The following is a 60948-nucleotide window of genomic DNA, read 5'->3' on the forward strand; positions in this document are numbered from 1 at the left end:
GGGGTGGGGGTGGGGGCACCATCTTGTTTGAAAGGGTTTACAGCTGATACTACTGTTTACAGTAAATTCCTAGAGTGGGAGGAGGAAGTGGCACATTTTTGGAGCAGCTAGGTGGCTGGAAGAGATTCTCTGCTTCCAAGACGGATCAGAGGTCCTGTGAGAATGGGAGCTGCTCACCTCTCCTTGGCAGCGTGCTGGGCTGGGGAGGTGCCAAGACATCCCTAGCAGCGACTCCAGCCAGGGAGATTGCTCCCTAGATGCAGCCATCTTCCAGTGCACCAATGTTCTCATGCCCCAAGGCTGATACTGAAATAGCAGGATTGTCAAACCTGAAGATACCATTGCCTGTGGAATGCAGGGACCTGGAACCCTGACCCAAACCAGGATGGAGTAGATGCCCAATAATGATTATGACTCAGCTGTCCAACAGCTCAGTAAAAGGGGGACTTGGAGTTACATGCAACTTGATTTAAAGGATTCTAAAAATATATGATATTTATTTTGAACCTGAGTTTAAGAACTGAAAGAACTGATATTCTTGCTTACTGAAGTTGGACATACTAGCTTTGGACATAAAAACTGAGGGGCAAGTAAGGGCAGTGTCTGTGTGCCTGGCACACACAGGACAAAGATGGCATTCTGAAAGTCACCATCCAGGACTGAAGAGTTGCTTTCCATACTTTGAAATTGTGACACGAGGTTCGCTTTGGAGAGTCTTTGGTGGATGAGCCTCATCAATTAACAGTCCTAGTGTGTGTAAGCGTGAGCTCGGTTTTGTTCTGTCAAGTCTTAAGACAGCATTTGATTTAGCAATTGATTCAATTACATTACATGTGAATTTGGCAAAGTGGTGTGTGTGTGTGTGTGTGTGTGTGTGTGTGTGTGTGTATTTCTTTTAAACAATGATGATAACCTTTCTGAATTCAGGTGGAAGCTGTCTTGATTGACCTCCGCATACCTGGACAGATTAATTAACTCTCTGTTTCTTTCGTGAAACATACAAACATGCCCTGAGCTCACTGAGAGCTTGCAGGTGGTAGGACAGGAGGCTCCTCTTTAGTAGGCCCACAGTGTGTTGTTTGCCTCTTTCCTAGTCTGTTCATTCCACTTAATTGTATCCCGATAATGACACAATTTGAGCAAATATTAATTTGAGCAAATATTACTAAAACTGGTGATACACAGATACATGAAGAAAGGGGAGATATTTCCAATGAAAACAAAAGCAAAATGCTTGGGAAAGAGTCAATAGGAAAAGCTGCTTTAAATGTGTTGTTGAATTATATTTGATGGTTATGAGTACAGAATCTAAGATTCTTCAGTCAGGATGCTTTACACTGTCTTTAAATTCTCATTTCACAAAGGAAACTCAAATGAAACAACATGGAGGATGCATTATATATGTGGCTCACAAAGAGAGGGAACAATACAGCACTCTAATCAGCACATCTATATTCAAAGAAAGGCACTGGCTAAATAAAAGCACTGGTGAGTAAATAGACATCTCAGTTCCCTGCTAAAATAAAAGGTTTGCATAGGCAGGACTCCTGCGAGATCCCCTTTGGCTGCCCATTGAGCGCCCTCTGCTGGCCCGGAGGGAAGGGTGCCACGGCGGGGACGGCGTGGAGGCCCCACCCACGGTTTAGTTTCAGATCAGCGCTTTTCAGTTCCAAGATGCCGGTTTCCGGTTCCAGTGAATGCCGGCTGAAAATACGGCCGTGGTTTTAAATATCATGAAACTATTTTACGTCTGTAGTACTTTCATCTATTTTTATAAGAATGCTTTGTAACTGAGAAACCTAAAGAGGTGATGAATTTCCCCCGCTGCCCCCGACTATTTTGCCTTTCAGTGACTCGGTAATATTTTACGATAGGTGCTGATTCAAATCAGTGGCTTTCAGAAAGTACAGCTGCTATTCTTTGGTGCCGCTATTCAGAATGAGAATGTGAAATAAAAATGATTCTGACTATGGGAAAGTCTGGTCTTCCTATGAATGAAAACAATCCTCTATGCCACAGAGAGCTCTCTTTCCAGCTATCGAGGGACTTTCTGCAGAGAGAGAAAAGGATCCTAAGACCATGTTCCCGATACTGCAGACTTGGCGAGATGGCGGCGGGCTCCTCCCGCCTCTGCGGCAGCGTCACAATCAATAATGCAGGGCGCTGCGGCAGACGAAGAGCCTGCTTTTATATAGGGGCGCCCGGACCCCAGAGCAGGGCTGGTCCCTTAACCCTTTGCGCCATCTAGCGTCCGCAGGGGCTCGTGGCCGGTTGAAGCTGGATAGTCTGGAAACTGCAATCTAGATTTTGCAGAAGGCTGACCTTCGGCCTTCCGCAAAACCTAGATCTCACTTAATGTAGATCTCATTTAAGAAGGTAAATAAAAAGTGAGTGGAGTGTTTATTCATTTGCCTGTAAGATTAGTCATTTTAAGGCTAGGAACTCTAAAGTAAATATTTACCAAGCCCCTGCTGTAGGTCAGTCATGTTGTGGGTACCAAGGCTATGAAGACGTCTCAGTCTCTATTTTCAGTGACCCAGTCTAGTAGGGACAAGCCATATGAACATATACCCAGTTAAATTTGAACTTCAGGTTAACAAGGATTTTTTTTTTTTTTTTTAGTGCAAGTGTGTCCCATATATGCTAAAGCAGTTAACTGATCATTATTTTTACAAGCAAAATCTTGCAACCCTGCATATAAACAGATGATTGCAGTATCAGTGTGGGTTTTACAAGGGCATGGTGGTGCACTAATTGCTTGAGGAGCTTTGCTGTGGGTGCCGATTAGGAAGCCTTCTCAGGGGAGAAGCCACTTGTGCAAACCACTTAGATAAAGCAACGGGCAGGGTTGTTCTGGTAGAATCATGTAAGCAAAAGCAAGAGGTTGGGGGACTCACAGTACAGCAGGTCTGTGCTACCCGAGCTGGCAGGTGAGGCAAGGATAGCGCGGGAGTGAGGTTGCTTCATCGTTGAAGGCCTTCTACTGTGCTTCCCAGGAGCTGGGTTCTATTCCAGGGGGAGTGAAAATGGGTTTTGAGTGGGAGAGTGACATGATCAAATTTGTGTTTAAGGCAAAGAGATCAAATAGCAATGTTGAGGCTCGACTGGGGGAGGTAGGAAGCTTGGAGGCAGGGAGGCCTGAAGGAAATTGGGGCGAGTGAGCTCAGAAAAGTAGCAGAGCTTGAATGTGAATGAGGGTCTTTTGACTCCAAGTCCAGGATACCTGTCACTGTCCCCATCTAATTGAATTATGATTCACATGTGCAAGCATTTTACAAATCAGGAATGACACACACCACATTATGCATACTCTTCCTTCTCTGAAAGATTAACTTCACCCGCATTTGGAAATACTGAAAATTTTTCTGTCCTCCTCTTCTCTCACTTCTCCTTTGCATGTGGTTGGCCTCGGTGTCTGCCTCTGATCAGCTCGGCCCTGTTTCCCACACAGAGCTCCCCCTGCAAACCAGACCAACAAGGCCAAGTGACAAAATGAATTATATCCCTCTGAGATATTTGGCCTTGTTTTTCTTGGGCCACAGCCTGACTTTTCTAAATGCCCTTGGAATGAGGACACCTGCTTATTTTCAAGGAGACTCTGACCCAAGCCCCAAGCAGATGGCTAGGCAGAGCGTTTTGTGGTGGTTGGGGTTGTTCGTTTTTGGACCTGGTTTATTAAAAGTTGGACAGGGGACCAAGCAGAGCCTGGCACCTCTTTGTCCCTCCATCCATGGTGGGGGGCATTGGCAGCACCCTGGCACGCACAGAACAGCCTCTCAGAGAATGCACAGGTATCAATTAACAAGGCTTGTATACATATTAGTGGAGGAAGAAGAGAAAACAAACCTTCTCTCTCATGCACATGTGACTAGAATCATGTTGGGATCTTGAGGCCAGTGCTTTGTAAAAAAAAACTGGGTGCTTTTAACAGAAAGACATATAGAAAAAAAGGTAAGTGAGATGTGCAATACAGTTACATGCCACACAATGACATTTTAGTAAATGACAGACCACATATACAAAAGTGGTCACATAAGGTTAGAGTGTAGCTGAAAAACTCCAATCACCTAGTGATGTCATAGCCACTCCAACATCACAGTGCAATGCATTATACGTTTGTGGTGATGCTGGTGTAAACAAACCAACTGCACTGCCAGTCATATAAAAGTATAGCATGTACAATTATGTACAGTACGTAATACTTGAGAATGATAACAAATGATGACATTACTGGTTTATATATTTACTATACTATATTTTTATCATTATTTATCAATTATTTTATCATTATTTATCAATATTTATCATATTTTTATCATTATCAATAAGTAGAGTGTAATCCTTCTACTTATAAAAAAGAGTTAGCTATAACACAGGACAGGCACATCCTTCAGAAGGCATTGTTATCATAGGAGATGACAGCTCCATGCATGTTTTTGCCCCTGAAGACTTTCCTGTGGGACAGGACGTGGAGGTGAAAGACAGTGATATTGATGATCCTACCCTGTGTAGGCCTAGGCTAATGTGGGTGTTTGTGCTTTAGTTTTCAATAAAAAAAGTTTTAAAAGTAAGAAAAAACATTAAAATTAGAAAAAAAAGCATATAGAATAAGGATACAAATAAATTGTTTGTGTATAGCAGGACAATGTGTTTTAAGCTGTATTATAAAAGAGTCAAAAAGTTGGCTGGGCACGGTGGCTCACCCCTGTAATCCCAGCACTTTGGGAGGCCAAGGTAGGTGGATCATTTGCAGTCAGGAATTTGATACCAGCCTGGCCAATACGCTGAAACCTCATCTCGACTAAAAATACAGAAATTAGCCAGGTGTGGTGGCAGGCGCCTGTAGTCACAACTGCTCGGGAGGCTGAGGCAGGAGAATAGCTTGAATCCGGGAGGTGGAGGTTGCAGAGATCTAAGATCGCACCACTGCACTCCAGCCTTGGGGGGACAGAGTGAGACTGTTTCAAAAACAAACAAACAAAAAGCAAAAAGTTAAAAAAATGTTAAAAAGTCTATAAAGTAAAAAAGGTACAGTAAGCTAAGGTTAATTTAGTATTGAAGAAAAAATAGGCTACGCTAAACCTATTCGTTCATGAGGTCAACTGTAGTGCACAGCAATGTCCTAGGCCTTCCCATTCACTCACCACTCACTCACCCAGAGCAACTTCCTGTCCTGCAAGCTCCATTCATGGCAAATGTCTTACGCAGGTGGACCATTTTTCATCTTTTATATGACCTCTTTACTGTACCTCTTCTATGTTTAGATACACACATACTTACCATTGTGCTACAATTGCTGACAATATTGAGTACAGTAACATGCTGTACAGGTTTGTAACCTAGGAGCAGCAGGCTCTACCATACAGCCTAGGTGTGTAGCAGGCTATAGGTTTGTGTAAGTTCACTCTACGATGTTTACACAATGACAAAATTACCCAACAACGCACATCTTAGAACATATCCCTGTCTTTAAGGGACATATGACTGTAATGGTAATAGTTTGCAAATGGCAGGAAAGAATGCAATGGATAAATGTATGCAAAATTGAAGACACGCTTAGCTTTGGTAGTATGCAGTACGTAGTATAAGGTGATTTAAAAGGACTCTCTTTTGAATCACCAAGTTTCTATTGAGCACCCACCAAGCAAACTTCCTTCAGCCTTGCTGGGCCTGCAACCCAGCGGGTAGAATTGCTGCATTATTAGAGACCCAGTTGCAGGCCAAGCCAGGAGTGAACAGAGAGCCATGGGACATGGTACAGATGCTCGGGCATTGGTTTTGGTTCTGAGTTCTGTGAATTTTCAGGGGAAAGTCCACACTCCAGGAGAATGGCAATTTTGTGAAGCTTGTGGTATTTGTAGCAAGTATGAGCGTGACTTCACAAATTCATTTTCTTTAATTCAAATTAAACCAGGCTCTGGGCCGGGCGCGGTGGCTCACGCCTGTAATCTCAGCACTTTGGGAGGCTGAGGTGGGCGGATCACACGGTCAGGAGATTGAGATCATCCTGGCGAACACGGTGAAACCCCATCTCTACTAAACACACACACACACACACACACACACACACACACACAAAAAATTAGTGAGGCGTGGTGGCAGGCGCCTGTAGTCCCAGTTACTCAGGAGGCTGAGGCAGGAGAATGGCATGAACCTGGGGGGTGGAGCTTGCAGTGAGCGGAGATCACGCCACTTCTCTCCAGCCTGGGTGACAGAGCGAGGCTCCATCTCAAAAAAAAAAAAAAAAAACAGGCTCTGAACTCTCCTCCCCTGCCTCCACCCTGAGACGGATTTATTCTAAGGTATCATTGGTGCATTCCTCCCCACCCCCGATACCATGGCCACCATCATGACCACCCACCCACCCACACCACTGCCACCACGAGTGGGGGTTGAACGATAATCCAGCAGACCTAGAAGGTGCCTAGAAAAGAGGCCAGGCCTCTGATTACCAGTTCAAGTATTCTGCCAATACCTGTATCATCCAAGCCTGCATAGACACTTGAGGCTTTGCATCTGCACAAAGTTCTTTGAGGGACTTAGCCAGCTCAGGGCATCCTGGTACTGGGTCAGCCTCTTGGAAGCACCATGAATCATCAAGTCCCTCTGAGCTTTAGCCACCTCCCTGGCGTGCTGCAGAGAGAGGCCTGAATGCCCCAGTCCTCACCCAACCCTCGGCTGCACTCCTCTTCCTCCCGCTTGTCTCCCAGCATCACCTCTCACCAGTGAGAACAAGGCAGGATCTCAAAGGCAAGATAAAGCATGCCAGCAACTTCCACCTTGTGCTTAGAGGATGGATAGGCGGGAATCCTAAAGGGCCTCACTAACTTCTTGAAACCCAGGAGGGGAGCAGGTGGAAGAAAAATACAGAGAACTCAATGCAAATTAATATCTCAATAAATCATCCTGCTACTGATCATGGAGTCATTTATAGGCCATGCAGAGAGCAGCAGAGCATGGTAACGAAATTCTTGCAATCTTGGTTCTACCTCTTGCTATCCATGTGAACTTGCCCCAGTTTCCTAGTAAGTAAACCAAAGATGGTAATCGTAGCACAGGGACCCAGTGTTGCTGAGGGATCGGATTAGTTAATACATGTACAGCACTCAGTACAATACTGAGACACAGTGACACTCAGCCAATGTTAGCTCTTATTATTATCATACTTTTTTTTTCGAGACACGGTTTCTCTCTGTTTCCCAGGCTGGAGTGCGGTGGTGTGATCATAGCTCACTGCAGCCTCAACCTCCCGGGTTCAAGCAATCTTCCTGTCTCGGCTTCCCAAGGAGCTAGGACTACAGGTATGCACCACCACACATGACTAATTGTTTTACTTTCTGTTTTGTAAAGATGGGGTCTCACTATGTTGCTCAGGCTGTGTTATTGTTACTATATCTCTAGTTTCACAGGAGCAAATATTGACCTCCCTCATAGCACACATTCAATGCATTACTTCCACAAACGATATCTGTCTCTTTTCTCAAGGCTGGCAATACACCTTTCTCCACAACCAGTAAGATCAGAAGATAAGGAAAGAGGGGATGAGGAAAGGAAGACTCATACTGTACTAAGCTTGCTGACCACAGGCATGAGCTCCGAACCCTGCCTGCCCGGATGGCTGGTACTCCCAGGAGAAGGGACTAGTCTAGCTGTGATGATGTTCCTAACGGAATGATTTTTGGGAATCTTATGGGAAGAGGAGTGGGATGTGCTCTGTGTGGGGGAGCTCACCACCATTAGAGGTGTGCATCTTGCCAGTGGAGGGAGTCCTGGACTGGGAGTCATCTCCCGACTCTTCATCTAGCTTCATCTCTCCACTCCAAGTATCACTTCCTCAGATGTCCTCTCTGCCCCCAATCTAAATTAGCTCTCACCTGTCATTGTCTCTCATAGTCTCTTCTTTCCTCTTATTAGCCTTTACTCAACTTTCCATGACAGATATTTTGTGTGTTTATTTGTTCAGCATCTTCTCTCCCAGTAGATCATTTAGCTGTAGAGGGCAGAGATTAAGTGTGTTTTATTGACCAAGTATAAGCGCTTAGCTTTCACTTTTTAATCTGTTAAATGAGGATGGTAATACTGCTTTTGCCCACCTCACTGAGCTGTGAAATTAAAAAACATAATACGCAGGAAACGTCTTTGTAAATACAGAACATGGTGCACATTGAGTTATGCTTAGCACCGTGTCTATTTTAACATACATCACAAACGGGAACACTTGTGAAATGAGCTCCTAGACAGATTAGCATTCTGTTAAATGAGATAATAGGGAAACATGCTCAGAACAGGACACACACTGTGATAGCTTTTATTGTGTAAGGTCAAAAATAGCAGCCCTAACCTCTAAAAATACCTTATTCATGGAGTCCACCCACAGTTGGCTGGAAAGAGTTAAATAGGAGCTCTCACAGCCAAAGGTGTCTAAACACATGACAGAATGAGTAACCCAGCGCAGGTGTGTTCCAGAGCTGGGGGAGGTTTTGCAGGTTACTTTTCAAGTAAGATGTTCCTTTCCTACCAAGAGGCAAGGATGGTCAACATCTATCTTCCCCTGCTCCGCATCAGCGAGACTGCAGAGGGATGGAAGACAATTCCAGAAAAACGGCTGCTGCCGCCAGCATTTCATAGACAATGGGAGGAGGGTGACACTCCTTAAATCCAAACATTACACAGATATGTGCATTACTCTACGTGGAACCGGGAGAGCTGGAGCTAGAGAGACACAGTTGATGAATACCCCAGTGTTGGGCTGTGACTCCTCTGCTTTTCATAGACAAACCAGAAACATGAAATTATCCATCCTGACGGCCGGTGTGGTGTGGGAATCACAGGCTGGGAACAAACAGATCAATGGTGCTACCAGGAGATAAAATGAAAAAGATCAGATTGAACCAAAACAGACACATTTTCTTCACTACTCCATTCTCTGGTTTTGTCCTATTTCTTAGGGAGGCAGGATAAGGCGTTGACACCCTAACTACAGTGGGTATTCCTTGTTGTTCGATGTGCGTATACTTACAGTTTAACTGACTCCTTAGTAAGCTCTGTGTGATCTGCAGGTTTTAGGGTGTCTGTGGTTCTCCAAGGACACCAGATTCTCTGTGGCAGAGGACAACCTCGTTTTTCCCAGGCCCTCAGCTCAGACCTAAGTGAGGCTTGACATTGTCTTTATACAGTAGTGACTGCCTTGAACAGAAACAAAGGTGAGCAATGTGTATAGAATAGGTAAGGTAGCAGGAAAAGGCAGGATAGGTAACTGATCAAAGGAAATAGAAATAGGCCTTGGGTTGGGTGCAGGCAGGTGGGACCCCTCAGGGACCTGAGAGGGACAAAGCGCCACGGTAGCGGCAAGTGAAGATGGAACACAGACCCAGGCTGAAAACATGGAGAAGCAAAGGTCCCATGTGATGACACAGGAGGAGATGGGCTGGTGGCCACACGTTTCAGGCAGGTGAGTATGAAGAAGAGGAGTACAAACCCGTCAAAATTTTATCTTTAATCTTTTCTTTTTTTGAGACGAAGTCTTGCTCTTGTCCCCCAGGCTGGAGTGCAATGGTGCGATCTCCCCTCACTGCAACCTCTGCCTCCCAGGTTCAAGCAATTCTCCCGCCTTGGCCTCCCAAGTAACTTGGATTACAGGTACCCGCCACCACGCCCAGCTAATTTTTGTATCTTTTTTTTTTTTTAGTAGAGATGGGATTTCACCATATTGGCCAGACTTATTTTTAATCTTAATTCATTAAATGAATGATTGCTACCAGTGTAATTGTTTGATTTTAGGCCCGGAAAAATGGAGGTTAACTTCATTGTCATCTGGCAGGGAACTGTGGCCACAAAAAGAGGCGTCTCTCAGGCCAGGTACTGTGGGAGTCCCCCCCCTGCTCCATCTATATTTTTTCCACTCAGAGTCCACCTGGCATGAGAAAGGTGTTGGGATAAAGGTGAGCCCAGGGCACTGTGGGTGCCTCCGAGAGAATCTGAGCTAGGGGAGTCAGGGTCCCTGGAGAGCCTGCCATTAATATGGAGGTGCAAAGTCAGGGCTAGGTTGTGATGGGTCCTGTGGCGGGGGCCAGGCGTGCACTCTGTATGTGAGGATGCAGGGGGAGGAGGAGGCAGCCCAGAGAGGACCCGGAGCAGAGCAAACACAGATGGAGAAACTGAGGGCAAGGAAGGGAATGACATGGGACCCCACCCGTTGTTGGGGGCAGGTCACACAGTCACTTAGAGAACAGTCACTACTTGCCCTGCCCTCGTAAGTCCCGGGAGGAAAGTGCTCGCCCGCTCCTGACCTGTGACACGCTCACAGCGAAGGCAGGTAGTAGAAGAGTCCCATGAAAGTAAACAGGGTATTAAAACGGATCCTTAAAAATAAAAGTGCAGGCTGAGAGTTGGTAGTGTGGGAGGTGGAGGGTGTGTGTTCTTGTGCAGAGGAGCTTGGGGTTTGCAGAGGAGACAGGGGAGCTTTGTGTACCCGGAGCAATGAACAAGCGGCGACTTCTCTACCCCTCAGGGTGGCTCCACGGTCCCAGCGACATGCGGGGACTCCTCTTCTCCACTCTTCTGCTTGCTGGCCTGGCACAGGTAAGTCCTCTCCCCCGACTCTTTCCCTTCCGGAGACTACAGCCATCCTCAGTTCTTCAGGCCAAAACTAAACAAAACGAAGATGGGGAAGAGGGAGGATCAATGGCTTGTGCAACTACTTCATAAGAAATAGGAAGCCATTTTTCTTTCCAAATAAAGTTCTGTGTTAGTTCATGGGCTTCATGAAAGAAATGTAAAACATTTCTCCCTTTCAGGTAACGGCACTGAAGCCTCCTTTCGCTATGTTTGAACAGCCCCACGCTTTCCTATATATTTTTGTAGCAGAGTCTAAGGCATAGCCTGGCACAGTGTGGGAAACAGTGTTTCTCCATGCCAGCTCCAGGCGGAGGCTCAACTTTCCATTGCTGTCTGCAAAATGTGCAAAGAGCCCCTGGAAAAACGAATTTTGACAGCGGCTTTTTCCAGTTAAGCCTGCCTTGTTTGAAAGCGGCACTTTGGAACAAACATTTACATTTTTAAAACATTGTCTTACTTTGTCTTTTCTCAGTCCATGTGTTTCTCACTCCCTGAAAGGGAAGCAGTCTATGGAGGCTTGGAAGTATTTCAAGCAACAGACCAAAGGGAAGTTTAACTTACTATGAGCAATTCATTGCCTTAGTCTTTTTAAATAAGAAGATGAAAACAAGGTGACTTCATTGTTGATTTATTTACACGGTAGACAGGCGACAGAGTTTTGAAATCTGGTGATTTAGAAAACACGGGCGTGTCTGTGAGTTAGTAGGGGATTGGGACCATAAGTAGTAGATATATCTTAGAAAACAAGGAATTGGAAGTTGTTATCCCCTATAGAGAGATATTTACGATTTCAAAAGACATGCAAGAATGTCAGTGGTCTAGGTCATTGCTGCTGTTCTGTGGAGGGGCTCACTCCCCTGTCTGTGTGTCTCCTATTCCACTGTTCTTGAGAAAAAGCCTGTCATTGTGGATTGAGAGCAGCTGCATGTTCTTAGACAGCAAGTATTCCAACACAGAGAGATGTGTATAAAATAAACAACAACAAACACAGAAAGGTGTTACACACAGAGAGGTAAGAATGGATTATTTTGTGCTTAACTTTGCTTTTATGAATTCATAAATTCATAAAATACCTGATAATACCTAGCATTTACTGAATATCTGCTATGTGCCAAATACTGTGCTAGGTGCTTCATTTATTTATTTAGAGACAGAGCCTCACTGTGTTGCCCAGGCTGGAGTGCAGTGGCACAGTCTCGGCTCTACCTCCACCTCCTGGGTTCAAGTGATTCTTGTGCCTCAGCCTCCCGAGTAGCTGGGATTACAGGCGTGCACCACCACGCCTGGCTGATTTTTGTATTTTTAGTAGAGATAGGGTTTTGCCATGTTGGCCAAGCTGGTCTTGAACTCCTGACCTCAAGTGATCCTCCTGCCTCGGTCTCCCAAAATGTTGGGTTTACAGGTGTGAGCCACTGCGCCCAGCCCAAGGGTGCCGAGGGTTATATAATAATAAATCTTAATTATCAAAACAACTTTAAGGGTTGGCATTACTAATCCCATATTACAGAGGAGATCAAATGGTGGGAAGTTCTGTAAGATCACAGAGCTCTTGCAAAGCTCGGATCTATTGCCAAAATGCTTATTCTTTCTATTGCACCATTCTAGTGCCGCTTATTGTCTTGAAATTTTGCTGTCGAAAACAATCAAAATATGTCTGAGGAAAAGAGAAAAATATAAGATTCTTTATATTTACCCACATATTGGCTATGTCCAGGCCTCTTCATTTCTTCCTGTATTTCTAAGTTACTATCATAACAGAAGATCTGCAGACTGAAGATCCTCCTTTAGTATTTCTTGTGAAGCAGACCTGCTAGCAACAATTTCTCTTAGGTTGTGTTTACCCAGAAATGGTTTTTATTTCACCTTCATCTTTGAAAGATAGTTTCACTGGCTATATAATTCTGGGTTGACAGGATTCCCACCCTCCTCACCGCCCTTAACATTGTCTCTGGGCATCTTGTTCTCTCTCTCTCTCCCTCTTCCTCCTTCTTTTGATGAGAAGTCAGATCTCAATTTTATTGTACTTTTGTATGTAATGCTTCCCCCTTTCCTCAGTCTACTATTATGATTTTCTTTCTTTATTTTGAGATGGAGTCTCCCTCTGTGGCCCAGACTGGAGTGCAGTGGCGCGTCTCAGCTCACTGCAACCTCTGCCTCCTGGGTTCAAACGATTCTCCTGTCTCAGCCTCCCGAGTTGCTGGGACTGCAGGTGCACGCTGCCACACCTGGCTAAGTTTTTGTATTTTTAGTAGAGATGGAGTTTTGCCATGTTGGCCAGGCTGGTCTTGAACTCCTCACCTCAAGTGATCCACCCGCCTAAGTCTCCCAAAGTGCTGGGATTACAGGTTATTTCAGCTTCATTTTTGAAAGATAGTTTCACTGGCCATATATTTCTGGGTTGACAGGTTGGGTTTTTTTTTTTCCTTTCAACATTGTCTTTGGGCATCTTCTTCCACATCTCTTCCTCCTCCTCTGTCTTTTGATGAGAAGTCAGACCTCATATTTAATGTAATTCTGTATGTAATGCTTTTCTCAGTCTACTGTTATGATTTTCTCTTTATCCTTGGATGTCAACAGTGTTACCTTTTGACCTCAGAGATGATCTGGAAATGCTTCAAAACTGGAGAGATAAAGAGGCATCCAGGGGGGCAGTTTTGGGAGTGTGCCTTTTGTTAGAAAGAACACGAGAAAAAGCAGGGAGGAGAAAACCAACCCAGGGAGTCCAGCAAATGGCAAGCCATGGAAGGAGAGTGTGTGAGAGCTAAAGCTCAAGAGGTAGGCAATGGAGGGCTTTGGATACCTGGCCCAGAAGTTTAGGTTGCCCAGTATAGACTGTGGGGAACCCCAGATTGGGCTTTAAGGAGAGGAGTAATATAACCAGACATGTTCTTTAAAGGGATTCCTCCAGCGGCAATGTAGTAGATACACTTGAATAGTCATTCTGGAGGAAGGAAGACCAGTCAGGAACTCGTAGTGATAGTGCTTACTTAGTAGCAGTGAAATGGGGAAGAGCATCTGGTTCTGGGAAGATAAGGACAATAGAATACATAGGATAGGTCACTGAACGGCCATAGGAGGTGAGAGAGAGGAAGACGACATAGATGAATCCAGATTCCTGACTCCAGACTTTGAAGAGTGAAAAATGATGACTTTTGGACTTGAGTATTTCCTGGTGATCACATATGCAAACTCTCCTTCATTGTTTTAGGTAACATCTGGGTGGAGATGTCCAGTAGGGAGTTAGCTCATGGGTCTAGGGCTCAGTGGAGAAGTCCAGGTTGGAAATTTAGATTTCAAACTTGCATAGGATGAAAACTGAAGGCAAGGGGGTGGGTGAGGTTGCCAAGAGACAGTGTGTAAAGTGAGGCAAGCAATACGTTAAAGCTAAGAAACACCAATAGGCCTAACTCTAAGTCAAATTCAGGGTAACAGGAGCCTGTGGAGGAGACTGAGAAAGTACGTTGAAAAGTAAGGGGTGTATTGGGGGGACCAGATGGAATGAAATCCAAGGTAGAGGAGCGTCAAATGCCTTAGAGAGGTGGGGCAAGAGCGGGGACTGAAGAGATTTCACGGACATGAGACCAGCAAAGAGGCCACGGAACCCGGCATCCTGAATCACTGGTGGCCATAGCTGAACCTATGCAAAACTGAGTAGGCAAAAATTTTTAAGTTTAAACGTTTTTTAGGATTCTAGCTTTACTATTTCTACTCCCTTCTCCACTTTGGTGTTTCCTTTTCCCCTGCTCCTTCTCCAGAAGCCCAGCAGTGTCCTATCCTCCCCATCAAAACCCATTCTCATGTTATGCATGCAACTTTTGAATGGCAGCTGACATGTTACTCTTTGCTGGGGCATACGTGTTTTACCAGTGGTAGGAAAAAAGGCTGAGTGTTTAATATTAGGTGGAATTTCATACAGATACTTCTAAATGTAGAGTTTTTGAGGTGCAAATTGACTTAGATCTAGGAATCAATTCAACAGCCCCCAGTTCCATCAAATAAATATTAAGAGTTATTTACATAAGTGAATTGGCAGGCACTGTGCTAAGTGCTGGTGGTATACTCACAAACAAACCACAAGCACCTGAGGTTGAGTGACTTTATGGCTAGTGGAAGAGATAGGCACTTACATGGGTAATTTCAGTTTAAAATTGTGCAAGGCAGGGAAGTTACAGGAATCTTTCTGGAAAAGATGTTACTGAAACAGAACCTTGAAGGATAAGTAGATGAAGAAGGAACAGGGTCTGGGCAGAATGTTCCAGGCAGGAGGAACAGCATCACATATGCAGGGAACTGCAGGCACTTTAACTTTCTGGAACCTAATGCTTACAAGAACTGCAAGACACGAGGAGGGCTCTGAATGCTGTGCGTAAGTGCTTTCACCTTTCCTGTAGGTCAGACACTTTCAGGTGTGAAGGATGAGGGAGAGGAAGAAATCCAGATGGTTTTCAGCTTCCTGACTAGGCGCCCTGAGTGAATGGTGATGCCATTCAGTAAAATGGGAACTGCTAGTTGAGGAGCAGTTTGTAAGGGAGAGGGTAGTTGTAGAACCTCAACGTACATATGTCCAGTAGCAATGAATAAGTTGTAAGCCTAAGGGATGAGGTCTAGCCTGGAGAAACAGATGCAGAGATTCGGTGATTTGCTCAGTATCAAAGCTGGGTTGCAGTAGGAGTTGGACTAGGAAAGGAAGGAGGGTAAGTGTTGAGAGCTTAGGCTCTGGAACCTGCCTGCCTGATTTAAATCGCCTCTTGATCTGTTACACAGGACAACTTAAATAATTTGAGTCTCAGGGTCCTCATTGATAAAATGGAGTATACAGTTTCCTATTGCTGCTGTAAGAAATCACCAAATTGAATGGCTTAAAGCAACAAGATTATTTACAGTTCTGGACATCTGGTGTCCAAAAGTGGGTCTTACAGGGCTAAAATCAAGTGTTGGCAGGACTGCCGCCCTTCCGGAGGCGGCAGGGGAGAATCCATTCTTTGCCTGTTCTAGCTTTTAAAGGCTGTCTGACTTCCTAGGACCATGACCGCTTTCAGCAACAGCATTGCTTCTACTTCTGCTTCTGCCATTGCATCTTCTCTGACATGCCTGCCTCCTTCCCCGGTGGACCCAATGTACTTGTGATTACCTTGAGCCCACTTGGATAATCAAGAGTGATAACCTCAAGATTCTTTTTTATTTATTTATTTATTATTATTATTATGCTTTAAGTTCTAGGGTACATGTGCATAACATGCAGGTTTGTTACATATGTATACTTGTGCCATGTTGGTGTGCTGCACCCATCAATTCGTCAGCACCCATCAACTCGTCATTTACATCAGGTATAACTCCCAGTGCAATCCCTCCCCCTCCCCCTTCCCCATGATAGGCCCTGGTGTGTGATATTCCCCTTCCTGAGTCCAAGTGATGTCATTGTTCAGTTCCCACCTATGAGTGAGAACATGCGGTGTTTGGTTTTCTGTTCTTGTGATAGTTTGCTAAGAATGATGGTTTCCAGTTGCATCCATGTCCCTACAAAGGACACAAACTCATCCTTTTTTATGTCTGCATAGTATTCCATCATGTATATGTGCCACATTTTCTTAATCCAGTCTGTCACTGATGGACATTTGGGTTGATTCCAAGTCTTTGCTATTGTGAATAGTGCTGCAATAAACATACGTGTGCATGTGTCTTTATAGCAGCATGATTTATAATCCTTTGGGTATATACCCAGTAATGGGATGGCTGGGTCATATGGTACATCTAGTTCTAGATCCTTGAGGAATCGCCATACTGTTTTCCATAATGGTTGAACTAGTTTACAATCCCACCAACAGTGTAAAAGTGTTCCTATTTCTCCACATCCTCTCCAGCACCTGTTGTTTCCTGACTTTTTAATGATTGCCATTCTAACTGGTGTGAGATGGTATCTCATTGTGGTTTTGATTTGCATTTCTCTGATGGACAGTGATGATGAGCATTTTTTCATGTGTCTGTTGGCTGTATGAATGTCCTCTTTTGAGAAATGTCTGTTCATATCCTTTGCCCACTTTTTGATGGGGTTGTTTTTTTCTTGTAAATTTGTTTGAGTTCTTTGTAGGTTCTGGATATTAGCCCTTTGTCAGATGAGTAGATTGCAAAAATTTTCTCCCATTCTGTAGGTTGCCTGTTCACTCTGATGGTAGTTTCTTTTGCTGTGCAGAAGCTCTTTAGTTTAATTAGATCCCATTTGTCAATTTTGGCTTTTGCTGCCATTGCTTTTGGTGTTTTAGACATGAAGTCCTTGCCCATGCCTATGTCCTGAATGGTACTACCTAGGTTTTCTTCTAGGGTTTTTATGGTATTAGGTTGAACATTTAAGTCTCTAATCCGTCCTCAAGATTCTTAAGTTGATCACATATGCAAACTCCCCTTCATTGTTTTAGGTAACATATATGCACAGGCTCCAGGGATCAGGACATGGACATCTTTGAGGGGACCATTATCTGCCTATCGCATGGTATAATCACCACTCCACACTGTTGCTATGAAGGTTGATTGAAATAACCACTCAAAGTGATTTATGAAGATTGCAGTCGTCAAGACAGACATTAGGCAAAGACCTTGCTTTCAAGTTGCTTACATTCTTGGTGCAGGTATCAGAAAGTAAACAACTGAAATGTGTAGGTGGTAAGAAAGGTGGTAAACTCTATGGCGAAAGGACTGGGATAGGGTGCCCTTTCACAAAGAGTGGTCAAAGAGGGCCTCACTGAGAAATTTGAGCACAGACCTGAAGACAATAAAAGAGTGAGCCATGAAGATATCTAGGGGCAGACTGTGCTTGGAGTCAGAGAACAAGGACACTGGTGTGGTTGGTGTGGGGGCACCAAAGTGGTGAGTGGCAGTGGGCAAAGTAATATGGGGAGGGGGAGCACATGATGCAGGGCCATGGCGGCACTTTGAATTTTACATTGAAATGGGAGGCCATGAGGAATTCACTCCATATGAGCAAAGAGTGATATGAACTGGCTTATTTTTAAAGAATCATCCTGGATGTCAAGTGAACAAAGGAGCAAGCAAGGTGAACCTTCAGGAGGCTATTGTCATCATCCAAGTGAACAAGGGTGACTTGGATTATGACGGTAACAGAGAGGGCATCAATAAATGATTCGTGTGGGTGTTTTTAAAGGTGTAATAAACAGGATTTATTGATGGAATTAGATGTAAAATGTGAAAGAGAAGAGTCAAGCATGATCTACAGGCCTTGGCCTCATCAAGGTATTTTGGAAATATATTGGCATTTGCTCAAATGGGAAAGGGTGTGGAAGAACAGATTCGGGGGGAAGCTTGGGGGCTTGTTTTTGGTCATATTAAATTTCCTATGCCTATTAAACATCCAAGTGGAGATGTTAAGTAGGCAGTTTGAGTTCAGAAGAGGGTATGAGTTGGAGATAAAAGATATTAGTGAGGGAAGATACTTTAGAGGCCTTATCCATGGGGCTCTGAGGTTTATGGATTAAAGAGGATGAGAAGAAACTGGCAAAGGAGAGTGAGAAGGAGCAGTCAATGAGAAAGGAGGAATAAGAGTGGAATAAGAGCCTCCAAGAGTCTGGGAGGTTGAGTGAAGAATAGTTTAAGGAGAGTAATTTTGTCAAATGCTGATAGGTGTTGTAATGATTATAACTCACCACACTGTGTACTACCTGTTTGTGGGAAATCTTCTATTCCTATTATACTATTACATAGAGAAGCTATTTCTAACATCACCTTTATTATCAAATGAAGTTCTGCTGCAGGACACAGGGCACTGGACCGTTAGATACAACACCCGAAGGAAGGCCTGGAGAAGTGTCAGATGCACATCAGCGTAAACAGTTTTGTCACTGGCCCTGCAAATGCCCTCATCAGAAGCCCCATTGCCCTCCTGGAGTGAGCCTGGTGAGAGATGGCTGTGGATGCTGTAAAATCTGTGCCAAGCAACCAGGGGAAATCTGCAATGAAGCTGACCTCTGTGACCCACATAAAGGGCTGTACTGTGACTACTCAGTAGACAGGCCTAGGTACGAGACTGGAGTGTGTGCATGTAAGTGTCTCTTTCTGAACCTGCTGGAAAAGATTGAGTCTAGACAGATTTCTCTCCTGCAATTGTTAGCTTTGAGTGATCAGCTTAGTTTGGCTAAATATGAGGTGGGTTTAGTTTTCATGCACCAGTGGGACTGGCTCCATTGTATTGGATACTACGTGAAATTAGCAGATGCTTGCACACATTCAGAAACCCATTATTTTCATTGCGTTGAGGTGATCTTGCAGTTCTTCTCAGGTAATTGCTTTTAATGATAGAAAATAAAAGGAATTATCTAGAGTCTGACTTCTTAAAGTGCTACAAAATGACAGCTTTTGTTAATACTGTCAAAAACAATCCAACTTCAGCCTTTTCTGTAACAAAAAATAATCTGCTTAAAAATATTAGAATGTATACCCAGTATTCAGAGATACAACTTTTTTTTTTTTAATTTATTTTTATTTTTATTTTTTTTTGAGACGGAGTCTCGCTGTGTCGCCCAGGCTGGAGTGCAGTGGCCGGATCTCAGCTCACTGCAAACTCCGCCTCCCGGGTTCCCGCCATTCTCCCGCCTCAGCCTCCGAGTAGCTGGGACTACGGGCGCCCGCCATCTCGCCCGGCTAGTTTTTTGTATTTTTTTTTTAGTAGAGACGGGGTTTCACCGTGTTAGCCAGGAGGGTCTCGATTTCCTGACCTCGTGATCCGCCCGCCTCGGCCTCCCAAAGTGCTGGGATTACAGGCTTGAGCCACCGCGCCCGGCCAGAGATACAACTTTAACCTCAGCTTTGCCAACTAATGATTGAGGTGCTGTGCTTTTTACTTCAGCAGATTTGTAAAAAAAAAAAAAAGGTGAGGTCACCCCAAACCACAATCTGACCCTCAGCCTTGTGTGACTAGGCTCTGGAGACTGATTCAGATCATCTAAACATTGACACTATTTCAGGATGCCAAATAATTTAGGATAAAAAAATAAAATTTCTAAGGAAAGAGAAACACTCATGTCACCTGGGCAGTTTAGTCCGTCTGCAGAAAAGTCTAAGCAGGAAGGCAAATTACGATCAGAAGTTTGGTTATGAGCCACGGAATGAGAGCCTATCTTTGGAGTCACGCTGAATGTGTAGAGTGCTCAAGCTTGATAGCCTGATGCCCCTGCCAGCACTGTATTGTATGGTTAAAAATGTGGGATCTAGGTTCAAGTCCTGACTGCTCTGCTAACTGAATACACTTGATCAAGTTGTTTATTCTCTCTGTGCCTCAGTTACATAATATGTACTTCCTAGCTTATAGAATTGCTGGGAGGATCAAATAAAATAATGACATAAAACACCTAGCACAATATCTGGTATTCAGTAGGCTCTCAAAAATGTTATTTATTGGAATCCTATAAGGAAAACATGACCTATCAAACAATGTGGCATTCAGGACACCCATTTTTTCCAAGCTGGGCAGGTTATTTCATTAACCCGACAAACGCTTAGTGACCATCCACTACACAGCCAAGCACTGTGGCCAGCAACTGAGGACATGACAGGGAAAACAAGAGATACAGGCCTTGGCCTCAGAGAATCAAATATTAAGGGGTCAGACCTTTCCATAAGTAATTTAACACAAAATGTGATGAGACTTTTAACAGAGCATAGACACGAGGATAGGAATGGGGATAATCTATAACTAGGGCCCCAAACTATGACCTGAGAGTCAAATCTAGCCAACAGCCTGTTTTTGTAAATAATGCTTTATTAGAACATGGCACATGAACGTAGAGTCTACAGCTGCTTTTCAATGGCAGAGTCAGTAGTTTTCATCAAACACTCTCTGGCTTGCAAAGGCTAAGATAGTTTCTATTTGGCTCTTTGCAGAAAATTTGATGATCCCTGATCAAGAGCAACGTTTTAAAAACTTTTTGATCTGAGGACCCCTTTATAGTCTTAGAAATGACCCCTTTATAGTCTAAAAATTACCCGTTTACACTCTAAGAAATTAATGAGGACCTAAAGAGCTTTTATGTGGGTTTTATCCATTGATATTTGATGGATTAGAAATTTAGAAATATTTATTAATTCATTTAAAAAGAATAAACCCATTGCAGATTAATAAGAATAATGTTGTTATGAAAAAACATATAACTTATTTTCCAAAGAAAAATTTAGTCAGAGTGTCATTGTTTTACATGTTTTGAAAATCTCTCTAGTGTCTAGCTCAATAGAAGATAGCTAGAGTCACACATCTGCTGCTTCTTTCAATCTGTTACTATGTGTTTTTCTGGTTGAAATATGTGAAGAAAATCTGGCATCACACAGATATGTAATTTGAAAAGGGAGGAATATTTTAACAGGCTTTTCAGATAATTGTGAATATACTTTTATGTTTATTGATATTATGTTAAAACTTGACAAGTGATAGTGTCTTAAAAATTAGCTGCATCATGGAATGAAACCACATCAATGAACTTTCAACTCTGTGATGTTAAAATGCATCAGTCTATCCAAGACCCATTTGGAATAGATCTTTTACTCATGCATAATTTTGCCATTCTATGCATTGTTCATTTGGAAAATATGTTTACTGTGTTGTAGAGATGTTCAAAATATTGACACAATTATGTAACGTCTAAAAAAATCACATTAATGTCATCCTCACCGGAAAAGTCTACATATTGGATAAATATAAAGATTTCAGTGATGGATACAAGTTTTCCAAAATTTGAATTTTTCCTTGAAATCTTGAATTCTCGCATTGACAAAAAAATGCTGTCACAGTTGTTTTCCTTGAAGTGACAGGCTCAGTTTGCTCATTTTCAAAAAAAAAAAATGTTTCCAAAATACACAAGTCTGAATAACCAGTTTATCATCAGTCATTTCTTCAAGTAAAATTCCCACTAAAAAAAGTGGTTAGCTCAGCTCACAACTTTACCAATGACGTGGTTCCTTAAGGTTCCCTGAGACAGTCATTTGCTGAAGTTTCAAGACAGCTATTCACTGGAATATTCTATGTATATTTCCTATGTTGTTACATAGAATATTAAAGAGACCAGTGCTTGATGATTAAGATTTAATAAAATTAATACTTTATACTGTGCCATCAAGGACATTCTTAGGTAACCCCCCCCCCCCTTTTAAAGGGTAAGTACCTGGCAAGGAAAAATACAAGATTACTTCTACAGTTTGGTTCATGCCAAGGCACCAGCAGTTCAGTTTTAGCCACAGTTGCTTTTGTACACCAGTGCAAATACCAACACAGTGAAAAATGCCAGCCACATCTTAGTACTTGGAAAAGAGTTTTGACCTTGCAGATCCCCTAAAACTGTCTCAGGTACTGCCAAGGGATTAGAGGACCGCACTTGGGGAAGAGCCTATCCAGAAGGTCAAGAATACCCCTCAGAGGAAGTGAAACTCTCCTACAATCTCTTAACAAAACCCGTCAGTACCTTGCAGTTCTGTAGTTAACTATAGTTTCTTCAGACATTCACTTATCCTGTCTTCCTAAGAATATATCCTAGCCTATTGTTGGATGTCTGGGAAAACTTGTCTCACTAGACATCAACCTATCTCAGATTTATTATCAACTATTCTTATGGTGATTTTACAGGATCTTTACTTGGTCTTAATTCTGGAAGTGACCATGTGGGGTATATAGCCTACAATATAATGAAAATGCCTCACTTTAGAAACCTTTCTACAGATGTCCCATGAAGGAGGTTCCAAATGGAACCTAAGAGGTTGAGAGCTATACTTCATACAGGAGATAATCCATTCCTTCCTAGGTTCATAATTGGAGGTCTACACTGTCACAGGTTATGGCTTCTTTGGCAATTTTGCTCTTTTCTCTTTTCAGACCTTGTAGCTGTTGGATGCGAGTTCAACCAGGTACATTATTATAATGGCCAAGTGTTTCAGCCCAACCCCTTGTTTAGCTGCCTCTGTGTGAGTGGCGCCATTGGATGCACGCCTCTGTTCATACCAAAGCTGGCTGACAGTCACTGCTCTGGAGCTAAAGGTGGAAAGAAGTCTGATCAGTCAAACTGTGGCCTGGAACCATTACTACAGCAGCTTTCAACAAGCTACAAAACAATGCCAGGTGCTCATAAGTAGAGCTATTTTTCATGTATGACCTTGGTGGTATTCCTTCATGTTCCTTTTATGTACCATAAGTACTCAGTAAGTACTTACTGATTGGTGGTCAGAGTGAGATATAGTTTGAGTGTATCATTTTACTCAATCTTTGCCTCAGACAGGGATAAACGTCTGAAAAGGAAATGTTATAATGTTTTAGAATTTTCTGGTGAAACATTTAAAAACATTTTTAAAAGATCTACTAGGTCAGGAAGCTCTTCTAAAATCTTACACCTCTGCTTATTCCCAAACTCTTCTCAGGAAAATTGACCAAATATTGTTCACATGTACCCTGGAATAACTTATTTGTGTTGTTCTATTATGGGCAAGAAGTTTGACCATCCACTTCCCCAAATTTTAAAAGGCAACATTTCTATGTGATACAGGCAGAAATGAGAGGCTACTGCTGAAAATAAAAACTGACACATATTTTGAACTTGTAAATATTATTTCTAAAAATAGAAATCTCATAGGAAGTCCGTTCATTCACTCTGAAATTGAAGTTCAATTGCTAATCTCTCTCTGTAAACACACACACACACACACACACACACAGGCACTTTTAAGTAGGTTACCCATGTATCTATGTACTCAGAAAACTGAAGTGTGATTCTTCATTACTCATCTTGTATACCTGACCATTTGCAAACAGCTTAAGTATATTCATAAACCTTGTATCCTGGTCTGCTCTAAGTTAGCATTTTATTTAAGCATCAGCATATTTTGGGAACAGGAGTTTCAAAACCACCAGCAAATAAAGTATAGAAGAGGAAGGACTCGGAAGGGGTAACATCGAAGTCTGGTTCTTGTTCACATCTCTGTGTTCTCATCCAGAAATCAAGAATGGCTTTTTCTTAAAGTTTAAAGCTTAGTGAGAGGTGCGATGGAAATGCAGAATACTTGTATATGTTGACAACTCGTAAGTTCAATTTTATTAAGTGGATATTTAATAAAGGCAACCATAAGCAGAGAAATGAGTTTTAGATATTTAAAAACTAACTATAAAAGGAACTCCAGTTTTGTCAGTTAATTAGAAAAAAAATTTACCAGGTTGTGGTGAATTTGCATTTACTAGACATGTTCAGTTGACAGCATGACACTGTTAATGCTCTAAAACCTCTGAAATTATAAGCCCTATCCTTATTGTTATTTTTTTTTTCAAAATGTACAGAACAGTTAGCTTTCTGCATTGGATTTTAGTGATTCAATATAAGGTTCTTAGAACCCATGCATAAACTTCCCTGGAAAGACTACCTTAGAGCAGTTTTCCACGAGCGAAGCCCTTTGGATCAAGTTCAGGTTGGTCTCATTTTAGAAGTTAGAGCAGTTCAGTGGATTCACTTTGACCTTGGTTGGGAAAGGCATCAGATAGTCAGTCTTGGTAGTTAGTGCCTTGTCAGGTAACACGAGAAAATCTCCTGAAGTGTTCTCTAGTGTTTTGCGATTTAGAGCTAGATGTGTTTCAAATGAAGTATATGTTCAGTCTAACGTCTCTTCTTTGCTTAACTGTGAAATTGTATTTATGGCCCACACAGGAATTTGGCTTTTAAAATTAACCATAATGACAAAAACACATACTTTAAGATATATTTGTGACAGTAATTTATAGTCAATGGTTGGAATCTAGCTTTTGCTAGGTCAGTATGAAGCATGCAATGACATAATGCCCTCATGCTTTTTTCAGTGCTCACCAAACACTAAGCTTTGTTTAAAAAATCTCTTCTAGTTTTCTTGCTTTTTAATGAATGGTGAATTCCTGAACTACAGCTCTTGGTTTAACAAGGAGGATTACTGGTAACACGGTAATCTAACCTGCGTTTATTTATTGCAGATGTGTGCCAAGCTTCTAATCTGCTTCCTGCATTGAGGTCTTTAAACTGTTGTCTACCTTCCAGGTATCTTCACGTTTCTGCTTCCTCTCCTCAGTTCTATGTGCAATTGCAAGAGACTTTACTGTAATAACACTGAAAGCAGTGTCCTAGTATCAATTAATAGAGCACATACTTTAAAGAGACTATTTCCTATGAAGAAGGCTTTTTTTTTTTTTTTTTCTGGGTCTTTTTCAAGTTTTAAATTGATTTTTTTGAAGTAATATAGCCAGAATTTTGCTGTGCAGACTCAAATCACAACCGTACTCCCAAAGCATTCATTTCAAGATGCACATTAACCTTAAGGAAATGCCTTGAGATAGTAAGTCAATATGTAGTTTGCTTAAAATGAGCCAAGGGCTTGATTCATTCATAACAAGAAGCTCCCAGTGACCTTACATGGAAATGGGAGCATTGTTATACCCTCTTATATTCTCTCTTCCCCTTCTATTTCCCCTTAGCAGCAGACATTGGAGGGGCTCTATCTACTCACTCACTGACCCATCTATTGATCCATCCATTCTCTGTTTTTTCATAAGTAATTTGAAATCCTACCCAATTGGAGAGTGCTTTGGGCCTAAGAACATAGGGGGTGTGACAATTAAGTTGAATGAATGAAATTCTACACTTGGAATGACTTTGTATATAAACTATTAGTTTAGTTCAGTATAGCATTAGTTAATTAGACAGTTTTCTAAAAGACTAGATTAAAACAAATGAAGAAATCTGCTCTCACTGATAGTCTCATTCTCACATATAACTTTTGTATTTTAGATTTTAACGTATTATGAAAGTTAACATTAAGATCACACTGTTCTGATCAATATCTCAAATTCTCTCATTTTTTTTCAACATCTGTTAGAAATGATCAGGCAAGAACCAGGGAAAGGACAACTCCACAGGGACGTGAGCTCAGGCTTAGGGTTCCGAGGGCAGGCGAAGCAGAAAAATGCAAATGAGCAAATCTTCTCAGTGCTTCAAAGATGAAGTATTTTTATTCCTCCTAAGAGGTTGGACTGTAATACTTGACTGAAAGTTAATTTTGGGGTTGGGAAAGAGGGAGATAGAATGATAAATTAGACCATCAGCTTCTTTTATTCTGAGTTATATTATACAAAAATATTCAGATTTCTTAAACATTAGCTTAAACATGATTAAAAATGATCTATTTATAGATTTTTATCTATTTATCTATAATTAAAAATTATCTGCTTGTAGATAATGTGTATTTATCTAAGTACATTTATATATATACATATGTACTTTTCTCCCTTTGTTTTAGCTTATAGAAATCTCCCACTTATTTGGAAAAAAAAATGTCTTGTGCAAGCAACAAAGTGGACTCCCTGCTCCAGAACATGTGGGATGGGAATATCTAATAGGGTGACCAATGAAAACAGCAACTGTGAAATGAGAAAAGAGAAAAGACTGTGTTACATTCAGCCTTGTGACAGCAAGATATTAAAGACAATAAAGGTAAAGTTCAAATATCTTTAACTTAATTCAACATTAAGAGATTCCTGAAAAGTAAGCATGTGTGTGTTTTGGAGGGAGGGATGGTGTTTAGTTCTTAAAAAAAAAAAAACCATCTCATTATAATGCTTAAAGTCAAACTATTTCAGAGGAAAACAGGATAATAACTGCACGTTGTGGGGAAAATTTTACCAACCAGAGCAGATTCTAACTTCTTTTTTCTATGTTAATGAATAAAAGCTTTTGGTTGCTACACTGTAATTATGAAAACAGATATTATGAACACCAGAGTAGAGAAGTCCTGATCTTAGTTATATCACTAACTTGGAAGGAAGCCACACCATTTCTAAAATGCTCTATGCTCACATAGTAAACTTGCTAAAACAGTACAATAAAATATTTACCCTAAGATTGTTTGGTATAACTAGAGCTGGTCCTACTTCTTGAACGAGGCAGGAAGTCTGTCTCGAAAAGGGTAATTTTTAGAAATGCTACACAATCCTTCTTACCCCAAAGTTACTCTCTATCATATTAGCAAGTTGACAACTCCGTTTTTTTTTTTTTTTTTTGAGACGGAGTCTTGCTTTGTTGCCCAGGCTGGAGTGCAGTGGCCGGATCTCAGCTCACGGTAAGCTCCGTCTCCTGAGTTCACACTATTCTCCTGCCTCAGCCTCCCGAGTAGCTGGGACCACAGGCACCTGCCACCTCGCCCGGCTAATTTTTTGTATTTTTAGTAGAGACGGGGTTTCACCGTGTTAGCCAGGATGGTCTCCATCTCCTGACCTCGTGATCTGCCTGCCTCGGCCTCCCAAAGTGCTGAGATTACAGGCTTGAGCCACCGTGTCCGGCTGACAATTCAGTTTTAAAGAAAGATTAGGATAAGTATTCATCTACCCATCCACTGAAAGCTGTCTGGGCTGTGTTATGGACTTTGCTAAGTCTTAGATAAATATTTAATAAGACATGGCCCTTGATATTAAACAAAACAGAAATTTCTATTTATTGTAAAATTGAATAAAGAACAGACAGCAAAAAACATTGAGGAATAGGTGCTATAATATGATGGAGGAAGACTAGAGAGGACAGTAATAGAGAGGACAGACCTCTGATGAGAAGGGGATCTTAAGGGTAGAGAAGAGAGTGCTGGAAATCACTACATAACAACTGTTATTAATGCCTCCAAATAATTGTTTGTACTATAAAATATTCTACATGTTGTTTTTCTAAACTATTGTAATCAAATTTAAAGAATGACTTCATTTTATGTATCTTTTCAGATCCCCAAAGGAAAAACATGCCAACCTACTTTCCAACTCTCCAAAGCTGAAAAATTTGTCTTTTCTGGATGCTCAAGTACTCAGAGTTACAAACCCACTTTTTGTGGAATATGCTTGGATAAGAGATGCTGTATCCCTAATAAGTCTAAAATGATTACTATTCAATTCGATTGCCCAAATGAGGGGTCATTTAAATGGAAGATGCTGTGGATTACATCTTGTGTATGTCAGAGAAACTGCAGAGAACCTGGAGATATATTTTCTGAGCTCAAGATTCTGTAAAACAAAGCAAATGGGGGAAAAGTTAGTCAACCCTGTCATATAATAAAAAAATTAGTGAGTATAAAATGGTGGCAAATCTGCTTTGTTTAAAACAGTATGAATGCCTGTTCTTAGATCACTACATTTAAGGCATTAGAAGCTTTTAAAAAAAGATATCCTAAAAAAATACATAAAATTTGAAAACCTTAAAAATTGAACTGATCTCTAAAATATATCCTATAATTATATAATACGCAGACATTTGATACCATCTAAACATTTTGTATATGAAAAAATATGCAATTTACAATAAAATATTTTACAAAATAATCTGGAATACTTGCTAAAGATGTTTAAAAAGCATACTAAATTTTACTCTGGGCACAGTGGCTCATGCCTGTAATCCCAGCACTTCGGGAGGCCGAGGTGGACAGATCATCTGAGGTCAGGAGTTTGAGACCAGCCTGGCCAACATGGTAAAACCCTGCCTGTAATTAAAAAATTCAAAAATTAGCCGAGTGTGGTGGCGTGTGCCTGTAATCCCAGCTACTGGGGAGGCTGAGGCAGAAGAATTGCTTGAACCCAGGTGGTGGAGGTTGCAGTGAGCTGAGATTGCACCACTGCACTGGCATGGAGGAGCGAGACTCCTTTGAGGGGGGGGAAGTATACTAAATTTAAAAAATTTAATCTAGATTTGACAATGTAGCCTGGGTGCCCATTAGTTGATAAATCATTATACGGCAAGTGAAATTCTAGATTAATTCTTGAACAGTAATAAGATTAAGCTGTAAATATATTTAGACTTTTCATTGCCTGATCTTTAACATCAGTTTCTTTTGGAGAGGAGAAAATGCAACTTTTCTGGCCACAGTTAACAACTGCAATCGAAAATATTTTATATCGAATATTATGAAAAACTAAATTTCCAAGACAAAGACCAAAAACCGTATCATTACGTGGCAAAGGAAAGAAATATAAATAATAAAACTTAAAATTAACCTGTGGATCTGAAATATACATTGCTATTAAAAATAAATTAATGTTAAGGCTAGAACTGAAGATTATAGTAACTGGAACAATTACAGCCATTTATTGCAAAGTTTGGAAGATATCAAGCTTAGTAACCTTCTGTTCATTTGTATAAATGACATGCAGAACAATAACAAGTAGCCCTGTTGAAAAATATGGACATTTATTATAAAATCAGTTGGTCTGATAAGAAAGCAATTATTTAAAAAGTTTAATACAAATACATGTTAAGTGTACAAATTAGGATTCTTTTGAGTAAACAAATTGTTATCTAAAGAAGAAGCAAAACCTCCTTAACAGTTGGAATAAAACCTATGCCCGAAAATTTAATGGATATTACACGGAAATATTTATACTGTGTTCTTCTACTCCCAGTAACTACGTTTAAAGAATCAGGATAACTTAAATAGAATATCAAAATATAAATTATAAATAATTATAAAAATATATCTATACAAGATTTTAATTGAAGACATGATTATCAGTGCATAAATGCCTAAATATGAGGCTATAAATACAGCAAAATATTCAAGAACTCTGTTCTCTCAATTTTAGAAAAGGGAACTTTTCTGAAGAGAAATGTTTGAAGTTAAGGTACTAAGATTTCACTAATTTCACACATTGGTATTACCAACAAATTGTGATTAAACAGAAATCACTCTTTTAGACAAAAATATTTCCTAATATGAAAAAACTGGTTTCCAAATTACAAAAATGTTGAAACAGAAAGGTCAGAAAAAACAATGTGAAATTAAGAAAGTATTTTTGAGGGTTTCTTTTTTACATAGCTATGCTTAGTCTGGGTAAATCTTGCACAGGCATGTTTTTTGTGGCATCCAGTTGGTTATATTCCTGTATGAGTGCTGATAAAGATGACACAGCTTCTGTGAAACAGCTTTCTTCCATCCCTTCAACTTGTAGATAGTGATGAAGGTGAGCCTATAAATTAAAAAATTAGGTAACGTTTACCATTTCAGGAACTTTAATGCATACGACTATCCTAAAAGGTAAACATTCCTTATTAAAATTAGAGTTCATTCAGCTCTACGCTTGAAAGAGAACTTGTGTCAAATTGAATGAATCCCATAAACTCATGAATGTTCTCATTTAGAGTAAAAGTAGTACGAGCAAGCCTCTCCTCTTCAGTTATAATCGGTAGAACACACACAATAGAGAAGATCACCTCTGATTTGTAACAGTGTAATTTTTAAGAATACATCTTAAATCGCCAAAATAAACACACACAGTTACAAAGCTGTACAATAATTACCTTTTTCTTGTAGAGCCTCATGAATCTCTCTTTCAGTTCCATGAAGGTGGGCTTCACACATGTGTTATTTGCTAAAGCTAATAAGGAATGAGAATGGCCCACAGGAGGTATGGAACATAGGCTGGTCTTCCAGCCTTCTTGATTCCAGGAGACAAATTGTAGAGATGGTTTTAATCTGAGATTTAAAAAAAAAAAAAAACCTCAAAGGTAAGAACTAAGGTACTAAAAATGTCTGCCATATTAGTTAAACCAGCGCTCTTATTAGTTAAAACAGAACATTATGGATGGTATCATTCTAATTGCTTAGTTTATATGCTAAGTTACCTATTTTTTACCATTGGCAGTAACATGGTACAGTCTGACAGTGAACTAAGAAACATTTTGTGGGGGAACATTAAATTGGCTGTGATGGTGATTCAAGAAGCTAGAAACTCATTCCTTAAGAGCAGAAATCTAGGGATATAAACAAATGAAGGTACTATCATTTTCCTTACTTTGTAATTCAACAGACTAGTTTTCTTATAAATAGAATGAAATAGTAACACAAATATCAGAAGTACTAGTAGTAGTAGTGGTAGTACTGGTGGCACTGATAATAAAAATAGTATAGCTATGATTTTCTGAACACTTTCATAAAACATGTCATATATCATTTAATACTCCTAAATAAAAACTATGTACTATCATTATCCTTATTTTACACTTGAAGAAAACAAGGCACAAAGAGACTAAGTAGTTTGTTCAAGGTCACACTTTAGTAAGTGGCATTGTTAGAATTTGAAGGGCGGCTGTTAACTAACTACTATGCCACACTGTCCCAAGCAGCACACACAAATTATCTTTAAAAATAGAAACCAAACCTTTCAATATTTCTACGAAGATCTGAAATTTGTACATTTCCTCTAACCATGAGCGCACAGGCAAGGTAAAGACTGTGTTTGGGGTCCGCCCGAAGCAGCTGGTGATCTTTACTAAAGGCATCTGAAAACATCTGATCCAATCTGCAACAATGAAAGTGTCATTGTTTATACAAAATATTACTTCTTTCTTCTAGGTATAACTAAAATGAAGATAGTCCTCTATAAGTAAATACACCACACTAAATATTACACTAACAAAATACTAGATTTTACGTATTCTAAAAATATTAAATAACTATAACTTTCTTGAAGCAATCTTGATGATATGAAAAGAGAAGAAATCATGTAATGTTTTCTTTTTCTGGGGGGGAAAAGCTTCTGCAGTATATTGGTGATTTCAGGTAGCCACAAAATGTTGACTGTAGCATTACTGAACTCTATGTAGTACTGATTTTTGAAACTTGTATCATTATTACTTAGTTCAGTATACCTTATTTATTTCATAGTATCCAAACTACTAAAACTAATTAAAAGCCTGTAACATTAAGACTATTACTTTGTAAAGTATATTATATCATAAATTAGTTAACAGGAGGAAATTATCAAAGGACAATGTGAAGCTCTCCTATAAAAGATGAAGCTCCATAGTAGTGCTCCTAAAAGCAGACTTTTAACCTAAGTCTTTTAACTGAAAGATAAAAGACAAAAGACAAAAGAGAATAAAGGTGACTGACAAAGTTTATATCTAACAATACACAGACTCCAATGCTACGCTGATGCCAATGGACATTTAATAATCATCATGTTGCACACACTGGGTATGATGCTTAGCTTGTTAAGGTCACCAGCATCCCATGCAGAAAGGGAGTCCTATCTATTAGTTGGCAAAGTGGTCATTTGCTGTTGGCTTAGATGAAAACTTACCAATATCACTTGCGACATTCCTGAAGTATAGAATTATCTTGTCAAAACTTTAATTATAAAAAGGAATCTTTAATTTAGTTTTCTTTAAAAACTTTTAAAAAATTATTTTCAATCTGTTTTAGAGACAGGGTCTTGCTTTGTTGCCCAGGCTGGAGTGCAGGGTCAAAATCATAGCTCAATGCAGCCTCAACCTCCTGGGTTCCAGTGATCCTCCCACTTCAGTCTCCAGAGTAGCTGGGACTACAAGTGCAGACAGGGTCTCACTATGTTGCCCTGGCTGGTCTTGAACTCCTGGGCTCAAGTGATCCTCCCATTTCATCCTTTCAAAGTGTGGGGATTACAGGTGTGAGCCACAGCACTCAGCCAATTTAGTTTTTCCTTTCTTATTTACATACTGTCCCCTTACAGAGTTTGGCAGGACTTTGCCCTCAGTCAACTGTGAATGCCACTGTGAACTTTTCAAGCTCATCGTCAGTATACAGGCTAAGAGCATCTTTCAAAACTACATTTTTTGTTAAGTATACTGATGTACTCTTCATGCTCAACAATGACACACAGTTATAAAGCAAGGTGTTCTGGAAAACATACAAAGTTACATCTGAAATCCTTCTACGGTACTGGGCTGTGATAGCAGCTTTAAAACAAACTCTCATTTAATCTACCCAGTAAGTATATGAGGCAGGTACTATTTCATTTTTACAGATGAGAAAAACTAAGAAAGTTTAAGTCACTTGCCCAAGGTCCTGTAGCTAGTGACAATTAGGATTCAAATGTGTTTGTCAGACTTCAAAGGACTTTTCATAAGCCTACACATTTAACCATTCAAGTTCAAATAGTTGAATACTGACATTTTTCAACAATTACTTCTAAATAAAGATGCATTCATCTAATGGAAAAACGGCTGTCGTCAACTGTATTTTATATACTTCTCACAGTGATGATACAATTAAATAGCTAGAGTTATTGCAAACTTTTTTCTCTTAAAAATGTTTTTTAAAGTAATATGGGGCCTCAAAAAATGGAAACAGTTACACCTTACCTTCTAGGAGGAATGTTAACATCTGTCAGTGTATACAGAGGTGTTAGGCTTGACACGAGATAATGAAGTTGAGGAAAAGGAACTAAATTCATGCTGATTTCATTAAGGTCCATATTAAGGGATCCTTCAAATCTTGCAGAGCTAAAAAGATTAAAATGATGAGAAAATGTTTAATTTTAAAATTATACACTTTAAATGTAGCTCGATTTATTCAGCAGGCAGTTTCTCAAATTCTTTTGCACACTGTTCTTCAGTGTAGAACACATGCTTTTCTTCCATATTAGTGAAATTTAGTATCAGAACAATGATGTATAAAATAAAACATAACACACAACATCCAAATTTTTTTTTTTTTTTTTTTTTGAGACAGGGTCTCACTCTGGTTGCCCAGGCTGGAGTGTAGTGGTGTGATCTCAGCTTACTGCAACCGCCGCCTCCCAGCTCAGCCTCCTGAGCAGCTGAGACTACAGGAGGCGTACAGCACCATGCCTGGCTAATTTTTTATTTTTTGTAGAGATGGGATTTTCACCATGTGCCCCAGGCTGATCTCTAGCTCCTGGGCTCAAGCAATCTATCTGCCTTGCCCTCCCAAGGTGGTGAGATTACAGGCATGAGCCACCATGCCTGGCCCTACAGTAATTCTTGTTTCTGGATTATCTGAAGTGTAACCAATACACTATTACAGTTGCTTATTACACATATAAAAATATCCTATTTAAAATGAACTTTATATTTGAGTTAAATACATATAGGTCAATAATTAGTAACTGTAGAAACAACTAAATTCCTCAAGAATCTGCTTAATATATTCTATAATCTAGAATATAATAATGTCAAAGCAATCTCTGATACCAAAAAGCCACAGAAATCTTTTGGTCCAGCTAATGAGGAGGCACAGATTAGTTGGTTTAAATGATTAAGACATTCCACAGCTAAAAAATGTTTAATTTTTGTCTACGTGTTTTGCAAGTGTGTCAACCACAAAATCTTTTACATCATATGATACCTATTAATATTCCATGGAATATACTTGGGGAAATGCTACTTTGGAGTCACAGAAATTAAAATTATGCTTGATCACACCAAGAAAAGAAGATAAAAGACAAAATAAAAACAGAAGCAGCTTCTACAATTTAGAATAACTAAAAAATAATACTACAAAAATTCAAAATATCACCAAAAGCACAATAAAGTTTTTCGACTCTCCATGGATAGAATTACCTTGTTAGGTTGAGCAGCAAATTTGCCACAATGTTATTCATTGCATCAAAGGGCTTCTGATGCCGCGTTTTCAAAGCCCCAGAACTTGAAGTAACCAGACTCTTTGGCTTCACAGTTGTACCCAACTTTCCAGAATTCACCATGAGGTCGATTTTGCTAATGATGTCAAATAAAGACTTTTGAGGGAAAAACATCGGGAGAGAAGCTATTAAGAAGAGTGGATGTAGATGATATTCTACTAGGAAAGAGAAAGAAAAACAATTTAAACTGATTTTTTCTCTAAGAAGGCTGAAAAGTGAAGAGAATGTTTCATATAAACACATAAACATAATACAGGACTGAATATACATGACATTCATCCATAAGTTCCAATGTCATTTCTTACTTGATTGTCAATGGGTAGCACACAGTCTGCATGCTCATTAAGTTCCTTCATTGCCAAGATGCTATTATAAGGTGAGGTTATGACATCATCCTCACCAGAAGGATAAATGGAAGTCACAAATCTGTATACTTCTGGGAATTCGTCTTCAAGCATCTTTAAAAGAAATGTGCCAAGTCCAGATCCTGTTCCTGAGAATTAAAATGTTTTACAAAATTAGCATAAATGATTCAGAATATAATTGTGAGGAATTTGAAACTTTATTTTTTTTGAGACAGGGTCTTGCTCTGTCACCCAGGCCGGAGTGCAGCAGCATAATCACAGCTCAATGCAGCCCTGATCTCCTAGGGTCAAACGATCCTCCTGCCTCAGCCTCCCAAGCATCTGGGACCGCAGGCATGCGCCACCAGGCCTGGCTAACTTTTTAATTTGTGTAGAGACAGGGTCTACCTATGTTGCTTAGGCTGGTCTTGAATGCCTAGGTTCAAGCAAGCTTCTGACTCAGCCTCCGAAAGTGCTGGAATTACAGGCATGGGCCACTACACCTGGCCAGAATTTTATATTTGTAAAAATAATTTTCAACTTATTTCTGTGATTATGTATTAACTAATCTAATTTTGGATAAGGAAATGAAGGCAACATTCAGGAAATGAAGTCCTGAATTCCATCTCTGGCTCTGACAGTGAGTTTGGGAGGGCTGTCTATATTTTACTCCTTTTCATATTTAAGTTATATCTATGTAATGCCACAAGAACCAACTGCACATGCACAAGTAAAAAATTCAACTAAGACAGTGTTCAGTCTACATTTGATATTAAGCAACTTAAGAAAATCAACTTGACAGCTTTAGTGTAGTGTGTATACAATCTTCATGATGAAGAAAACTATCATGTCATCAAGCAATTTAAACAGAGTTAAAATTGTTTACAATTAAGCATGTCTACCTTGAATTTCAAAAATTTTCAAATATGAAACACTACTTATTTAAAAGCAGAAACTCTAGGAATCTCATTAAAGGTACCTTTCTGATACATAAAGTTACATTTACACAAATTCAGAAATTTTTCAGAACTTAAAACTGGAATCCTCTAATCCAGTGTTTTTCAAACTGGGTTCTGAACTATTAGCAGGCTATGAAACTAATGAATAGATTAGCACTGTTTTCTTTTCTTCAATGACAGTAGAAAATAACATGTCAGATGTAGTATGAGTAAATAATGTTTTCTTAATATATTTTTTCGTGTGTGTATGCTGCACTGTGATATATAAAATGTATTTCATACTATTCTGGTTAAAAAAAGCTTAAAAGCCAATGTTCTAATCCATGCAGATAAGTATTAAAAGGCTATGATGCTAAAAGTACTACATCAAAGTGAGGGAGATTCTTGGGGTGATCTTTAATGAGAAGGACTTTCTAAGTATCATTAAAAAACCAGAGCCATTACAGAGAAGACAGTTTTGATTTCATTAAAAATAAAACTTCTATATATACTTAAAAAACCCATAAACAAAATAACAGGACCAACTTACAGAAAAACCCTTCAATACATAGGATGGAGGACTAAGTTTCTCTAAGAAAAAGTTCCCACAAATCAACAACAAAAAATATGAATAATGCCACCACGAAATGGGCAAAGGATAGAAATATTTAACTCATAATAAAAGAAATACAAATTGCAAATAGAAGTAAAGATGCTCAACCTTTCTTCTGATCAAAACTAGATATACTTTTGCATGTAATAGATTTATGTCTCATGATACTCAGTGTTGGTGCTAGTGTAGGGAAATAGAAACTCATACACATTGCTGCCAGTAAGAAGCACTGGTGCAATATTGTAGGAAGGTGTATAGGTAATATCAGCCAAAATTTAAAATGTACATATGCTTTGGTCCTATCTTCTTCCTAGGAATACTGTCCAAAGCTATAGTGGCACAAATGCAGAAGTATTTGTCCCACACTTTCACTGATGATTGGATGTAAAAACTAAACACCATAAACACTTAACACCCATCAATAACAAACTCACTTTAAACTGTATAATTGATTCTATGACAGACAGCTGATATGGAAAGATGTTCCAGGAAGAGATAAAGTGGAAAAATTACAGAATAGTATATATTGGATAATCTTGTTTATGTAAAAATATACATACATGCTTTGATAGGCATAGAATATATCTGAAAGAACAGACATAAAAAAACCCCGCAAACCTGACCATCTGTGAGAACAGGGAGTAGGGATTAGACATGGGAAAAAAGAACTTTAAACATTTAGTAATGTTTATTTTTGCCATTTTAAGTGAATTGTAAGTATGTTCTTCTGAGATGTTGGGTAATAAAGGTATTTTTTAGAAAGATACAATGAACTATAAATCAATTAAAAAAACTAACTCAAATTGCAGGTTAATTATACTAGTACAAAGACAAATTTGTTTCTTAACTGAATGATTATGAGGTTTTTTTAAAGACATGGTTACACAGCAATTTTAACTTTTAATTTTACAATGCTATGTCAATGAATAATATGTATAAAAATCAACTGTACATACACATAACTTGCTGAATATAAAATCTTAATCTCAGGTTGGAGGAAAAAAGTGTGATAATTTTGTTCTTTTAATATTTGGTAAGTCTATTTAAAAATCAGCAAATTACATTCTGTTTCTATTTTTACAGAACAGGGGAGCAAAATACTTCAGTTCTAAGATATAGACTTCCCTGGCGGAAGGAAGCAATGCTGATCATTTATTTTTAGTTCAAGTCAATTAACTGCCATGTAATAAATGATCTAAAGGAATTGACTAAACTAGTTTCTTTTACTTTTTTTTCTCTTTTTGGAGACAAGAAAGGCTTGAAGATGGTTAAAGAAAGAGTATTGATATTCTTTGGCAAGTATACTTTATGAAGATGTCAAAAATGCTTCACTCTAGGAAACAGGACTGTACAGGCAAACTCTGAGGAAAAAGTCAGCATTCCTCAAAAGCTCATACATCCTGAAAAGTAGCTGCATGTTCCGTAAAAGAAACTAAAGGTACAAGAAAAAAATTTTTCCAGTATAGTTCTGTTGATTCTTAAGAGGGCTTACATTAAAAAAAAAAAAAGAGAGAAAATAGTGACACAATACCACAAAATTTTAAGATAAAAAGGTGTATGTTTACATACTCAAACTATACACCCTCTGAATAGTTCTATCTTTATCAAGCACATGTCTAAAAACAAGACTTATGTTTGCAAAATGAATTCCAACTTATACTTTAACACTGTTATAGGCAAGTGAGTGAAAAATTTTACCTCCTCCCATGGAATGTATTATAAAGAAACACTGCAAGCAATCACAGTGCTCTGCCGACTTTCTGAGTTTCTCCAAAACCTGGTCTTGGTAAAGACTGCCGAAAACTCTGTGACCCACAGCCCTGAAAATAAGAACAAGGATTTTAAAAATTCCTTGCATTTTTTTATTAGTTCTAATCTAAATAAAAGGATTTTAAACAAATTTGAAAAGTATTTTTATTGAGCTAAAGTCTATTCTTGTTTCATGTAAATAAATCATACAATATCCTGAATATACCAGATAGAAAACTTAACAAATATTCAATATCTATAATCTTCAAATATGTGGATAAGATCATTAGTAATGAATATTAAACTATGATTTTCTAAATTTATCTTCTTAACCTTCTCTTAAGGTACAATTCCGACAAAACAAGACTTCAGTTACATAATTTTTTCTTCTCTCCATTTAAGGTAAGCTCTGAATTGTAGTGGATTTTACATATTAGAAAGCAAAATGTGGTAAGCTATAGAGACACTGAAAATAAAAAATTTAAACAAACCTATTCTGGTTTCATATATGAGAAAAAATGGTCATATCATGTTATTAGATGAAATGGCACATGGTAGAAATTGATATTCATGCAGCTTGGCAAGTCTTTTTAGTTGTCCAAATTTGCAAGTATCACTATGATGAATTAAAGTAAAAAAATTTCCCATAACATGCATTTCAGGTATAACTCAAAAGTTACATAATAAGTTACCCAACAATTAGTGAAAATGCAGTTAGGTGGTCAGATGGGCTCACACACTAAGTGACTGGTTCTCTGGGAACACGAGATTCAAATTTATGTTTTAGTAAAATTATACATCATTCCACATTATGAACCTGAGGGATTGGCTGCAAATAGTGAAAATAATGAATATGAGAGATTTGCAAATAACAAGGAGCTACTTAATTTCTAAAAAACAGCAACAGTCTCAATGTGAATTCTTAAGTAATCAGTGTTGAGGCTTTTTTCACAGTAAAGAGAAGAGACCATTATATACTCAAGGGACTAAAATGCCTCAGGCTCAGCTTCAATGCTAGGATACTGGTCTGGCTTGCATCTCTATCAATTCTATTACATCTGACCAACCGGACAACTTGAGAGCAAGTCAAATAACACAGGTAACAGTTAATGGAAATACTTAAAACATTTGTCACTATTTAGCTATTTAGTGTTCTTCAAGAATCAATTTATGAAAAGGAATTCAGCGAATTAATTTTTCATAATTTATCTTTTTCTTTAAAAAAGTTACAAGGAACTAGGAGTAAATACAGATGGCTTCCAAGCCACCATTTATTAAGGTGGTGGGCTGAAAGGCCTAGCATTATGTGGCAAATTACATCTTGTTTCACATCAGTGGAATCTCACAATGAAGAAAAGATTGCTCATTTTTTTCAGAAAATATTCAATTTTTACGCTGTGTCTTCTCACCAATTATTTCCTGAGCCAGAAATATCAGTGATGAGCTGTTTTGTATCAAATACATCTCTCAGTGGTCCCTGCAGAATTTCATTCACTACCCCTTCTTCCATATCAATCAAGACAGCCTGAGAAAGAAAAATAAAATATAATTAATGTATTTTCCTTTAGAGTTATTCACTCTGTAAATGAAAATAATTTATGCACTGAATATTGCACTGTTCTCTTGATAGTTTAAGTTTAATTAAAATCTTCATGTAGAATCTGTTGTAAAAATTAAAAAATAATTTCCCTCTGTTTGAAAGGTGGAATCCAATTAAAAAATGGATTCTAAATTCTTTTATCCTACTCCAAAATGCCTAGTTGGGGAAAAAAAGCCCAAGAATAATTCCCTCAACTGAATTTCTAACAAGGTCTCAGAAATGTAAAAGGCATCCTTAACCAGAATAAGTTCTCAATAAATATGGGATACATTAATGCATCTGCATACTGAGAACAATCATGCTGCTCCTTATGAACCACAGCCCAAAACTGCCCAATTCAAATGAGTAAATTTACCATTACGTGCAAAGCAAAGACACTGGATAGATGTAAAAAATGACAACATGGTCCTTTCCCCCAAGTAATTCACAGTCTAATTCATTACCACAAACGTTAGCTGACATGACAGAAAACCTACGTTTCTAAGAAGAAATGAGAATATAAAACACAAAATTAATTATGGAAAGAAAAAACAGGAAAAAAAGATGAAGAAAATCTAGTAAAACGTAAAGCAGGGATAGCTTGGCAGTAGGATTATGTCCCGTCCTCCCACTTCCCTGTACATTCCATATATTCTACAGTGAGGAAGAAGAGTGAAAAAGTAAACTAAGTAGAGTTAAATAAAAAAGCAAAGCTGAAACAAATTCTTAGGGTACACTAAACAATGATTTGTTAACTCTTTGATTCAGTGTCGCAGAAGAAGTGCTTGGTTTATGGCTTTCAGTTCTGTTACCATTAAGCAGTGAGTTTAATCATTTGTGTAATTAACCATGCTACTTTAAGATTTACAATTAAATTAATATAGCAGTATATCATAAAGACTGTAAAACTATGTTTTACAAATGTGCTCCTTTATATAGAGCAATCATAGATACACTATATGCAGAGGACTGTATAGGATTAAGTTTGGCAATGTTAGCTATTTTCAAGGATATTTCTGACAATATGCAATTTTGACTTCAAATGCTGACTTTAACACCTAAACAAACCAAAGAGAGACTTCACTATATGGGCAAATTTTAGTACAAGTTGTGAGATTATAAAAGAAAAAACAAATTAGATTATACTGGCCTTGTTCCAAAATAGATTTATTGAGGTATGTGGAAGATTAAACATACATAAATTATACCCTCAATTACTCTGCTACCTGGCAAGGGAAGCAATATGCAAATAAAAACTGATATTCGGGTACCTCCTGAAATTAGTTTTGATAGAATCATTACTGCCCTACTCACTTAACATTAAAATCCTGACATATAACTCTTCCAGACCTTCCTTGTTATATCAGGCCCTTGTTTTTCCTTTGGAAATTAAACTTTGGGAAGAGTATTTTGGGTTCTTCACTTAGGCATCCAAGGTCTGGAGTCACAACTGTTCCAGGATTTGATGTCTGTATTTCCTTGCAGAGCCGCCTGGTTTCTCCCTAATTGTAACATGATTTATAAAATTCTGAGTATTTATTAACCTAAGAAACTGAACACAGTGGAGGGACCCAAGCACCAAGCTATCTTGTAAAGCCTGGACTCATCAGTGATCACAACCACACAATACCAAGAGCTCCTAAGGAGAAAATGGAAGAGTATCTTCTCAGAAAAAAAGTCAAAGGCTACAAAAACATGCTGATTTATTTTTTCCTAAGTGTTTCCTCCACCTCTCCATCTGCTTACTGATATGGCTGTAGGAAAAAGAGTCAATTCGGAGTAGTCTAGGAAATGTCAAAGTCTCTTTTTCTCTATGATTTGGATTGGGATACCCGCTCTCTCTACGTCACAAAGCATACTGTGTTAGTCAATTTGTAACAGCCTGCAAGCGCATGATCTCTGCCCAAATTTTGTTTTCCAAGGACATCAGAGATTGCAGATAGATGATTCCCAGATGTCACAAAAGTATTGCTCACCAGTGTTTAAGCTACTACACCAGGTCTGATCCTTAGTATCTCAATTCCTTCCATAACATTTACACATTCTTTTCTGTTATAGTCAAAGATCACTGATCAAAAATCAGAAAAAGTAGTTCGTTACACAGAAACAATCACAGAAATATTGTTGGAATGATTAAGACTGTAAAAAAGACTGTAAATATGGGCTATGAACCTGAAGTACTTGGTTCAAGAGAACTTACATGGTTAACGGTTTTTATTCACTACAATGTGGCTGGTTCCATGATTTGTACCGGTAGTAACCTTGATGCAAATAAATCTTCCAATGTCTCTGAATAAAACATTAAACTGTACTAGTATGTATTTCAGGTCCCTAGTGTTAAGAAGGCTCATTTTGTTATTTATCTAGACACTATTTCTCCTGAAAAAAGGCCAACTACAGTGTTTTAAAGTATGGGCTTTTCCCCCTAATGTGTTAGGTGGACACAAATGTCTGCTTAGTTATATTTCTATTAAATGTGGCTTAGTAATTTTTTTCTACTTTGAAAAGTTTAAAGTTTTATTCTCATGATAGTTACTGAGCATAGTTCTTTAAAAAATACATGTAATATAAGAATCCAAGCTTATGTATCTTACTCGTGCTTTTAAAGAACATATTTTTCCCTTGGAAATACTTCCACCATCACCAACCACTCTGAAAGATAAAAAAAAAAAAGAGAAATGGTCATAAGATCTTCCATGGCTAATAGTGCTATCAGGTAATAAAGTTAACTTCCATTTATATAATAAGACTGCTTATAGGCCAGATGAGGCAGACACAACAGCTATTCCTAATCTCTTTCTTCCTTGCTTACCCCCCATTAGGCTGAAAAAGTGAGGTAGTCATTTTCCTGGCTTTCTTTGTAGTTAGGGCTGGCCATGTAATCCATCCAGTTCTAGCCAATGAGATAAAGGGGAAGCTTTATCTGGGAAGCTTCTTTAAAGAAGGACCAGATGCTGTTGGCGCCTATCTTCTTCCTCTTTCCTGCCTCAAACATGAATATGGATGTGATTCCTGGAGCAGAGACTGCCATTTTATAGTCATGAAGTAATAATACAAGTACAAAAAGCCAGCACACTTATGGACAGTGGAACATGTATTAGATCTTTGAGGCATTCCTTTAAAACTAGAACATCTGATTTCCAGATTTGTGAGATAAATGGATACCTTTACTGCTTAAGCCAGCATTAATGTGGTTTCCTGTTGCAGCTAAATACCCATCAACAGATATAACTGGTATTTACCATTGAGTATCTAAGGTTGTTCTCAGAATTTCATGTTGGAAATAAGTTGCCAAAGTACTGAAATCTAACGCAGTATATGGGTCAACCAAGACAGTTCACAAGACAGAATATATGAAGGGCAGCCAATTGTCAGGCCAAATCCAACTAGCTGCCTGTTTTCCTAAATAAAGTTTTATTCAAATATGGACACACCCATTCCTTTATGTATTACCTGTGCCCACAGTCATGCTACAGATCAAAAGTGGTGCAAAAGACTTTATGGTTCACACAACCTAAAATGTTTACTTCCTGGTCCTTTACAGAAAATACATGCATGCCAACCCATGCTGTAGGTAAATTCCTATCATGCTGTTCAAAAGGTGCAACAATTTGGTAAGAGTACACAAAGATATGGTCTTACTTCGAAAAAGAATTTTTGTACTAAGCTGTGGAACAGATGCTGCATGTGTTCATAGTACACAGAAAGAAGTGCAAGATGCCACAACTCTGCTTGATAAACTTACCGGGAAAAAAATAGTGCGCTCAGGTTAAAGTATAAAACACGCAGGGTAGATGAGACTGTAGTTATGAAGAGTCACCTTATGAAGAAAGAAAAGCTCCCAGGCTGCATCTCAACTATGTAATATTCAATGTAAGCGTTGGGTAACAAGAAGTAAAGAGGTGGGTGTAGGAACTTAGCAAGAGAAGCGTCTCAAAGGAAGTATTACAGAGGCAAATTTGAGACTCCCAAGAGAATTTAGAGGTGAGGACATTCTGGGCTACAAATAAGAGGGAATCTATAGTCTATATGACAGATATCTCCATAAAATAAAGATAAATGATACCAGCCATTAAAGTAATACACCTAACTTCCTTTGGTCTGATTCCATGGTCACCAAGCAACCTTCAGATTATTGCATAGCTTTTCAGTTAGACTTCCTACTAATGCAATGTGCCTATGACAGAAAATGAGAATCTGGTCTTTGGTTAACCTGGCTGTACTGGAGAGCACTGAATTTATCTCAAGATGCCAATGACACTTCTGAGTTTGCAAGTCAGTGCCCTAGATAGACTCTGGAATTCACCCAGGAAGCGGGGACTAATCAGCTTTCTCTAGAAGATAACTGCTCACACACCCAGCCAACAATTTTAAACTAGAAGTGATGTTCCTATTGGATTAAAGCCTGATATGAAGTATATATTTTCCAGTTTAAGCACATGACAGTTTTATAAAGTATTTTGAAAACGCATGAACCTAATGATTTATTATTAAAAGCTTATGGAGATATCCTGAACGGCAACTTAAATTACTCTTCCAGATAAAAGACATATAGTACTTACATATACTCTTTATTAAATAAACAAAAACAATCCAACAACTGCTTGTCTCCTTTTAAAGTACATTTTTATACTTATGGCATATACGTAAACAACATATTTTTCTTTCATAAGTTAGTTATTACAGGATGCATTAATAAGATGCCCTCTGGGAAAATTTCAGCTTTCCTTTAATGAAACTTATCTCAAGGTTAAGTTAAAAGAAGTTACACTAAAGGGAAACCTGTTGTCTTGTTCTGCAAGATGATGTAATATTAATAATGTAATAGAATGAATATGTTTTCAATAACGAAACAAAAAAACACAACTTTGCAGCTACTGGTATTTTTATTGTCCTCTGAAGAATTATCTCCCAAGCTATTGAAACTTAAAGCATCACACTGTGACAGACTTTAATTCCATCTTACCTGGTGTCTACATTTCTAAAGAAGCTGCTTATTGCCTCATCATAAACTCCTTTCTAAAAAGAAAAACATATGTTAATAGCATTTAGGTTTTGCTTCTCGCCCAAATCAAGTTCTTTCCATTTTAATTACATAATACTGTAATGGGTAGGATGAAGCTCTGAAAAGAAAAAGCAAGTATCACAAAATGCGGAGCCTGATTCTTCCCAATCTCCTTAGAAGAGTAAATGCCATGGGATCTACAGATAAAGTTCAGCAGCAGGTGCTAAAGAAAGGGTTTCACCCATAGGACTGTAGAACAGGTCCATCAAATGAGTGTTTTCTGGATTCTTGGTGATCTTTTTAAAAGCTGACTGGTTAAAGTAAGGAATACAATAACCACATGTGTTATCTATTTTACAAAGTACTTTCCCATATACAATCTCACTGCTCTGCACACGAACACCAATAAAGAGGAGACCCTGAGAATCAGGAAAAATGTTAAGACTAAGGTCGCCGGCCAGTGTTCTTTTAGTTTAGTGTGCGTCTGACAGCAACATGTTTAAAAACCAGTACGTTATTTACAGAGAAGATCCCATGCATCTTAAACGGGTCAGATGAAAGCTCAAGTCGAGTATTTCCTGCGTATAGGCTGGAAGACCTAGCTGACAGGCGAGGGGGCTCGTGGCTGCGGGCGGGTACCTGGTTGACCGCGGCGTGCTCCCTTAGTGCTAGGTCCCAGAAGCAGCAGCCGATCTGGTTTCCGCACTGGCCGACTGCGACCGGAGGAGAGGAAGGAAAGAGAATAGGACATTAGGCAGGAAACAAGGCGGCTGGATTCCACGGCGACCAGGTCTCTATCCGCCCGGCGCAGCTCACCCTGTACGACCACCGACTGTGTCATGCCGGTGCGCAGCCTGCTCCGTGCGCCTGGTAGCCCGCGGCCACTTCCGCATTCCACCCGCAACGCCGCTCTACTAGAGGACTGCCGTAAGTCACGCTGCTGCCGCAAGCCGCTGCCGTCGCTAAGCACGTCCCTAGGTTCAGGCTACAGTTTTCCGTCAGAAGGCCGCGCAAGTGCACTTGCGTCTCACCGTTACCATAGCGACTGGGCCTCTGGACTGCAGATCCTAACTGCCTTGTCAACATCTTTGAGCATCTGCAGCTCCGGAGGCCGGGGTAACTGGCGGGTAACTGGGCTTTGGAGTGATATTTTAAAATATGTGTCGTTAGGCTATTCGTAGGCTATCAGAGGTTTAATTTTTGTTCACAGCCTCAACACCCTGGGCGGTAGATCAGTCCGTTTATTCAGCTTCCACGGGACGCTGCGTTAGCGTCTCTGTCCAACAGGACCTTTATTCTAATAGAAAATGAACAATGGCGTTGAGCAAAGAGAAACCCCAGAGAAACAGACGTGTCAGGGCACAATTGGAACTAAATAATTATACACTTTGACAAAAATGGCAAAGCTAAGATTACAGACCCCACCAGTATTTGTTAAACGCTGTATACTCCTCAAATTAACTTGTAGGCTCTCTGGGAAGATTTAAAAAGAAATTAAGGCATAGATCCAGTACCAAGAAGCTTACAATCTGATTGAAGACATACACGCGAAATACTCAAAGAATTGTATGGCGTTGACTTTAAGTGCAATAGGATTCAGTGGTTGAGGATGTAGATGAGTAAATAGAAGTCTGATAGAAGAGACGACATTAACAGTAGGCATTTAGATGAGGTAGAGGAGGAGAAGATTAAAAAATTAGGCATTATGACAACTACCAACTACTTAAAATTGTCAAACATTAAAATATGTAAACTTCTATTGATCAAATTACACCAGATTTTAATTAAGAACTCAAGTACTTCTTTAATAAAATATTTTCCACAAAAATTCTGAAGAACTACGAACTCTAAGAAGTCTTCTTTGTTTAATAAAAAGTTATATGGTATGTACTATGAATATGTGCTAATATGAACTGTAATATTCAATTGATTAGAACACTTTGTTGTCCCACCAAGACATGTAGTAGTTACTATTACATTTCTCTGGTAGCTGGTAGGTTTAAAGTTGCAATGGATTTTATATCTTTTGGTAATAGGCAGCTTTTGGTCAGTAAATTTTTGTAGGCTGGATTTATTCTTAATTGCTTACTGAGTATGGGGTCAGCAGTAGAGGTAGAGTTGGGCACTTTAGGTCTTGATGCTAAAGTCCCAAAGTCTGGGGCTTCCAAAATTTGCAAGTCTTGGTCCAGTTTATAGGCAGTAATGTGAATAGGTCTGTATCAGTGTGTTATCAGTGCTAGGTGAGATGATACACTGGCTTTTGCAGAGCCCCACCCTTCATGCAGTCCCAATCATTATTCCCCAGAAGCCACATATAGGAAAGAAAAGTCCTAACATGTCTTATTAATAACTCCAGTCTGTAGAGAATCAGACTGAGAGACAGTTCTACTTAAGAGTCAAGAAAGGTAGAGCCTCACGTGTGAGCCACTCCAAAACTTTTATATATGCAAACCCAGGTTAGCCAAGTTGAGATTGGTTGAACTGCAGCGGGCTATTCAGAATCTTATAAGGAAAAGAAATGTTTTTGGTTGAAGCCACTGAAATTTTGGGGTGCAGTTTTATTATACTGATAGCTGACTAACATACAGAGCAAATAGAGTGAACAAAATTCCACATGCCGAAAATGAAAAAGAGAAAAAAAAATCATTGGGAATCCTATGGACTACTAATATTGAAGGAAGGAAGGAAGACAGGGAGGGAAGGGAGAGAGGGAGGGAAGGGGGAGAGGAAGGAAGGAAAGATGTAAAAGATGGATAAAGTACAAGACCTTGGGGTAAAACCTAGCCTAAGAGGGGAAAAAAGAAAATTCATCATATATGCTTTGTGCTGAAGAAGAACTTAAGAATATGAATGCAATAAAACAGGAACTTAAGGACAAGATACTAAAATAATAAGACTCAACCTCTATGAGGGCTGAGTCTTGTGGTTTTTATCCACTACTAGGGATAGTACCTTGCATATAGTAGATAGTAAGTAAATATTTGATGAATAAATGAAATAAAATGAAGATAAAAGAACTAAGGAAATTAACTGAAGACAACATCCACCTTAAAGTACTTAAAGGAATAATTTTTAAAAGCATTAAGAAGCAGACTAGAGAGATGCACATCAAATTATAATGTAGAGGAAAGGCTTAAAATAATGACAGAATACTAGGCAAAACCTGAAGATATGAAAGTTATTAAAAATAATATGTATGGAGAAGACAAAGATGATTCAACATAAGATTAACATGTGCCCCCAGCAAATGGAGGAAGAAATATGCTTGATATAAAAAATAAAGGAAGAAAAATACATAGATTAAAAGGATACACACTGTGTTCTATAGGACAATTTCTACAGAAAAAGCAACACCAAGACATGTAACCTCATTAAGTCATTCAACTTTTCAGAATAAAGAGAGAATTTTTTAGGTACCTAGGCATGAAATGAACATGGGAGTGGGATGAAGAAAAAACAACTGGACTACTTTAGACTCATCTATAGCACATTCAGTATGGGAAGGCACTGAAAACATGGTGCAGAGTTCTCAAGGGGAATAAAATGTTTTAGAAGAAAATTATTCTATAGCTTTTGTAAGCTGTCATGGAAATATAATTCAAATTTGTGGGTGCTCTGTTTTTATTGCTTGCACACACCGCCATTTCTGAGCTCATCTTTTTCTCATATAACTTGACAAACAATAGCAACTGACATGTTATTGTTTTCCAGCCTCTTCTCCCAACATTTAAATTCATTAGTTATATCAAATTCCTTCTAGGTTATCACAGAGTTTTCCAAAGGTTTTTCCCAATAGGTTTGTTCCGAGTGACATAGATCACTATCCTTTTAGCTTTCCACAACAGTTTCCTTGTTAATTGCTCCTTGACCACTTAGGTATGGTGACTTATATTTTAGGTTTTTGTTATAGCGGTACCCAAATCTGGACCAAAGTCTGTATACATCAGCATAAACTTTGTTGTGCCATGGTAACAACCCCAAAATCTCAGTGGTGTAAAACAACACATTTTTTTTTTTGTACATGATGCATGTCCATTGAGGGTGTCAGGGGGCTATGCTTTATGTTATCCCCCTTCTGGCACTCAGGCTGATGATCTGCCATTATTTGGTCCAGTTTTTTATTTATTTGATTTTAAATTAATTATTGTATATATTAATGGGGTACAGTTGATTTTTTGATAAATATTTACATTCTGGAATGATTAAATCAATCTGATTAACATATCTGTCATTTCACATACTCAGAATTTTTTGGTGATGAGAACATTAAAAATCTACTCTTTTAGCAGTTTTGAAATATATATTATTAGTAACTAGTCACCATGCTGTGTCATAGATCTATAAAACTTATTCCTCCTAGCTGAAACTTTGTATCCTTTGGACATCTTCTGCTCCCTATCCCTATCTCACCCTCCAGCTTTACTACCCTCTGGTAACCACCATTCTACTCTCTACTTTTATGAGCTTGACTTTTTTAGATTCCACAAAGAAGTGAGATCATGCAGTGTTTATCTTTCTGTGGCTGGCTAATATCACTTAGCATAATGTCCTCCAGGTTCATCCATGTTGTCACAAATGACAGCATTTTCTTCTTTTTTAAGGCTGAGTAGTATTCCATTGTGTATATATACCACATTTTCTTTATCTGTTTCTTTATTTGTTTATCTGTTGATGGATAGTTAGGTTGCTTCCATATCTTAGCTATCGTGGATAATGCTGCAGTAAACTTGGGAGTGCAGATATCTTTTTGACATACTTATTTCAGTTCCTTTGGATATATGTCCAGAAGTGGGATTGCTGGATCATACGGCGATTCTATTTTTGATTGAGGAATCCATACTGTTTTCCATAATGGCTGTATTAATTTAATTCCCACCACCAGTGTTAAAAAGGCTCTCTTTTCTCCACATCCTAGCCAACATTTATCTTTTATCTTTTTGATAGCTGCCATTCTAACAGGTGTGAGGTGATAAATATCATTATGTTTTTTAATTTTCATTTCCCTAATGATTAGTGATATTGAGTATTTTTTCATATATCTGTGGGCCATTATATGTATTTTTTGAGAAATGTCTGTTTTGATTCTTTGCCCGTTTTTAATTGGGCTATGTGTTTTCTTGTGAAGTTGTTTGAGTTCTTTATGTATTTTGGTTGTTGTCCCCTTAGCAGATGTATGGTTTATAAATATCTTTTCCTAATCTGTGAGTTGTCTCTTCATTCTATTAATTGTTTCCATTGCTGTGCAGAAGCTTTTTAGTTTGATTAATCCCTTTTGTCTACTTTCGTTTTTGTTCCTGTGCTTTTCGGGTCGTATCCAAGAAATCATTGCCCAAACTAATGTTGTGGAGAATTTTTTTCCTGTTTTCTCCTAGTAGTTTTAGTTTCAGGTCTTACATTTGAGTCTTGAACTAATTTTGGTTGATTTTTATTTATGATGTGAGATACATTTCTGGTTTTTGTGGTAGAGACAAAGCTCAGGAGGGTCTTGCACTAGCAATTAATGGTTGCTTATAATTCACTGACTAAAACTAATCACATGGGCTCCAAGTAATCATAAGGTGGCCAGGAATTTCAATTTCTGGAAAAGAGAAAGCCAGAAATATTTGATAAACACTTGTGTGTACTGCACAAGCATTCTCAGACATTACATCAGAATACAGCATCTGTGGTAGGCATCCTCTAAGATGGCACCCAATGATCTCTGTCTCCTGTTCTTGTGTAAGCCCCTCTCCTTGAGGGTAGGCTAGACCTAATGTCACCTTTCTAAAGAATAGAGTCCAAACGCAACCCAATGGGCACATTGAGTTGAGGCGACAGAGTTAGAAATTTTGGACGATCAGACAGCTACAATTTGCAGGGCAGAATGCCAAAGAGGAGAGAGTATGCAAAAATAAAACTCTGTAAATCTTTAGGGAGTTCCTCATGAGCCTAAACTGAGTGCTGATCCTTGCATGAATTCATGGAAACTAAGTAACACTGAGGAAAGAACTGTTGGAAATAAGCGGGCAGAACAATTCCTAGGGTTCACATAGGGCTAGTACTAATTCACATTCCCTGTATCTTGAGTGGAGAAACCTTAAAATAGCTGGAACATTGAGTTGAATACTCAGAAAGGTACCTCAGTAGTGGAGAAAAATTAGCCCTAGATGAAAGGCTGTTGTGATCTAGCCTAAGAGAGCATGAAACCAAGCCTCCAAAGAACCAGGCTGTTTCCAAATAACTGTGTCCCAAACCAAAACTTAAAAATACTTAGAGGAATAAAAATAAAATTATTTAGCAATGTAAAATCACACTGCCTGGCACTCAAGTCAAAAATTGCCAGATATGCAAAGATGAGTCCCATAATGAGGTGAAAAATTAGTTAAAAACAGAACAAGAAATGGCACAAATGAAAAAATTAGTAAACATAACAATTACGTAAAATTAAACGAACATTAAAGCAGTATATGTTCAGAAGGACAGAAGGAAGCCCAGGCTGATTGGGAAGGGACAAAGAAATATAAGAAAGAGATCCCAATTAGACTTCTAGAGATGAAAAGCACAACATCTAAGGTGAAAAATGGACGGCATAAAGAGCAGGTTAGACGTTAGGCAAAGGAAAAGATGAGCAAACTTAAAGATGTAGCAATGGAAACTGTGCAAAATAAAACAGAAAACAAAAAGATTTTTTATAAAAGGAGAACTAGTGAACTGTGGGACAACTTTCAACAGTGTAACATACATGTAATTGGCATGCCAGAGGAGGGAACAAAAAAATATCTGAAGAAACAAAGGCTAAAACATTTTCAAATGTGATAAGCATTATGAACCCACAGATCCAAGAAGCTCGGTGAATCTTAGGCACAAGAAACAGAAAGAAAACTACAACAAGTACATTATAATCAAATTGCTTAGTATCAGTGATAAAAAGCAAATATTAAAGCCAGCCAGAGAAAAAAGACATATTACATATAGAGGAACAAAGATAAAAAAAATCAACAGACTTCTTGTTGGGAACAATGCAAGCCAGAAAATAGCGGACCCAAATCTTTAAAGTACTTAAAGAAAACAAAACTGACAATTGAGAATTCTATACCCAGTTAAAATATTGTTCCACAATGAATATGAAAAAAAGAGATATAAAAGCTAAATTAATTAATCAGCAACAGACAAGCACTGTTAAATGAAAACATTCAGGCAAAGGGAAAATTATATTGTATGAAAATCTGGACCTACTCAAAGGGATAAAGAGCACTGAAAACAATAAATATGTAGATGAATATAAAAGACTTATCTTGTTTTAAAGACAATTGCTTAAAGGAAAATGTATAACAATGTGTATGGGTTTGTGCTATAGATAGAATTAAAATATGACAACAAAATTATATGTAGTGGGAGGGGAAATGGACTATACTTTTATACGGTTCTTCTAGTGTATGTGAGGTGGTATAATTTGTCTATAAATTATACACATATTCAAAATACCTGAACTAAAAACTGGAGAATAGAAAGGAGAAGTAAATAAAATTACAATTATTGTTGGAGATTTTATACCCTTATTTCAATAGTTGATAAACCAGGTATATAGAAAATCAGTAAGAATGTGGAAGACTTGAACAATTCTGTCAATCAACAAATTACTTACATAGAACACTGAAGCCAACTATAGCAGCGTATACATTCAAGTACATGTGGAACGTTTGCCAAAGCAGTTTATATTCTGGCTATAAAAACAACTCTAAATAAATTTAAAAGAATTCAAGTTGTACAAAGAATGTTCTCTGACAAAAACGGAACCAACCGAATTAGAAATCAGTAACAGAAGAGTAGAATATTCCTAAATATTGGAAAATATTTATATAGAACACTGAAGCCAACTATAGCAGCATATACGTTCAAGTATGTGTGCAACATTTACCAAGGCAGTTTACATTCTGGCTATAAAAACAAGTCTAAGTAAATTTAAAAGGATTCAAGTCATATAAAGAATGTCCTCTAACAAAAATGGAACCTAATTATAAATCAGTAACAGAAAAGTAGAATATTCCTAAATATTGGAAAATTAAACAATATAATTGTAAATAACCCATAGGCCAAAGAAAAAAAAAAAAGAAAAATTTTAACCAAAGGAAATGAAAATACAAAATTAAAAAATTTGTGGAATGCAGCTAAAGGAGTACTTTGATGGAAATGTATAGAATTAAATGTTTACATTAGAAAAGAAGAAAGCACTAAAATCAATGATCTAAGTTTCTACCTTAAGAAATTAGAAAAAGAAAAGCAAATTAACCCAAAGTACACAGAAGAGAAGAAATAATAAAGATTGGAGTGGAAATCAAGTAAATGGTAAACAGAAAGTAGAGAAAAATCAATGAAACCTAAATATGTGTCCTGAGAAATTAAAATTACTTGATGGGCTTCCTTGTTCATAAGACAAAGGCTAAAATTTTAACTTGAGTTTATGCTCCTGCATGATTTGGTCTGTACTTATGTCTCAGACTCTATTTATTTTCTGTTTTCCGTGCTTCGGTTATGCTGGCCTTTCAGATTTTTTATTGTCTTTCCTGGCATGACCTTTGCACATGCTGTTTTCCTCTGTTTGCCCCCTCCTCAACTGTGTCAATGTTTTTGTCTCCCACTCATTGCCACCTAATTAATGCCCACTCATCTTTTATATTTAGATTAAATATCCTAGATCAAAACAAATCCTATCATAACCTGTAAACTCTACCACAACAGGAACTGTGTTTGATTTAGCTTAACCTTTTATCTTTAACACTTAACACATGCCTGACTCATGGTGGATTCTCAGCAAATATTCGTTAAATGAATGAATGAAGTCCATGGGTCTTTTTTTCTTAGAACATGACAAATTCAAATATCATTCATTTTCTGCATCTCATGAATTTTAATATCTTGAGAATTGAAAGACTATTGCTCTTGAGCTTATGATACTTAAGGGGATATTTGGATACTTCCCCATCTTTTTATTCACCATTTGTATTGCTCTGTTTATCTATTGCTTTATGAAAATATGCTGGAGACTCAAGTTCCTTTTGTGTTCTGATGTATCATTCTAATGTTGTAAAGTTTCATCATTAAGGCTAATGTTTGATTTGTTTCATTGTATCACCCATTCTAAAGAAGCATGGTATGCCAAATGGACTAGTTAAAATGGTAAATTACAGAATTTTAAGAATATCCCACTTACAGATATTTTACTTCATATATATCGGTTATTAAAAAGTGAAATCAGTGTCTTAATACTCTGATTTCAAGAATGACACAAAAATATGTAGGAAGTAGTGCTGATTGAATTCTTGTGTCCCAGTCATTGGCTTTATACATGTTAAATTGTTTTTAATTCCTCACAACAACTCTTAAGGTAGGAGTTAATACCATTTTACAGACAAACTTTTAGTGATTTGCTTAAAATCTCAGAGCTAACATTGTGTCAAAATTCAAACCTGGCTGGGCACAGTCGGCTCGTGCCTGTAACCGTAGCACTTTGGGAGGGCAAGGTGGCTGGATCACTTGAGCCCAGGAATTTGAGACCAGCCTGGGCCGCGTGGTAAAACCCTGTCTCTACAAAAAAATACAAAATTAGCTGGGCATGGTGGTTTGCACCTGTAGTCCCAGCTACTTGAGATGCTGAGGTGGGAGGATTGCTTGAGCCCAGGAGGTTGAGCCATGATCGTGCTGCTGCACTCTAGCCGGGGTGACAGAGCAAGACCCTGTCTCAAAGAAAAAAAAAAGAAAAGAAAAAAATCAAATCTAATTCTGATGCTGAAACCCATCATTTTCCCACTGGTACCACTTCTCAAACATGTAAACTATTATTTTTTTTTGCCATCCTGAGTACTAAATATTTAGGTCCTAATGATACCTTAGCTAACAATGGCCAGCAGTTATTTGTTTGTGTGACTGTGACACCATCAGTTTTCCAAGCTAAAATGGTGATCAACTTATTCACAGATAGTACCCTAGTAAGAAAAAGAAGATAGAGGTAAGATTGTATCCAACATCAAGTTAATTCTTAGGTAAAATGCCAGTGTTGTATAACATGAGTCATATGAAAACACAACAGTGGTAAGAATGCTCACTAACATTGAATGGTTTAGTCATCAGATATGAAAACTGAAAAACTGCTTAGCTGAAGAGTTATGTTCTGGTGTAAGGGTTAAACTAAACATTACTGAGTAGAGCAGCTGTTCATGAGGTAAGCTATTGATTTAGAAGCCAAGAATGAGTTGGGACAGAGCAGTTAGAGAAATCAGCAGAGAAGCAAGGCCAGGGCCCAGGGAACAGAATAATGAGGACAGTACAAGGTGTATTCTTCCTTTCACAATTGGAATTCTTCCAGCCATTTGGGAATTTGAAGACTCTCTTGAGGAAACAGGGGGAAAAAAAAAAAAGGTTAGTCCAGGCATTGGAGAGAGGGTGTGAAGAATCCCATGTAAGAGTTACAGAGAAATTTGTAAAGGTACAATTTGGGTTTGAGGATATTGGAGTGGGATGAGGATATAGATAGATTGTATTTATTTGGGATATTATAAGAGAAGGTCTAGGAGAGAAGGAGAATGAGGAAAACAGGATATAAAATGAGAAGAATCTCAATTCTGATTTTGTACAGATGGATTAGACTGTAGGTCCCCATTCATGGATGAAAATACTAATATTGTGGGGAAATAAGCCAGTAAAAACAAGAATGAAACCCTCCAAAAAGCTTTACAGAAAATTTTTAGCTAAGCCTCAGTTTGTTGTTGGAGCTATGCATTGAGATGTTTGATTCTTTAGCAGGTAGGAAACTATGTGAAAGAATCTCCTGATGTCATAATTTCTGGGTGTCACTGGAACATTTGATCATCATTCCTTTGGCAGTTCCAGCCTTCTATGGAAGGCCAGTAGAAGGCATTGATTTATTCACCTCTACAGGAATCGGACTCAGCCTCTTTTGGTAAGTCTGTTTATCCTTGATCAAATTAGCTAAATGTTAATACCTACATAGACAGGTAATTATACTAAACCACAGAGTTTACTATGGTTTTACTAAATCATCATTGAGCAAAACACTTTTTTTCTTGATATTTTGACACACAGTCTACAAAAGTTATTGTATTAAAATTCTTAAACCTTAATTTGATTTTATTATTACCACCAATAAACATTTACTTTTAGGCATACAATACTATACTAAGTGTAAAAAATAGTTGCGCCATTTAAATTTTTTCCTATCCTTTGTGTACTAATAGTTGAATACCTGCAAATTATTTCAAGATAAAGCTAACCAAGCACTGTTCTAGGTATTAAGTATTCAGTGATGGCAAAGACAGACTTGGAATGAGGGGGGATATTAAACATTTATAAAACATGAGGATAGTGTTTCTCAACAGTGGGCAGTTTTGCCTCTCTCTCCCACCAGGGGACATTTGACAATGTCTATAGACATTTTGTACTGTCACAACTTTGGGAGAGGGGTACTATTTGCATCCAGTGGGTGAAGGCTTTGAATGCTACAAAACATCCTACAGTGCACAGGACAGTATCCTCCCTCCCCAACTAAGAACTGTCTGATCCCAGCTGTGAATAGTGTCATGATTAAGAAACCCTGAATTAGAAGGATAACTGTTACCAAGCAGAAATAAAGGTTGCTATGAAAATGTAGATAATGGGGGTTATAAAAGTAAGTTATAGAATAAGTAAAATGTAAATTCAGGCTTAGTGGATTGCATTGGCCATAGTGAGTGAAGGGTGGGAGCAATGGGGTAGGGAAGAGTTCCAAGGTAGGCAGTAAGGAGTTCATTTATATATGTTTGTGTGTATAAATCATGTCTATTTCATAATAAATTTCATATATCGGGTATACTTGCAGACATTTCTATGCATTTACTAATGCTCAGTAGTACCTGCTGAATAGTAATAGTTAACATTTACTGAGCACTTACTGTGTGGTAGGCACTGCACTTTACATGTATTACCTTACTTAATCCTCACTATTATCCTAGAAGTAGAAAATATTATCACCAATGTACCCTTGAGAAATATAGGTAAGTACCTTGACTAAGATCACATAGTTGGGAAGGGCCAGAGCCAGGGACTATACTGTGACTATAGAGAAGCAGGGGGAAAATGAATAATCACCTGGAACAGAAGGATTAGCTGAAGATATTTCAGTGAATGTGAAACTGTGCTCCAAAGGAAGAGAAGAGCATAGATAGGTAGAGAGGTGCTTGTTGATTGCAACAACCATTTCAAGGCAAACTGAATTTTGTTTTCACACAGCAGAAATGGTCTTCAGTTATGTTAACCATAGGGTACATTTTCCTTGCATTGCTTGGTGGCTATTTTGTATTTTTTGCAAGACTTAAAATTGTACATAAGGGATGGTTGTGAAATACAGTACTTTTTAACACTTTTTTAGCTATTTAAAAATAGAATAACATTCAGAATGTTTCTATATGTCTATAACAAAATAGTAATATTAAAAATTCCAAGGCCAGGCACATTGTGTCCACCTGTAGTTCCAGTTACTCATGAGGCTGAGGCAGGAGGATCACTTAAGCCCAGAGTTTCAAAATTGTAGTGCCCTGTGATTGCACTTGTGAATAACCACTGTACTCCAGCCTGGGAGACATAGTGAGACTCTGACTCTTTAAAACATTCCATACAAGTCTTTGAAGACAATCTATCTCCACCTCCAACATTTACATTTTCTAATCTAGGTTTTCAATATTTTAACTTTCTAATCTAGGTTTTCAGTGAATTATGCCTTTTCGATTTGGAACCCAGCCAAGGAGGTTTCCAGTGGAAGGAGGAGACTCTTCAATTGGGCTGGAACCGGGGCTGAGCTCCAGTGCTGCCTGTAATGGGAAGGAGATGTCGCCAACCAGGTAAAGTCTTCTATCCTCACAAGTGAGGAAATACGTACTGGCTATCATCAATACAACCTTCAGCTGATATTCAGTATTAGCAAGAAAAAACCCTCAGCAATTCAAAAATATTGTTGTTTCTAAATTAGTATGAACAGAACCCAGGTTTCCTTAGTATGGAGTCTGTATTTTGTATTTCTGTAAGTCTTGATGATAGACCAATTCATTCTCTTTCTGGTACATTTTTAGCTATTAACAAAAAACCCACAATTACCTTGGCACCAACCTAATAGATTGTTGATAGCTTCACGATTAGATAATATTCAATTAAACAAACCTTCAGTGCTAGTATGTGTAGGGCACCATGCTAGGCATAAGGCTAAAAATATGAAAGAGACTTAGACCTCAGATTCAGTGTCACTTTGGCTTTGACTAGTGTCACTTTGGCTGTGCTGTGACCTTTGGCAGAAAGAGTGATATAGAGTATGAAGATTCTGTGAGAAAGTATTTTTGCAGAATGATTAGTTTCACTTCTGTGATGTTTACTATAGCAAAATCTTAGATACTACATTGTTAGATTCTCATGGCTTGGAAATTTTGGGAACACAGATTTAAGTTTAACAAGGTGTAGGTACTTAAAAATTGGAGTTAGTCAAGGATGAAATAGGCTACTTTGGGAAGTCGGGAGCTCCCGGTCTTTAGAAATGTGCAAGGCTGAATGACTATTTGGTGGGAATGTTGGAAAGGAAATTCATATACTAGATGTATTTTTGGACTAGGTGTCATTTAAGGGCCATTTCAAATCTGAGATTCTATCAACATTTGAACAGTATGTGGAATACTATGTTCAGTTGTATTTTGCTGCAAACATTCTTGTTTTGAAATCACTCAACTGAGGAGATTTAGGGTACATATGCTCAGGAATTGCCACGTTATTATCTCTTATGTTTGTAACTATGCACTTTTGTTTTGCCATTTAACAATCATTGTATACCTTTCAAAATGAACATCTGGAGGATTATCTTTGAATATATGAATTTCCTGTGATTAAATGTATGTCAGAGGCCACAATTTCTTTGTTATAGCAGTCTAAAATGGGTGCCTCATCAGCATCACCATGTTGTACTCATTTTATGACATTCAGAGATTTCAAAGTGATTTAAAACAGTTAAATATACAATCAAACTTTGGTGCTCTGAAAAAAAATTTCCTCTTTTTAATATCTAACTACATGTCATTTGCTTTTTTATTCAGGCAACTCCGGAGGTGCCCTGGAAGTCATTGCCTGACAATAACTGATGTTCCTATCACTGTCTATGCAGCAATGAGAAAGCCACCTGCACAAAGCAGCAAGGAAATGCATCCTAAATAGCACCATTAAGTCTTTTGTCAAGGTCTGACTAGGTCAAGGGTAATGGACCAGTATCATCTGCTGATCTGGTAAACAAATAAAAGTGGTGGCACCTTTAGATGATGACAACAGTTGAACTATTTACTTTTAGTAAGACAGACAGAAATATCAGTAAAGCACACGTAGTGTTAGGCTATCAGTTGTGTCTGATACGTAAGACAGAATAATATTTCACAATTAGAAAATACCTTAGAGATCATCTTGCTCACGGCAGATCATTAACATCAATAATTAAAGATGAAGCTTAATCTACCTCGGTCATCAGTCAGGTGGGGCTTATTCTAAATGCTTAATGTGTCTTAGGCTCATTTCCTTGTTCATATTTGGGTTGCTACTTGGCTAAATCCTTTCACCTTAGTACCCCAAGCCAGTTTCCTGGCTTGATATTATTAGATAATGCTCTGCTCAGGAATAATTATGTTGGATGAGAAATGGAGCCCTGGGGTTGTGTGTTTTGGAAGAGTATTCAAGATCAAAGAAAGTTCTTAGTCCATGGTTAATCTGCAAGGCATTTAAACTACTTCCATAGAGGAGCCCAGATTGTTGGTTAAATGTATTGATAATGAAGTCAAAGCTATGGTTCTAACCCCGATTTTTCCAAGAAAAATGATGTCCGGTTATCATATTGTATCCCAAGTGCTAACCAGTTATCTTGATAAATTGTTTATAGTAGGTTTTGAGAAACCTCATGTGGATTTTTAAATTTGGTTAGATGTAGGATCACTTTTGAGGTTGAGGCCAGCTCTCTATGTTCTCTTTTTCTTCTTGCAGTAGTCCCCAGAAACTCAGTGTGGTTTCCTTTTCTCTCGATGGCTGTCAGCATCCATCTAATGAAATTGTAGTCTCCAAAAGACTGACTTTAGGATCAGATACAATTTTCACCAGTGTTTTTTGTCTACCTTGCCGCTTCTGAAAACATACATGTAAGCCTTTAAAAATGAGAAGCTTATTAACTTATAATTAAAGAGACATAGATGCATATGTGTTACATTAGGTGAAAAAGAAAAACTGCCGGGGAGTTATAAGATGAAAAACTCTCAGAGCTCACACCAAGCTGGGAGATGTTTGAATGCCAACTGGTTAAAATGGAAAGATCTTGAACATGTGGGGCATTGAGTAGAGACTCAGAAAAGTCATACTTTCATGGGAGATCCAAACTGGAGCTAAACTAAAGGCTCATGTATACCAACTTTAAGAAAGCTTAAAAATAATCCTTGAGAGACTCAAGATGATTTCTAAGTAACCTCATTTTGTCTGCCAAATAAAATGGAACATTCCTTAAAGGAAGAAAACAAAATTGAGGCAGAAAATTGCCTGAAGCTGGAGAAAGAATGACAGGAGAAAGTAGTGATGAAAAATTCCTCAGAGGGCTGGGCTTGGTGGCTCACGCCTGTAATCCTGGCGCTTTGGGAGGCCAAGGCAGATGGGTCATCTGAGGTCAGGCATTTGAGGCCAGCCTGGCCAACATGGTGAAACCCCAACTCTACTAAAAATACAAAAATTAGCCAGGTATGGTGGCAGGTGCCTGTAATCCCAGCTACTTGGGAGACTGAGGCAGGAAAATTGCTTGAATCTGAGAGGTGGAGGTTGCAGTGAGCTGATATTGCACCACTGTGCTCCAGCCTAAGCAACAGAATGAGAAAAAAAAAAAAAAAAAAAAAGAAAAGAAAAAAAGAAAAATTCCTCAGAGCTCATACAAGGCTGGGAAGAATATGTGTTTCAACAATAGTGGATCTTTTAATATAGTACATGGATCATTCAGTAGAGTCTTCAGCAAGACATTTCCAAAGTAGGGTTAAAGTTAGGTTATGGAGATGGGAATAGACTGAAGACTACTCTGGACTTTCCTTAACAGAGTTTAAGAGCAACATTTGAAAGAATCAAACTGATTTCAAGTAACTTAACTGCATCCAAGGGGAGACAACCCCTCAGAATAAAAATAAAAACTACAATAAAATCCAGCACCGGAAGTGTAACATTAACAGTGATTAACATCTAATAAAAAATTACCAGGCATGCCAAAAAAAAAAAAAAAAAAAAAAAAAAGGAAAAGGCAATCCACAGTCAGGAGAATCTTTAGTCGATGGTAACAGACTCAGAATGACAGATGACAGCATTAGTAAATGATATGATTTGGCTGTGTGTCCCAACCCAAATCTCATGTTGAATTGTAACCCCCAGTATTGGGGGAGGGACCTGGTAGGAGGTGATTGGATTATGGTGAACACCCATATGGATGTGAATATGGCGTATTCTTCATGGATACGGAGAACACCCCTTGGTGTTCTCATGATAGTGAGTGAGTTCTTACGAGATCTGGTTGTTTAAAAGTGTGTAGCACTTCCCCCTTTTCCCTCTGTCTCTCCTGCTCCACCATGGTAAGCTATGATTGCTTCCCTTT

The 60948-nt window shown here is 38.5% G+C and overlaps 3 protein-coding genes across 8 annotated transcripts; 2 read left to right on the forward strand and 1 right to left on the reverse strand.

The window, feature by feature from the left end:
• The first annotated feature begins 10255 nt into the window (after nucleotides 1-10255).
• CCN6 (cellular communication network factor 6) lies at nucleotides 10256-29005 on the forward strand. Of its 5 annotated transcripts, XR_004056886.1 has the most exons (7): nucleotides 10289-10337; nucleotides 10511-10581; nucleotides 18370-18667; nucleotides 22481-22723; nucleotides 24590-24653; nucleotides 25909-26102; nucleotides 27377-29005. XR_004056886.1 is itself a non-coding variant. In XM_010359887.2 (6 exons), exons 2-6 carry the CDS (start codon nucleotides 10534-10536, stop codon nucleotides 27656-27658), a joined length of 1065 nt encoding a protein of 354 aa, XP_010358189.1. In that variant the 5' UTR covers nucleotides 10256-10337; nucleotides 10511-10533; the 3' UTR covers nucleotides 27659-27724. The 5 variants fall into 5 exon arrangements, 3 of the variants coding, with proteins under 3 accessions (XP_010358189.1, XP_010358188.1, XP_030784981.1); XM_010359887.2 differs by lacking the exon at nucleotides 24590-24653 and having other exon boundaries at nucleotides 10256-10337; nucleotides 27377-27724; XR_004056885.1 differs by lacking the exon at nucleotides 10289-10337 and having other exon boundaries at nucleotides 10344-10581; nucleotides 27377-27724.
• On the reverse strand, nucleotides 28810-45248 carry TUBE1 (tubulin epsilon 1). Its single transcript, XM_010359883.1, has 12 exons — nucleotides 45105-45248; nucleotides 44928-45001; nucleotides 44250-44302; nucleotides 41878-41935; nucleotides 39114-39229; nucleotides 37654-37775; nucleotides 34366-34553; nucleotides 33981-34156; nucleotides 32760-32900; nucleotides 30797-30937; nucleotides 29937-30111; nucleotides 28810-29605 (listed from the first exon to the last, which is right to left on the reverse strand). Exons 1-12 carry the CDS (start codon nucleotides 45127-45129, stop codon nucleotides 29447-29449), a joined length of 1428 nt encoding a protein of 475 aa, XP_010358185.1. The 5' UTR covers nucleotides 45130-45248; the 3' UTR covers nucleotides 28810-29446.
• A 37-nt stretch (nucleotides 45249-45285) lies between these two features.
• Nucleotides 45286-60508, forward strand: FAM229B (family with sequence similarity 229 member B). 2 transcript variants are annotated; one of them, XM_010359885.2, is made up of 4 exons: nucleotides 45286-45415; nucleotides 55065-55224; nucleotides 57019-57157; nucleotides 58391-60508. In XM_010359885.2, exons 3-4 carry the CDS (start codon nucleotides 57033-57035, stop codon nucleotides 58506-58508), a joined length of 243 nt encoding a protein of 80 aa, XP_010358187.1. In that variant the 5' UTR covers nucleotides 45286-45415; nucleotides 55065-55224; nucleotides 57019-57032; the 3' UTR covers nucleotides 58509-60508. The 2 variants fall into 2 exon arrangements, with proteins under 2 accessions (XP_010358187.1, XP_030784982.1); XM_030929122.1 differs by having other exon boundaries at nucleotides 45293-45404; nucleotides 58391-58613.
• The last annotated feature ends 440 nt before the right edge of the window (nucleotides 60509-60948 follow it).

The sequence above is a fragment of the Rhinopithecus roxellana genome, chromosome 4 (genome assembly GCF_007565055.1).
Source record: "Rhinopithecus roxellana isolate Shanxi Qingling chromosome 4, ASM756505v1, whole genome shotgun sequence".
In the NCBI taxonomy this organism is placed as follows: Eukaryota; Metazoa; Chordata; class Mammalia; order Primates; family Cercopithecidae; genus Rhinopithecus; species Rhinopithecus roxellana.

Excerpts from the sequence above, each read along its gene's own strand:
- CCN6 (XM_010359886.2), top strand. The coding sequence starts at position 10,480 with ATGAACAAGCGGCGACTTCTCTACCCCTCAGGGTGGCTCCACGGTCCC. Across the intron at positions 10,582-18,369 it reads TGCTTGCTGGCCTGGCACAG|TTCTGCTGCAGGACACAGGG; the intron begins GTAAGTCCTCTC and ends TATCAAATGAAG. Across the intron at positions 18,668-22,480 it reads CGAGACTGGAGTGTGTGCAT|ACCTTGTAGCTGTTGGATGC; the intron begins GTAAGTGTCTCT and ends TTCTCTTTTCAG.
- TUBE1 (XM_010359883.1), bottom strand. The coding sequence starts at position 45,129 with ATGACACAGTCGGTGGTCGTACAGG. Across the intron at positions 45,002-45,104 it reads ACAGTCGGTGGTCGTACAGG|TCGGCCAGTGCGGAAACCAG; the intron begins GTGAGCTGCGCC and ends CTCCGGTCGCAG. Across the intron at positions 37,776-39,113 it reads TCTGGCTCAGGAAATAATTG|GGCTGTGGGTCACAGAGTTT; the intron begins GTGAGAAGACAC and ends TCTTATTTTCAG.
- FAM229B (XM_010359885.2), top strand. The coding sequence starts at position 57,033 with ATGCCTTTTCGATTTGGAACCCAGCCAAGGAGGTTTCCAGTGGAAGGA. Across the intron at positions 57,158-58,390 it reads AAGGAGATGTCGCCAACCAG|GCAACTCCGGAGGTGCCCTG; the intron begins GTAAAGTCTTCT and ends TTTTTTATTCAG.